The following is a 72,089-nucleotide window of genomic DNA, read 5'->3' on the forward strand; positions in this document are numbered from 1 at the left end:
TTTCATCATTAACTCCTGAATATCTAGTGTAAGCTTCAAATTATGACCTCATGGCCCCCCTGTGGCCCTTTACTGCTCGTCCCACTTTGCTGCTCATGACCTCCTAAATTTCTGTAATGGCCCACTTTGGGAAACCTTGATGTAAAAAATGGTTTGTATTGATCTGGTTCATTTAAAAATGAATTTTTGTAATGAAATTTCAGATATGGAGATTCAGAAGTAAATTAAAACTATGAATCTTAATAAAAATGTCTGTTCTGATGTCCTTAGTATTCGTTTTGCGAAATTTAGTGCAAAAATAAATTCTTTGCATCTTTCTAAATTGTATAACAAATTTGTTGACTATGGTGTGTTTCTGAGTTGCTTAGATAAGCTGAAGTGATCCCAATTTATAAATCTGTTAAAAAATGACCTTAATTACTACTAACCTATTTTATTTTATCCCCAATTTCAAAAATTTGAGTTTTTAGTGTGTGAGAGATTTAAAAAAATAACTTTGTTGAATGAGGTACTACATGAGAAACAATATGGATTTAGGGAATATAGTAAGACTGAATTAATTCTAAATCAGATCGTTGATGAGTTAATTGAGGTTGGTGAGAAAAAGTTGATAAATTGCTTTGTATTTTTGGATTTGGCTAAAGCATTTATTACGATAAATCATAAAATTTTAATATCAAAACTTAAGTTATTTCTGTAAAAGGGAGCTCAGTAAAAAAAAAAAAAAATACTGCAAGAAAACAATTAAAGATAAGGTAGGTGAGTATGTGTATTTACTAAAGGTAAGCATAACTACCAGGGGCGTAGCGTGGGGAAGTACACTGGTGCATGCGTGTCACCTAAAAAAAAGAAGAGAAGTAATAAAAAAAAAAGAATGTATTATCTTTGTCCTTTATTATTTATTTTCTCTGCTTAATTTGATTTTTTCAACTACTTTCATCAAGTATTCGAAAAAAGTTATAATATAAAAGGTTCAACGTTATATTTACTTAAAGACTATTTAAAAGATAGAAACCAATCAACTGTTATAAATAATTTTGTGTCTGAGCCTGAAACTGTGAATGTTGGAATACCACAAGGTTCTTGTTTGGGTCCTTTGTTATTTCTTGAGTATATCAATGGTATTTTTTCTTCTTATGAAATTGTTTGCTGATGATGCCTGCTTAAGCTACCAACATAGTGATCCTGAATATTTTAATAAAACTATTAATACAGAATTGGTTAAAGTTGATAAACGGTTTTGTACAATAGACTTTTTATAAACTATTCTAAAACAAAATTTTTGCTTTTCAATTAAACTTCAAAAAATTTTGAATTTTGTGTTAAGATTAATAGTTTTACTATTGAGCAGACTGATAAAAAAAAACACTTAGGTGTGGTTTTGGATGATATGATGAATTGGCAGAAATATTTGCATTCAGTGAAATCAGAGTTGTCTTGGAGTTGTTATGTTTTGCCGAAATTGAGGTATTATTTGAATATAATTACACTTAAAATGGTATATTATAGTTTGTTTCATCCTAACACCCAATATTGTATATCTGCTTGGGGTAGTACTGCTGACTGTTACCTAAAACCAATTGTTTTATGCAAAAAAAGTAATCAGGTATGTTTGCGGTGAGCCGTCCCTGACCACAACAAACCCTCTGTTTAAAAAAATGGTCTACTGAAATTAAATGATGTGTATGTATCGTAAATTTGTAAGTTAATGTGTAATACTTTAACAGGGTTTGGTGTAGAAAAAAAAAGATTTACACTTGCTAGTTCTGTTCATTCACATGATGCAAGGATTTAAAGAAATTACTTTTTATAACTGAAAGACCTAGAACAAGACTTGGCCTAAACTGATTTAGGTATTTGGGTCCAAAGTTTTGTTGTAGTGTCCCAGAAACTTTTAAAAACTTAAAGAAAGATAGTTTCAAATACAAATAAAAATTATTTATATCAAATCACTGCAACGAGTAGAGCTAGACTGCTTTTAAATGTATGTTTTATATATGTACTGAAAATTGATACATGTTATTTGTACACTAGATTGTGATGGGTCTTTTTGTTTTTATTTTATAATTTTCTGGTTAATGAAGAGTGACTGTAAAAATTTATTAAAATAGATTAAATTTATAATTAATATTTTATTTTAATTATTTTATTTTTGCTACTGTTTAGATTTAGATTTTGAGATTTTTTTTTAGACAAGTTAAAGGTAAAAGTAAAATGCTGATTTAAATATATTTTCTGAACATTATGTTAACATACTAACAAAATATTTTGAGCATACTTGCTTTGGAATTTGAGCATCAAGATTTTCTCACACTTTTATGTTTTTAGTGTACATACTCACTCGCTTGACCTTCAGAAAACGTTTATCGTTGCAGAGGGGAGAGTGAGTTCTTCTACTTAAATATATAACATTTTAAGTAGAAAAAAGATTTTAACATTGTGAGTGTTTGGCCAGTGACATGTCACCAAAAGATTTTTATTCAAATTATTATTTTTTGGTTAGTTTAATGTTAAATTTACAGGGACAGGTAGAATTACAGGTGATGACAACTTGCTTGACCTTCAAAAATGTTTATCCTTGTAGAGGGAAGAGGAAGTGTGATATTTTTTCTACCATAAAAAAATCCTTTTTTTTTTTCAAATTTCAGGTTTTATTTGCCTATATTATCTAATTTCAGGTTTTTCCAGGAATCCAGGATTTTGCAATCCAATTGATAAAAAATCACTATCATTGTCCACTATTTTGATACACATTTTATTATTAGTGTTTGTTAGATCTATCAATAAATTTTAAATTCTAAAATCATCATTGTCATCAAGTACTTTAATTGTTTTAAAAAGTTTTAAAATTATGAGTATAGGTTGTAAATTTTACACACATTAGTGATATAATATCTATGATGCATAAAAAAGGTAAATAAACATCAGTTTTTTTATTTTTGTCAAATTCCTGTATAGTTGTACTAACTTAAATACTAATTATAAAAAAATTGCCCTATCTGACGAACTATAAAACAATGTAGGCTATTGTACTCATGAAAAAACACATAGTGTTTTTAAAGTCCATTATTGGATTGTTGTAAATACTGATTTAAAAATATTTGGTGTTTAAACATGTTCGTACAAACTATTTGGCTTTTTAACTTTTAGCAAAGTTGCTACCGAAAACCAAAATTGTCATAGTTTGAGTTTTGTAACTTGAGTAGTTGTAAATGCAATTGCAAATGTTAGGTCAAAGGTCGGCAAACCAAGGCCTGACAAGCAGAAATCTCTGGTTCGCGACGTACCTTTTAGCTTCAAAACAACTAATGTAGAAGAAACAAGCTTAAGCATTTCAATAAAATAGTTGAAATACTTGCTTTTTATTGGTTTCTGAGTAAACTGTGCCTCCTGTTTTATATTTAACAAAATACACATTTGATCTTTTATAGTATATATTTATGTGCATAAAAATATTATAATTCTTTAATAAATCTTTGTTTGCCATGTTAACTGGTAAACTAAAAAGCTTCTTATTAATATGCCTTCGAAGAACTTTTTTATAAAAAAAGCTAGCGAGTTTTTGTAAATTGCTGTCGGTTCCTGTCATGATTTAGACAGTCAGTTTTCTAATCTTACCGAATAAAGTAAAAAGTAGAACTGCTCAGTGCTAGACTGGTAGGTTTAAGTAAGTTTCTTGAGTAACGTTAAAGATTGAAAAAAATACGTTAAAATAAATAAATTTAAATAAGTGTATTAGTTACTTCAATTACTAGTATTTGCGTGATAACTTCTAAAAAAGTTGTTAAAAACAACAAAAAAAATTTTAGTTGTAGTAATCAAGTTTTTTTTAATTTTCTGTTACGTTTAGGAAAAGCAAACATTTATATTCTTTTGGTCGTTTTGTGGTGTATTTATGTTTACTAAAGTTCGGTATTTTTTTTATTATGATTTTAAATAAAAAGAATATTTAAAAAACATCAAGTATGTATAGCTTCTAAAGTTTAGTTTAAAAGAATATTAAAATCTCAGTAAGTACAGCTTTAGCTTTGGTTAAAAGAAAAACAAAACAGCATAGATTGTGAGATAGTGATATTTTTAGTTCAAATGCGCAAAATTTCATTCTAGCAAGGTAGTTGAACTAAATTAAAATTTTTTAGTAAATGAATACTTTAAAAAATATTAAATATACAATAAGATAAATCAGACACACAATTTGACATACTAAATTTGTTTAGAACAGTTCTTTTCAGTAGAGTACAAAGCTAACAAGAGATAATATTATTTCAATTTTTGAAATAACAAAGTAATCAAAAGATTAATAAAAGAAAAAAAAAAGCAACAATTGTGACCAATTAAACTTAATTACAAATAGTTAACCTACACTAAAACTATATATCAAAACAATGACAATAATACGACTTGTAAAGTATAAGTTTTTACGAAAATAAAGAAACAGTATAATCAAAATCAATTGCATACACAAAACTTTAGATTTAAAATAATTGAAAATTGTAGTAATGTTTTTAATTTAGTTTCAGTGAAAGCTATTTTTATTTTTCAAGGAAACCTGCTCTATGTAACAATCTTGTTCTTTAACTTATTTATATGCTTTTTAAGAGTAACAATGTTCATAATATTTTTAAGTTATAAGCAACTAATTTAGAGTTTACGTACTTTTGGTTTATAACTTCAAAGTTATTAGTACTAAGTATGTAAGTACTGTGAGTATTAAAAACAAATTATAGATGAGTTGTTTTATATATTAAAATTTTATAACCAACTATTGTAAATTGATGATATATTTGTTTTAGTGCGGTAACCAATATACTGATATTGGAAAAAGTTATGCGGTTAATGTTGTTAAAAAATTTTAACCAAAAAATAAAAATGTTATCATGTTGTTTAAAATTTCTTAATTTTAGACCCCAAACAATAAATAATATAAAAAAATGTTAAAAAAATTGGATTGAACGTAAAAAGAGTCAAAAATATTATTTATAAAAACTACTCAAAAATTTTTAAAAAATTGATAGTCAATAAAATAATTTTTTATTAAAGTCTATTGAACGACAAAAAAAAACGCTCAAAATATTTAATCCTAAGACCTGGTGCACGAAGAACCTTTCGGTTATCGAGTCACACACCACGAAAACCTTTTAAGGATTTTCCAGTACAATCAAATAACTAATATACTTATTTCTAGCGATCTACCGAATCTACTTATGAGGATCCGGCCACATACGGATCCGGATCTTTTTCAAAACTAGGATCCGACTGGATCCGGATACTAAATATTAAAAAAAAAAACACTTAGAAAAATTAGTTATTCTAATGCCACTAATCTAGAAACAACTGTTTAACATATATCATGTTAAAAAACAAACACAATGTTACTGTTAAACTGTTTTAGTTTTAGAACTAATAAAAAAAAAATTAAACGTCGTACAAACAAGACAAAAAATTCTTTTTATACGAAATCTTAGTTTAAAATTTAAGATACGATTTAAAGCAACTATACGGTTGAATTTAAAACTTTTTATTGTATGATACAAAAGAAAAATAAATTAAATGTTAAAATTCTTAAAAAATAACGAACCTTGATTAATTTTTTTTGTGATAAGCTGAAATTAAGCTTTAATATACAAAAGTCTGAATTAAAAGATGAAGATTAACTTTTTTAGCAGTTGCTTAAATATTTAAATTCAAGTAATTTAGTAAATACATTAACTCATGTCCAAGTTATTAAGCTATAAAGAAACATGTCCTACCTTTATAAAAATGTTATGAAACAAAAAACGTTTTTCGCCGATTTTTGGAAGCAATCGATTTTACTTTTGATCGTACAAGTTACCAGCTTCAGAAAACAACTTTTTTTAAAAGGAAACAGAGGATGGAGGAGCCGAAAGATACTTCCTTGCAAACCTAGCAAGAAATGGGTATCTTTTCTTTTTTGACTTCCACCAAGATAAGACTTCAGCTTTTTAACTTATTTAAAAAAAATTCTAAGCAAAAAAGAAATGTTAATATTTGTCGATTCCTTAATCCACTGAATCTGTTTGCTCTCTTTTGTGAGTGGTTGTACTTGTTTCTGTTTCAAAAGTAGTTAAATATCGTTTGATTATAGTTGAGTTTTAGGACTATTAGGTGGTACTAGAGGAAAGTAACTACTTTAACTATTCTTGCGACAACTATGCATTTTATTTTTACTTTTAATTTAACAGCCTTTGAAAATCCTATTTGAGATTAAGAGGGAAAAAGTAATGTCGATATTGTGAATCAACAACGGTTGTGACTAGCAATAAGCTGTTTATCATGAAGGTTTAATTGTGAGCTGTTATTTGTAGTAAACAGCCTACTTTTGAAAGCTTCTTCTATATTTTCTGCCAAGGTTGTGAACCACTTAGACCTGGTGAAGTATTCGTTAAAAAAAAATCAGTACTTTTGTATGCGGAAACACACTTGACAGCAATGCGTTGTTTCTACTACACTGCTGCTTTACTTTGTAAAAAAGGTTCAAGCAGTTCAATAATGTTGCTTACAAGTTGCCATTTTTCAGCTGTAATAATATAATTGTAATCAAATTTATTGTAATCTACGTAGTACTGGACAGGGGTGCATCCGTTGCTCCTCAAAATTGAAAATTTTTAGAATTTTGCAAAGTAAAATTTTTGACGTTGGGAAGTCACACAAATAGACAACACAAAAAAATTAGCTTCCTAGCTTTAAGCATGTTGGAGCAAATTACTTTTGAAAATTTTGCTTTATACTGGTATATTTAATAAGGGAAAAAAAGACTATTTCACTAAAAAATCATTTTCTACTACGTTTTTTGAGATAATTACCTGAAACGGTTAGCAAATGTTCCTTGCCATATTTAGAAAATTCTGAATAAACAAGGTTTTAAAAAGATAAAAAATAAAAAAATTATGCAAAAATAACGAAAAAAAAAAGAATATTTGTTTATATTTTTTAATGACTTTTTTATTTTTTAAAAGTTTGCTTTTATAGAATTTTCTAAATAAGGCAAGCAACATTTACTAAACTTTTCAGGTAATTATCTCAAAAAAAGTAGGAAAAATAAATTTTTAGTGAAATAGTTTGTTCCCCTTATTAACTATACCGGTATAAAGCAAAATTTTAAAAATAATTTGCTCCAACATGCTTAAAGCTAAGAAGCTTTTTTTTTTGTGCTGTCTATTTATGTGACTTTCCAACGTCAAAAAGTTTTACTAAGCGAAATTCAAAAGTCGGGGCAACAAATGCACCCTACTAGACATTAAAAAAATGTTCTAGGCTTTTCAAAGCCTAATTTTCCAGGCCGAACTCAGTTTTAAAATTATGTACTTAAACATTGAAAATATTTTCTTTTGTTTTCTTATTAATAAAATCAGTAATCAAAAGACTTTTAAAAATTTTCACAGTTCTTAATTTCAATAATATCCTTAATACTATACGTTGTTTTTTATTTACAAAAATCTTTGAAATATACTTTAATTTCATACAAACATTCTTCTTAATAATAAATATTATAGATAACTTATTCTGAAATTGTCGAAAACAACAGTCTTAATTGATTAGTCAGAAATTTAAAAGGCGCTTAAAAGCAGTAAAGGTTTCTTAAAAAATGTTTTTTAATCAAAAACACAATAACCTAATTACAAAACTTAAAAAAGCTGGTCGCGGAAAACCAAGTTTTTTTTAAATAAACTAGGTCCGGTAAAATCTCAGCTAGGATCCGGATACTACTTATTTCTTGCTAAAAAATCAATACATATTTTGATGCTTTTCGACCACTCTATTAACAATGCATTTATAAAGAAGAAAAAAAAAATCATTTACTTTGACGATAGCATTTAAATTTATAAGTTATTTTGCTTTGCATAAATTTTTAATTAGTTGAAATCAATTTTTGCTTGAGAGGTTTAGTTTTGAAAGCAATCTTTAAATTTTTTTAAATAAAGTTGATTTGGTTTTATTATTTCAGATATTTAAAGCTCTTATTTAATTGCAATTATCTAAAAAAATAAAAACTATACATTAAGAAAAAATAAATATAAATTAGTTAAAGATTATTTATTAAACCAAGTATTCTTAAATTTTGCAATCGTACAAAAAGTTATTTTTATCTGTCTTTTACTTACAGAGATACAAAAGCAACTGTAAAAGTATAAGTTTCCAAAATGTAAGTTTATAGATCGCTTATTAACTTTGTTGCTTGTTTTTTATTACAAGAAAAAAATGAATCAAAAAAGTTACAAAATATTAAAACTAAATAACTTCTGAATATAATCCTATGGATCAGTTTTAATTATTTTATAAAAAAAGTTGTAATTTTTAAGTTAAAAAAAATTACATTTAAGTTAAAAAACATACTTATTATAAAACATTATTTTGGTAAAATCAAAGTTTTATATTGTTTTGTAGAATTAATCAGCTATAACTGATCATAAAAACTAATAAGTAATTATTGATAAGTACGTAACAAGCTGTATAAAATTGTTAAAAATAAAGCGTTAAAACTAACTCTAATATTTCTAATAAGAAATTAAAAAGTAATACGACAAAAACTACTTTTTTTAACAAGAATACCCAATAAAATATCTAATTTATAACAGTTTAAATAAAAAATATATATTATTAACTTGAAATTAATTTCAATCTATTTATAAAACGATTATTAACAAATAATTCTTGAAAAAATATTTTGCTATATGTATATTCTAACAACTAAAATTAAAATTTAGATAAATTATTTTTGAAAAAGTAGAAAACATGGAGAATTTATTTTCTTTATTGTTTATTGAACGATAAAAAAAGCGCTCAAAAAATTTGGTCTAAGGACCTGGTGTACAAAGAACCTTTCGGTTATCGAGTCGTACACCAACTTTGATTTAAAATCAACTAAACATTTTATTTAAAATAGTACAAGTAATGAGTCAATCATAATTTTTAGACACTTAATACAATTAGAGTATGCAGAAAGCAAGAAAAAGTAATAGAAATGAAATATTTTAATATAGTTGTATTTTTTGTACAAAATACAAACAAAGTTTTGTGTGCACGACAATTTCAATTTTAAAAGCTAAGGTTCTAATTTTGTAAACTTTAAAAAATTTAAGTTATATTGATATATATCTGTTGATAAACTTAAAAAACTAATATTTTTAACATCTTAACTTTATAAATTACATATTTAGTACTCTTTTAAAATTCAGATATATATTTTTTAAATTTGCATAGAAAGTTATAAAATTTATTAAAATATGGCTATTTCTAGTAGTTATTAACTATATTTTAAAATATATATTTAAAAAAATTTTTCCATTATAATCTTATAAATTAAACCTTATGATAAATTATGTTGTTTTGAGATATAGGTTCTTTAAATTTTTAAAAATATTTGGAATTGTTATGTATCAGTAAATTTCATAGAACAAACTAATATATTTTAGTACAACAAAAAGAATTCATTATTAATAAATTGTATAAGAAATTATATTAAGTCGTATCAGATCTATAATTAAAATGTAATTCTAATATAAAAAATCAATAATTACTATAAACATTATACTAAAGAACTTGAATCTTTTACGTAAAAAGGATCTAGGATAAATCAAAAAAGATGAAAAAAAAACGTTAAAAGACTTATTAGTTAGCTAAAAAAAAGTTTTAGACATAGTTTTAACTTAAATTTTTTGTTGTTAAGAATGTTATGATACTAAATTTACATAATATATAAAAAACTTATTTTATTAGAAGTTATTAATAGTTTTAATTAAAAAATATACAAATGAGTCTTTTTTAAAAGAAATACTTGATGTCAAATTCCGAGATAAGAAATCTTCTTTTTATTTTTATGTAAAGAACTCTGTCTTGGTGGTGGAAGAGGTGGAACTTTTCCTGTAAAAAAATCTTTGTTGCAATTATGAACTTATATCTATTGTTTTGAAGTTTAGAATTAGTTTTTTGTTTTTAATTAATTTATTTATAATGTTTTAAAATATAGTGACTTCTTTAAACTTTTACAGAATTTATAATGTTTTTGGCTTTAAAGATCAGGCTTGCTTTAACAAGATTAAAATAACATGTATTAAGTTTCTTTTACCTTTCAATCATTAAATAAAGTACTATAGAACAATGTTTATTTAGTTTTTTAGGGATTAACTAACGTTAAAATCCAGACACTTATAATAAATAGTTTATGAAAGTTCTGTAAAAAGAATGCTAAATGTTTAAGACGTTACTTTGTTACTTTTAGGATTAACTTTTTTGTCTTACACTTTATTTATAAATTCATGTTTATAACATTCTCATATAAAATTAGTTTTAATTTGATGAAACTTTAACTAGTATCATTTATAATCAATATGAATACAACCAAATTACTAGTAAAGATAGTTTCTAAACTATATTTACTACTACAATACGATTGGTGAGAAAAATAACAATTGGCCACATTCAAAACATACACATTTATATTACAGTAAAAAATGTTAGAAGGGAATATAATAGTATCAACTTGATACTATCAAGTATTAAAAAAACCTATATGTTTGTATATTTATACTTACAATTCCGACTTTAACTGTTATATTAGGAATTGTGTACACTTAATTACTAAAACGCAAACAAGTTTTATGTTTGACATATCTTTTAGAAACCTTTTCTTAAACATATATCTACAGTAGGGGTGGGCAACGTACGGCCCGCGGGCCGGATCCGGCCCGCAGAGTAAAAATGACCGGCCCCCAAACCTTTTTTAATTTTAAATGGGATCCGGCCCGCAGGCAACATTGATCCGGCCCGCAAGTGGGTGATCCGGCCCGCTAAGCATTTTCAAAACTTATATAAAATCCGGCCAGCCAATTTAATTATTACAAAACTTGTACAAAACCTGTTTGAACTATTTCATTAAACAAAACTGTAAGTCTTTGACCCTAAAAACGTTTGTTAAAATGGCTTATTACTTTGTGGTTATAAAACACTATTTTGTTATAGTATCTTGTTCTGTTTCAAGTCAGTTGAAGTAATCCTTTCTCAAATTATCAAAAAGCAATTGTTTGCTGAATTAACTTTGATTATCTTACCTACCATAATGTTTTCATAAAAAATAGACGTGTCAAAAATTGCTGTCTTTTCCAAATAAGTATTGAGTTGTTTTTTAAATCTTTAAAAAAGTAAAAAACAAATATCCTTTTAAACATCGACAAACTTTTTAAATCAAACAAATTTAAATTTTTGTCAAGTGTTTTAATTTTAGACTACCATTTGCACTTTTTATGCTATTGTTTTTTCATTAAGGACTTTTTGATTAATTATATGGTTAAGTTTAGAGATGACCAATTGATGACAATAGTTTCACTTGATAATAAGTTTGGTCGTCGTTTTGCAGACTTTTAACAATTAAGTGAAGAATTCGACATTATTTCATCACCGTCGACGTTTGACACCGAAAATGTACATAGTAATATTGTTAGAACTGTTGAACTTCAATGTGGCAGTACACAAAAAGAAAAGTTCAAAACTGAAAAATTGACAGATTTTATGACTTACTTAACAAGTAAAAGTTTGTATATTTGAAAAAGATTACAATGAAGTTATTTGTTTTGTTTGAGTCTACATATTTTTGCAAACAAACATTCTTAACCTTGTATATAAAAAAAAGTTAGCTGCGTTCAAACCTTACTGATACAAATTTGCAGTCATTACTGAGAATATCTACTTCAAATAAACTACCAGATTTCAAACAACTTGTTAAAAACTTTTATGATCTTAAAATTTCTCATTGAATTCTTTTAAGTGTAATTATTCTTGCTAAATTCTTTAAACTTAACATTTTAAGTATAATGTGACAGTTTTATGTTTTAGTTTTTCGTTTAGTAATATTTTCACTAGTGAAATCGATCTTAATCTAAAAGTCTACTAAACTTAAATGTTGTTATGCTAAAAATATATATTAATTTCCTTTTTGTTTCAATATTTCGTTATTTCATGTTAGTAGTCTTATTAAAGTATTTTAGGTGCACTGTTTGATTAATATTTTAAAGTACAGAATTTAGTTAAATTTCGTGTGTTAGTTATAACTATTTGATATTTTGAAAGTAAAAGTGATTAAATTTCAAGCCAAAGTAATTTGTTATCTAGGCTTAACTGTTTTTTAAACAAGTTAATAAGAAAATTTGAAATCAAACATATAATTTTTGTTGCTTTTATAAGATTTTTAAATAGATTTTATGTATTATTTATAGAGCCAAAGTTTGTCAACTTCTAAAGATGACCATGGAGCTAGTTGTGTTGTTCGATACTTCATACATTTAAAAACAAACATTTCCGAGCATAAACATTAACAAGGATAAGCTATCTTCAAACCTAATTGGTATTTCAGTGCACTTGCAGATTTTCCAAAACTATCGTGCAACTAGATTTAAACAACTCTAATACATGATCAACCTTAAGTGTTTCATCGAGATCTTTTAAATATATTATTTGCTTTTTATGGTAAAACTGTTTATTATATCAGAATTACTTTTTGTTTTGTTTCTTTTATACATGCAAAAAAATGTAATGAATCTTCTTTAGCTTTATTAAATTAAATAACAGTAGTTTAATACTGTATTGTTTGTTAATTTTTGAAAAAATATTATCACTATAAACACCAGATAAGGATTTCCAAAATTATTTAATTTCGAATAGTTTGTAATTTTTTATGTTTTAACTTGAAATGTTAGGCTCAAATAACTTTTAGTAACCAAATTATAATTCTTTTAGGACTAACTAGTATTATTTCGGTCCAGAGTTATAATATATATATATAAATAGAATTATGAATACTTAACTAATTTTAACATAAAATTTCATACATGAGAACCTTGGTAATTAATGTATTGATTCAAAATTCTGAAATACCCGATCAATAAGCATCTAACCGTATCCAAATCTTTTTGAATTAGCTTCCATTCGGATCCAGATCTTTGTCTAAAATAAGTATTTAGCCGGATCCGGATAATATGTTTAAAATGGGATCCGGATCTAAAAAAGGATCCAGCTAAATCCAAAATATAACTAACTTAAAATGAACCGGCCCGCTGAGGACTATATTTTTTCTGGATCCGGCCCGTCAACTATTTACGTTGCCCACCCCTAATCTACAGTAAACTGCCGATTTTTAAATTAACCTTCATCTTTTTAATAGAACAAATCTGTACTGATATATTAGATAAAAAAAAAACAAAAACTTTATTAATAATAAAAGTAAACAAGAGTATATAGATTTACTTTACCATATTTGATAAAAATACTTTAAATTTTTCACAAAATAGTTTGTTATGTAACTTTAAATTACTGAAAACAATAATTTTACTTATAGTTTACTGTATCTAAAAATGTTGTTCTAGAACTTTTTGTCGGCAAAATATTTTTTTTTATACAGTTATAAGCTGTTAATGTATTGACCAAATTCTGCCAGGGTAACTTATATTATCAGAATTTCCGTTAAGCTTCCTTAGGTGCAAATGTACAGATTTATTAATCACTAATATCAGTTTAAATAGTTATTTTATGACTCAATGTCTACCTTTTTTTATAATTGTAGTTTTAAAATATATATTAAAAAGTGATTAGCCTTAAATCTAATAGTTTCTGATCAAAAATACACGATCAAAAATATCAAAGTTTAAGTAGATAAAGCAAAATATGTTAGAGATATTTTGATTTAAAATGATGCTAATAGGTATAATTAAATAACAAACTAAACTTTTTAAACTAAAGAAATAAAACATACATACTTGTATATTTATTTTCATTGATTTTATGTGAATCTGCTTGTTGATGCTGAAGATTTTGTTCACTGTCAATTTTGAATATTTAAAATTTATGTTTTTATATGTTAGTTTTACACTAATTATTTCATTACAAATTTCACTTACAAAAACAATTTTTTAGTTGTAACTTAATCATTAAAAAGTTATACAACAAAAATTTTTTAAATAGCTAAGAATTTAGCTTCAAACATACTTTGAAGCGATAATGCTTAATAGAGCATAGTTGATAAAAATTCAAATATAACACTTATTACTTTGTATATCAAACTAAAAATACCCTTGTTATAATAAACAAAAAAACAGTAAAATTAAGTAAGTATAAACTTGTATATTGAATCATTGTGTTCAAACTCTCTTTTCATTTTTTTACTGATATTTTTACACTGAAGTACAGCCACGACAATAACAACAAACAGTACACCACAGATTGTCCAAACTGCCATAATGGCTGCTTTGTTATCTTCAGGTGAGCTTTCAATTACGCTGATTTTGCTTTTTGAATCGCTATCAATACCATCAACGTTTGAAAATAGTGGTTTATCAGGTGTAAAATTCGTTTCTATAAATAATTTAGAACTACTTCAATTTTGTTTGTATTATTTATATAGTTTTTATAAAAAAAAGTTTTATTTTATTTTTTATCAACTGAATAATGTCATAAGTTACCTTATTTATAATTGATTTACGTTTCTAGAGAAACTAAAGGTTTAATAAATATAAAAATTAGTAAGTTAGCGGATTCAGGATCTGGCCGGATCCTAGCTGATATTCGACTGAATCCGTATCTAATAACTTGAAAGGAGTAATACTCTTTTTTTTTTACAGAAACATAACGTATGTATTTTAAATAAACCCCGAAAAGACACAAGTAAACCATCATGCATTAAAAGATCCACATTATTAGTTTTATTTTCAATTTTAATTGGTGTATACTATAGGTTTACTATTTTTTTTGAAAACATTAGCGGTCTCGGAAGTTACAAAAAAATTAATAAAAAGCCATATAACTATTTTTTTTAATTTGTTAAAGTATGTTTATTAATTGGTTCGTAGTAATTTAGCTTCCATTTTTACATGAATTACAAGTACATATATTTATTTTATTTTGCTTATTTATAAGTTAAGATTTAGTTGTTTCTTATTTTTAAATTAGTTTTTCTCTCTATAATTTTTCAATAGTCTACATTAAGATTGAAGAAAACCACTAGTCGTTGAGCCAGATGTGGCATATTTTAGTACATACGGGTCAGATTTATTCGACATAGATACTGCGGCCACTGTACTTATGTAAAACAAAAAAAAACTTTATAAAGTTAATTATTTCTAAAATGCGAGATCTCTACTAATAGAAGACAATAGACATCGATGTTTGCGTCTAATCAGCATTTGACTAAACTTTTAATGATAAAAGTTTGTACTAAACAAATATATGTTAAAAATTTTGGAACAACAACTTAGATGTATGGTAAAAATAAGAATAAGCAGTGGTAAAAATTTCATTGTTATAAATTTGAGTAAAGACAAACTAAAAACTCTGTTTCAGTATAGTTACAAAAATAATAAGTTATAAGTTTACAGTGAAAGTTATTAAAATACACACAGCATTTCATGCTTTAATCCAGAAATCGGTAACCTTTAATAAGTCGTGGGAAAATTTTCCTAGCACGAGTGGCTTATGTTAGTGTTTATTTTTGAATTTTTAAGTTATTTACAAAAAGTAAAGTTTTTACATAAAAAAAAATTAACAAAACTATAAGTTCTATAAACTGCTGTATTACATTTAAACAACAAATAAAGTATAAATTTGATTGCAAATTATAACTTCAAAGACGATTTCAAGACTAGTGCTGTGTAATGTAATGCTGTGTAATTCAATAACTCTCAATTCAGTTTTTACCATACATACAAGTAATTGTTCTAACATTTTTTAACATATATTTGTTAAATACAAACTTTTATCATTAAAAAATTAGTTGAGTGCAGAACTATACCTGCATGCATTATATTGTCAAGCCACATTCTCATGTCAACCAATTAATTTAACTAAAACCTTATAAATAGGAACTTTTAGAAATCTATGTCTTTTAATTATTAGCTAGAAAATAATCATAGGGTAGGGATGAATAACATACGGCCTGTCGGTCTGACCTGGCCACCTAGTATACTATTTTGGCGGGTGATGAATTTTTTAGCGCAAAAAGACTTGTTCAAAATAAGTTATATTGAGCATTTTTCTAACAAATATTATAATATGAAATGATCTACTAATTCACTTTACGTACATAGAAGTATATATAAAAACATTATTAAAAAAAACTGTATTTAAATAATTAAAAAAGTACATAATGTAAAACTTTTTCAAAAGTACTTGTCCACCAATATTCATTTTGTATTATGTATTTTAGTCCGCAAAAGACTATTCTGATAAATTTTTTCTGTGACTAAATATTTTTTCTTACTTGTTCTAAGTGATAACAAAATAAAATACTAAATTTAAATTGTTATTTAATACTAAAATTTTTGAAAAATTAAATTTACTGGATCCGAATCCGCCCAGATCTTGGTTTAAAAAGGATCTAAATTTTTAAAACAAACTAGATTGGGCCAAACTTAAATATTTTTTTCGGTAGGTCACGAACAAAAATAATTAAACTATAGATGTTTAAAACAAATTAAGATTTCACAAGTTTTGTTTTAATAAACAGTTATCTCTAAACGAAAGTTAGAAAAAACAGTTAAAAATTTTGTTAAAGTTTCATAATGCTAAAATATTATTTAAAAAAAATTTTGTCTTTTGAAGTTTTTCAAATATTTTAAAATTTAAAAAACTTTATAATTTTACTAACTACTTGCACAACTTCGACCAGGTCTACTTGAATTAATATCTTCAGCGTTTTGACAGGTACACATAAAAGAACCGTCCGTGTTAGTGCATTTCCCAAGTATGACATCACAGTCGTTTAAAATTGTATTTGAACATTCGTTTATGTCTAAGAAAATTTACTAGCTTTTAATTAAATTTGTAATATGTAATTATTTTTTTTTACACTTTAAATGTATCAAAAATTCATTGAAGTATATAGAAAAACGTATTCTTAATATGTTTTTTAAAAAATTTTAAAGAAAATAATTTTTACATACCTTTTATGCAGTTTCCAAGTATAGATTAATAAATATTTTAATCACTATTTTATATGAAAATAAGGCTTATAATACTCTTATACTTTACTGTAATGTTAAAAATAAACAAGTTTTTAAAGTAGGATAGTAGATAAATATGATTTAGTATTTGGAACAACAGATGGCTTGGTTCTTCTTATAACCACATGCTTTGATGAACACAAAAAATATTATTTTATTTATTCTCATATTTTAGTTTAATAATATACAGACAACTTTATATTTTAAGTAAAATTTTTGAGCCTGTTTAGGTAAGGTTAGCTAGTAATAAAGGATAATATTAAAACCTCACATTAACTTGACCATAGTGCTAGCAAACAATAAAACTGAAAAAAAAACTTTCAATAACATAAAAATTTTAAGAAAAATTTATACTTAAAAAAAAAAGGGTTTTAGATAAGAAAAAAACTCTTTTGTTTAAATGAACATGCCATGAGTCAAGCCGTCCTTTTTTTTCTAATATGTTAAAGAAGTATCGTTATTCTTTTGAAAATTTTATAAATACAACAAGCTTAAATAAAAGAATGTTTCAAATAAAAGTAGCTGTGTCTAAAGTGATTTTTTTAAACCTCTAGGATAGACTGCACTCTAGTATTTCTATTTTGTATTAAAATAAAGATCGTAAAAAGATATAAATGTGTACATGGAGCTAATTTTTAGAAAGTACAACCTTAATTAGGATTTTTAGTTTCGATTGCTGTTCGTTCTTAAAAACAAAGCAAATATTTAATCATTTGTAAAATCAAAGATCGAAACGTATTTTTTATACCTTAAAGAATTTACAAAGTAAAAAAAAAAATGTACGACGCTATACAAATTATACTATAAAGTTTCAACTAGTTTTATTACTGTTTTATATAATTTACATAATTAATTTTTGGTGCTTTTCAAAACATTTCGAATAAAAATTAAAGATTAAACTAAAAAAATTCTATTGATGTATGTTCAAAAGGTAGGTAATTAAAAAAGTATGCAAAACTGTAAAAGTTTGTACGAATTTTAAAGTTGAAATAAATAAACATAAAGCTTAACATTAATTTTCTGTCTACTAAATGTAGTAAAGATAGATTAAGCTACAGCTATTTTCTTATTAATCGTGAGTGTTGTTTTTATGAATATAAATTACTGTGGAATTTTCTAAACAGTATTGGCTACGTGCCTGAGAAGACTGTAAGAAACAGAGAAATTTAAAACAAAAGTATCGTTATAAATTATGTATGAAAGGTAATAATTTTTGTAAAAAAAGTTAGAGATGCTTTTTAAAAAGTAAAGAGACAAAATAAACCTATAATCTGTAAATTTTTTAGTAAAAATGCTGATTTAGATCCTTCTTTTGTCATTAAAGTTCCTGATCTCAATTCTTGGTTCTTATTTAGTACACGGTTTATAAATGATTGAACAGTTTCTCTTGTTATCTAAAAAGTTTAAAATAAATAAAAGCTCTTCAATTTATTGCTTGTCGATAGAAAAGTTTGAAAGAGAATTATACTTTGCATACCACTTAAAGTATATTTATATATTTTGTATGTTGCATATTTTTAAGGAAATTATATTAGAAGAATATATAAGAAATAACAATACTATGTTTAACTGCAATAAATTATGAAAAATAAACAAACATTAAAACAATTATACTTCCATTGCTATCTATATTAATATGCAGACTTTTGTTAGTTACAAAAGTAGTGACGTTCAACAAACCTCGTTTTTTCCACTAGAAATATCTTTATAAAATTCCTTTGAACTAGAAGTTTCACTTGGAAAATTATTAGAAATTGGAGTTTGCGGTTCTACGTTACTACTAGACTTATCTATGCTGCTTTTCCTATAGTCAAAACTATCAACTGGATCAGGATCAATGTCCATAAAATTTATTTGCCTTCTAAACCTCTTGTTCGAACTTTCTTTAATTACAGTAATGAACATGGCGTAAAAACCTTTGTTGTTCCTCATTCCTTTTAAAGTTTTAACTTCCGATGTTACATATTTTTCTTTAAATTCGGTCTTTAAGAATATTTCATCTAGCTGTTTAAATTATTTCATTAATGTAAAATTTTACTATTTTTATCTGAAGAGTAAACCTTTGTTTTAATAACTGTATTTATTCTCAAAAAAAAAACAATCTAATTTTGAAATTAAGTTGTTAAATGACTTTTAAAATTTTTATGGCCGACTTTCTTAAAGTTTGACATAAATATTGATTTTTAATACATAAGTCTTATAGATGTAAGTTGCACTTTTTTATGCTTTCCTTTTTTTTATGATCTACAGTTTGTTTGTTAATACTTTTGTACGTTTTTGGCTTTATTTAATTTAATTTGAAAAAAAGTAAATAAAAAGTTATTAGTTTAGTTTTTTACGTTTGGTTTTTCAAGTGATCAAATAAATCTAATTTTCATTTGAATTCGATGTTTTTTGGTAAAAAAGAGAAAGGTTATTGTTCTTGTAAATTGTTCTACAAAGTTTTCCTTACATAAATTAGTAATTTTGTAAAAAAGCTTTTTTACTGAATTTTACTAAGGTTATTTTTATTTAGAAACGTCTCAAGGTTCATGTTTGGTAAATTAAAATATTTATGTTCAAATAAAATTAAACGTTACAAAATCAAACTTTTGAATTTAGAGTCTTTATTGTTGTTTCTAGTTCAACAGCAGAATCACTTTTCTCATTAGAAGGTGGTACCACATCTAAAAGACCTTGATACATCATTGTTTCTAATAACAAATAATATAGTTAGTAAAAATCAACTGAACAAAACAAAAAGTTATTACCCTCACAAATGTAATCTATTTCGTGTTGACCTGGGAGGCAATCGCCCCTTGAAACTTTTATCTTATCTTTTAAAGTTCCATTGTTGTGGAAGAACAAGTTTCTTCTAAATTCTTCATCATTTAAACTTTAAAAATTAATTTTTTTAAAAGGTTGACTTTGAAAGCATAGCAAAAGACAGACTTTTTTTTCACAATAAACGATGGTGAGTAAAATAAGTTCATTTAAATTTAAGATTTAACTGATTTAAACTTATTTAGTTAAAAATTTATCAATATAAAATTATTTTTATCCCAGATAGAAAAACATCATCCTCACTCTTCCTTCTACACTACAAAAATAAACGTCTTTGAACGAAACTTGATAAACTAAGTTAACTATTAAGAATAAACTAACTCTGCAATATTATCTCTTACAGGTTCAGTAGTCGTAGTAAGCAACGTTGTAGTGGTGGGCACGTTACAATATCTGCCAGCCAACAGAAAGTAAAATGAGCTATCGTCATAGTAACCAGGCATGCACGAGCAGTAGTAGCTTCCCTCCGTATTTGTGCATATAGATGAATGAGGGCAGTCATTCAATTTCTGACTGCCACATTCGTCAATATCTAACAAAAAAGGAATAATTGATTGAAGGTTTTTCTTGAGTATATGAAATTAACTTATAATGTAATTTGGTTAAAATATACATGTTTTTACACTTTAGTATTTCCGTAATAATAAAAAACAAGTCTCTCTAACTTGATTAGACTAAAATAAATTAACCATTGCAATACAAGTATACTGACTTCTAAAAACCGAAACTTTTAATATTTCCATAAGATTAAAATTTTTGAAAATAAAATTTTAAAATAACGACATTTTTATTATATCGACCAAAAAATAAATTAATTGTCTCAATATTTTTGTTTATATTCTGCAAATATCTTATGTTAGACAACTTAAGGTTGTTTAATCGATTGAGTTGCAAAATTGAATTTAACCAGTAGAAGTATTTGAATACATTTTTAAATTTTTTAAACTTAGCATCTTTTTTACAATAAGGTTTTTTATACTCTTATAATATTAAGCATAGTTAAAGTAACCTATTTTAAGAAAACATTTATGCTCAGCTTTTAACAAAAATAATTTTTCGAGATTTTTTGAAAAGTTATTATTTTATTACAGTGGTCTGTTTTATTTAAAAAAACTACTTAAAATCATCTTTTTTTTTCTAAATACAATTGTTTAGGTTCAATTTTTATAAATTTTTTTTTGATTTTTGTCTTTTTTATATTTTTTACGATACCCTAGTGTTTATCCAGTGAACACTCATTTTCAACCAAACCTTTTATTCCCTAAATTTTTGAATAGTTTTTAAACTTTTATTAATACTGGGATAGCTGAATTACGTAGAAAAACTAGCATTTTGTAATAGTTTTTTAAGCATAAATTTGCAGAAAAGTACTTTGATAAATATTAATCATTCGACTCTAGTAAAAGTTTATTTGCTTCTGGAATTACTTATTATTAGCTTATGTAATGATAAAAACTTAAAGTATACGCTTAATTATTTTTCATTTTTGTATACTTTTACATTAGAACAAAGCTGATCAAAATTAAAAAAAAAAAAATCTATTTTTTACAATATATTTAAAAAGTTTAAAATCAAGACTTAACGTAAGGTGCACAAACACTAGAAATATACTTAGGGTTTCTTTTCATTTTAGATTTTGTTTAAACATCTACTTTTTGTGTTTACTGTAAAAGGTAAAAACTTTTTATTACATTATTTTAGATAAAAGAATGTACTAAAAAGTAATTTTGTTTCAATAGTTTTTTTTTAGTGTCTTTAAATTATTTAAAGCGACCCAAAAACAAACTTAAAACACTTTTTTGAAATATTTCTACGTTTAGAAAAAATACTAAAAACTAGTTAGTAAAACTAAAATAAAAAAAACGTTTTAAAAAATCTTGTTTTAAAATAGTTTTTATATATTATTGTTGAGATATTAGTAATCAAAATTTATCAAAAAAATTTTAAATGTCAAAAAATAAGTCTAAAGTCGGAAATACTCTAAAAACTAGTTAAGTTTAGTTAAAGTAGAGTAAGTTAACAATATGTTCGTGTAACTTCTAGTTACCTGACACAAGCCAGAACTCTATGTTAAGTTCACTTTTAACTCTATTTTGAAACGTTTTAAAAGCTTGTTCGATGAGTTTTGCAGTCAATGATTTTCTTGGAGTAAGATATATTTTAACGAAAGCAGTTAAACCTGTTTTAAATCAACATATTAAAAACAAATCTTATAATTATTTTTTTTTAAGTATTTAGTGTTTAAAAAATATATTTCCTTGTAAGAATAGCAAAAAACTTAAAGTTTTAAAATTTATGTAGTATACTTTTATACAAAATACAAAATAATAACTAGTATCTAACATAATGTTGAAAACAAAAACTACTGATTTTGATAACCTAAAATAAAAGCTAAATTTTTAGTTTTTAATCTCTCAAAAACAAAGGCTAAAACAAAAACTATTACTTTAGAAAAATATAACTTTAGTTTATAAATTTTTTATTTCAAAACTAAACACATATGACTTATAAAAATTTAGAAACCTACTCAGTTTATAAGTTTTGTAAAATAACTCGTATATAATTACTTTTTTATAACTTTTAGTAAATAACGAATTATAATAAATTATTTATTTTGTTTCTTTAAATTGACTTTAAGAAATCAACCTAAATAATTATATAAAACAATTTCTATATAAAGTGTTGTTTAAAAATTATTCAAAAAAACTTTAGTTAAGAAAAACCTTAAAACTGTGTAAAAGTTTATTATGTTAAAAATCTTCAAGTTTTGCACAATATTAAAAACCAGTTAATGAGTTAATTAAAAACCAATTGAACACCATACACTTTTAATTAAACAAAAATAAAAACTTTCGTCTGGATGCCGATTAAAAGTTACTTCATCATCAGTAGATCCAAACAAAATTGTAGGAAATTGAGCTCTTAAATCTCTTAAAGACAGAACGTCGTTTACCTAGTTTGTAAATCTATTAAGCTTTAATTTGAGAACTTTCTATTTATAAAAAAAAACAAAAAAATAAACTTTTAAAAGCGAAAGTAAAACTAGTGCGTATTTAGGTATTTTTCAAGTGAACTTGCATATTTAGATGAAATGTAATTAAGATATTCGTATTGTTGAGATCCTTTTCTTAAGTAATTCATACCACTTGAACTTGAAGGAACATCTTTTATATGCAGGTGGACAAGATAGGTATGAACCACTAAAATGAATATTTGTTTTTGAAGTTTTAATTTTTTTTAATTTTATTCTAATAAATTTTGTTTAGTTATAACGTTTCTATTTTGTAGGTTTGTTTTAATAATTTAATGCACAGTTACTTCTACTAAAACTTTTCTGAATACTTCGGTATACTATTTGTTTTAGAATCTATTGTAAAATAAAATGTAATCAATACAGTACACTACCGCTTAAGTACGCAAATTGAACCCGACCAAAAAGTGCGTACTTAGCACGGGTAGTGCGTACTTTTTGAAGACATAGTACAATATGAACTTTAGTTGTTTGTTTTCTTTCTTACAACTAGCCACCAAATAATTAAGCCAAATAAACAAGTCTTTTTATTTTAAATAACATTTAATACATAATTCTAATCTGCAAAACTTTTTATTACATTTAAAAAAAATTATTTTGTCTATAAAAAGTTTCTACATAATTAATACATACTATTAATATAGAAAGTCAATGTCAGTCAATGGTATAAAAAAGAATATTAAGCCATATTTTGTTTTGTTAGAAGTAAAGTACTAAACTACAATGTGTTTACCAAACATTTTGAAAACATCAACGTTTGTACATTTAAATTAAGTTATGACTTAACTATGTTGTATTTGTAGGTTTTTTTAGCTTTGTCATCTAGATTTATTAATTTAATAGCATTACAGCTCAAATATAATTATTCTTTTCACTTTTCTGCAACCACTACATAAGTATTTAGTTTATTAACATTTAACAACAGGACTGTCACAATTGTCCACTTAGACTACTCAGGATTACTCACCCTAGTTTAAAATTTGTAAAAGTCTTAGGCTAACTCAGCAGGTTGGCCATTCTACCTTTCTTGATAAGTGCGTACTTAAGGCGTGATGCGTACCAAAAAAAGTGCGTACTTAAGCGGTAGTCTACTGTATTGAAAAATTACGCAAAATCTGAGTATAAAAATATAGCTCATCTATAATAAGATATAATAAGTACAAACTATAATTAGTATAAGTGGATTAAATATTTGTTAAAACACTTTTTAGCTTTGTTTAAATCTAAAAAAAAATAATTTAATCAAAAATATTCCCAACCTATATTATTATTAAAATTGTAATTATTGTTATTATTATTATTGTTATTATTATTAGTGTTACTATTATTGTTATTAATATTATTATTATTATTATTGTTATTATTGTCATTACTACTTTTATTGAGCTATAGTTCAATAAGTAACAAGTAGTATGTTTAAGTTTTTAAAGTTTTAACTTTTGTATTTGTAAACTTGAAAATAAAATAATACTAAGTCCAATGCTATTCTGACCCAGTCTAACTTCAATTGGAATACTGAAAGACGTGTGTGGTTCAGCTTTCTTTGTCCATTGTTCTGCAACACAAAACTCGTAAATCACGTTCGGCATCAAGTTTTTAAATGTGACACTGCTTATTTGTGCAGAAACTTCATTTTGTATCCATTCTATGGTTCCTGAAATATGATTAAAGTCAAAAACATTTTGTCTTGAGTTTGATTTTTATCTAATATTATAGTAAGTAAATAAGTAGGTATATATTTCTTGAACCTAATTTGTTTAATGACTAGTTATAAATGGTTAAATTATTTTGTCAAATTCAAAAAAATTTAAACAAGAATTAAAAAACTCTAATACTAAAAGTATTTATATGTGATGTAACATAAATTAAGTTTAAACTTTAGTAACATTTTATTAATACAAAACAGTTGCACAAAATTGACACATGTTTCCTTAAGTGTGTTAAAAAAATTTGTTTGAAAAACAAAGATGATCTACATAAAACGAGATCAAATAAGATTTTAATTTGTACAAAAGTCAACATTTAAACATACCAATTATTCTACAATCACCTATTACTACTTATAGTTTTATTGTATATAAAAGTCATAATAAGTTTATAGATCATACACTAAATTAGTTTGTAATGCTAATAGTCTGAAGTTTTTTTTTATATTGAAGAGATGACTAGCTTTTTTTAAAGAATTTTATAACAAGTAGAAAAAACTGTAAAATATTTTTGTTCTTTTAAAAATTGTGTGCTTTGAATAAGATTTATACGTTACAATATTTATTGTTTAAAATTAGTTAATTTACACTAAAAGATTATCATTAACCTTTTACTTTGTATCTAAAAATATAGCGCAACTCTCGTAACTGCTTTCCTTGCGTAAGCTTTGTCTGACGTTTCCATGTAACTAAAATAGTAGTTTTATCAACACCTCTAGCATAGGTTAAAGTTTTAGTCATTGGTAAGGGTTTTTGTGTAGTTGTCGTAGTTGTTGCTCTTGTTCTATATCTTGTCATTGGTATCAAAATTACTGTAGATTTGTCACCGTTTACACTAAAAAGGTCCTTGTTGTTTTTTGAAAACGTGTGTTTTGATTCAAATTCGTCATTATTTACACTAGTTTTTTCAAAAGAGTCAGAATTTTTATCAAGTTCGTAATATTCATATTGATTTTTATCTTCTTCGTTTATGTTTTTGTCTAATATTGTGTCATAATAAATTACTTCTTCACTGTCAGTTTTTGAAGTTTCGTAGTTTGACTTCAAGCCTTGATCAAAAGCATCAGAGCCTCCGTAAATAGAGTCTTCATCACTAACATCTTCCATTCCATTATCATTTCCTACTTCTTTTTGATCACCTTTTTTTATTTTTTCTGTTTCAGTAGTAAGTTCAGTAGTTGTTATAGAGGCCGTTGTAAGTTCTTCTGTAGTGGTGCTTACAGTTGTTGTATAGTCTAAAAAATATTAATTATTAAATTCAAACATATAAACTTGTTCTTCGTTAAAAATAACTAAGTAGCTAATACAATTAAGGTTAATTAGATATTAGGTTTTATTACGCTATATTAAAAAAAAAAAACTAGCAAAAATAAAGATCAATTACAGTTAAACATTAGATTTTTGAACACTTATCTGTAAAGTATGAAACTTTTTTTTTGTACTTCTGTGTTTTTTCAGATACTGATTGCGAATAAACAAGTATTTTGTAGAAGAAAAAATTACCTTCCGGTACACAAACAGTTCCTGGAGGTAACAGATGCACATCACTCCAATCTTTAAATCCCTCGAAACAGATGCATGAAAACCCTGGTGATTGGTTCACGCAGCTGGCAGATTCATTACACTCGTTCCACTTTGAATCACATTCATCATAATCTTTTATGAATATTTACATGAGTTTAAAATTAAAAAAACGTTTAAGGAGATCTAATCTTATCGAGCGAAAACAAAACAAAAATTCTTTAGTTAATTGTAAGAAAAAGATTGAATTAAAATGCCATAGACAACTCTTTTTATTAAATCAAGTTAATTTTTGTTACGCAGAGACAATAAAAATATCTGACCTTAGGTAATTTTTCATAATTAACATTTACATATATCAACAATACAGCTAAATTTTAAATTATTAAAAGTACTTCTTAAAAGGAGCATAAAAATTAGTTTTTAAGTATAAAAACATTAGATTACTACACTAAACAACTAAAGATTGCAGTAAAAAGTAATCATTTCATTTTCACTAAATAAAAATATACCTGATATTTACTTGTTTATATCTAATTTTGTTTTAAGCTGTTTAAAAGATTTTAAGATTGACTTACCCAATACTATAGTTTTTTCATAGTCAATGAATTTATCATTGTGTCGTGCTGGACTATTTACAAACATGTTTTCAATGTAAGACTCATCAACTTTACTCTTTGGATCGAAAAACAAGCTAATAGAGCTGTTTTAATGAATAAATAATATAATTTAAAGCGTTAAAAAATGCTTTTTTGCTTTTTGCGCTTTTATTATGACAACCAAATCATGTAATATTCAGAAAATTGTATACAGTTAGTATGTACTATAAAAAATATAAGCTGAATACAAGAAAGTTAAATTTATAACTTACATGAGCACATTAGTACTTTCTGTGTCATTTTCATTTGCTCTTTTGATTTCAGCTTCTCCTGCTGCTATAAATTGAGGTATTGGTTGCTTGAGGGTTGAATCTACCTAGTTTTTGATTAATTAGCTATAAAAATTTATTTTCAAGCAGCTTAAAGTAATCAACAGTAATTTAAAAGTCTGTTATAAGTCAGTAGAAAATAGCTTGACCATTATTACAAGGTAAAATTTAACTTAGAAAAACTTCTTTAAAATATATGTATGCTTTTGGTATATGAAACTAAGTATTTTTTTAAAGAATAATTTTAGAGTTTACTTGGAAAAATTAAAAAATTACATATTTACTTATAATGCACGGAACCAGTTACATATATTTGCTTATTATTTAACTATATTTATACTTAAATATAATTTTAGATTTTTGTTTGTGAAACTACAGTTAATTGAAAAGTTTAAACTGTACTTTATTTATATAGTTTAATTTTAATCTAAAAAGAGTTTAAAAAACTTAAAAAATATTTCTAACAGTTAAATTCTGTTACTTATTTTCAGTAAAACAGTATTTTTAAACATAAATGTTTTTAAATGCTCTAGGAATTTTACTACTAGCAAACGTACTGCATTGTATACATGAGCTATTAACTGAGAGTATCTCTGTGTTTCAGTATCTATAAGATCATACGTGTACTTGATCGTATTTAACAAGTAAAACTCTGCTTTGAAGACGTAATCACCTGCAAAAGTATTTAAAATCTAGTACATAAAAAGTGCTTTAAGCTTAGATGAATTTAAGCATAGCAAACTTAGGTAAGTTTAGACGAACCTAAGCTTATCTAAAACAATTTCAAGTTTTTATATAGAAATAACATACTAGTAGCCATCTTAAGCCACTTTGACCATTTTCCATACTGTTTTGCAACTTGCGTGGTTACCCTGAAACTGTATGTTGTGCCAGCTTCTATTTCTCTATTGTAAAAAATTAGATAGTTCGGATCTGACACATTTCCACTTGGCGGATAAACTCTTTTAGCTGAATATCAAGTTGGTTTAAGGAAATTTTATTGCAAATACGATCAGTTTATATACTAGTTAGTAGATTTAGAAACCGGTCGCGAATAAAATATACAATTTGCATAAATCTATTTAAATAAGCTCTTTACATCCCAGTAAATTGAGCATTTTTTTTAGTTAAGGCAAATAACTATATACTAGTTAGTAGAAGAAAAACCTGTGTATGTGCTGTCTCCTGATTTTTTAGATCTAAGAACAAACCAAAACTCTATTCTGTTATCTCTGAGATTTTTTGGAACTTTCCAACTAAGTCTGACAGTCTTGCGATCTTGCAATGAGGCTCTAAATTCAGGAGGTTCCAATATTTCTATCAAAGTGAAAATTAATAAATAATAAAACAGTTAGTTTATTGGGAATAAACAATAATTTGTTTTTTTGGAAAATTTGTTAGAAAAAACAAATACATAGTTTAGTTTTATATTTTTTAAAGAATAAAAGTCTATTTGTAACTTATTGATCAAAATGTATGAACATCATTAAACATATTATGTTTGTTAAAACACATTCAAAAAGTTATAAACAAAACTAAAGTTTTTAAATGAACTTTTTTCTACTAAAGCTAAAAACATACTTATTGTTCTCTTATTTTCAAATAAAGTGTTTTTTAAATTGATAGTTAAAAATAAACTACTGACTATTTTTTAATTTGATTACTTAATATCATGGATATTAATGCATTGAAATATTTAAATTCAACTTAAATTTCAATTAAAACCTATCTAAAGTTTAAATACAGTAAAAATTAAGAAAGTATTAAGTTATAATAGGAACATCAATAAGATATCTACCAGTAAGCTTACAAAGACACTATAATTAAACTAGTAGAAAGTGTTTTATAGGATTCATTCAATACCATAAGCTTTTTTAGTATCATGCTTATCTTTATTCATTAGTATACAGGTTTATGACGATATTGAAGTGTACAGTAATGATCAGTAAACAGTAGAAATTACAATGCAATATAGAAAAAGAAAGTTGTAAAGAAAGTCAAGATTAAGCTGTTTTGAAACAAAAACTTACGACGACAGACTGTTCCTGGTGGCACCTTAAAGCTTTTACTAACGTCTATTGACAAACGAGGACATATGCACTTGTAGCTTCCTAGTATCTCTTGGCAACCATTAATTGATGAACACCTTGTGTTGGTATCTCTACATTCACTGTAGTCTAACAAAATAAATGAAAATGTGTAATAAAAAAATCATAAATTACTAAAAAGATTAAAATTTTAGTACATTTTAATATTTGTTTGTTTTTTTACTAGTTTCATCATAGAAAATTGTTTTTCGTTTTCATCAAAAACAGTGTTTAACAGTGTGAAATAAAACTAGTACAATATACTCTAACAAGCTTGAAAATATCTTAAATATTAAAAAGTACTTTATAAATTTTTTTAGCAATGAAAACATAAACTGGAGTAGCGTACAAAGAGTTATTATTCAAATTTGTACTGATTTTTTTACCTCTAACTTTTACACTTCCTTCAATTATCATACCAACCGCTGAAACTTTAAGATTTAATGAAAGAGGTTTCAAAAGCAACATTTTATAATCATGCAATTGACCAGTTATTGACTTCATTCGTTCTAAAGCTAAAAAATATTTTGTAGTAAACTAAGAAACGATACAGCTTACATTCACAAATTTTAAACCTAACTAACAAAATAATGAAAATAAAACTAATTTAAGTACATTTTAATATCAATAAAATTGTTAAACCTTAAAAGTAATAATTGAAGATAAAACTAGTGTACCTTTTTTAGTAAAAAATATTTTACTCCATACTTTAATTTTTTGTTGGCTTATAAGTTCTGATTTATACGCTACTACTTCAGTAATATTTAGTTCTTTTTCATACTTGACTGCAAATGAAACCTTAAATCATTTGTAACTTTTAGCACATGTTTTAAAACTTAATTAATTTTTTTTTTTTTAAATTTAGTATTACTTTATTATAAAAGTTAAACTTAGTTTTAAGAAAAAATAATTTGAGAACAAAATATACTTACAGTTATTGAAGTAAACAAGAACTACTGTTTTTATATTATTTAAAAAAAATTATTTACCAAATCAGATACTGCTTTATGTACATGATTTTGTACAAGTTTATCGTAAGACTCAGGCTGGTCAAATAGCTCAATTTCAAACTCCAGCTGATATAAGTCTGACACTAAATAAAAAGTTATATCTTTAAAAAATCAAAAATATTACTCTTACACCTTATATATTTTAATATACAAAGACATTAAAATTACATTAACAATTTAAGTATAAACTATCTAGAACTTAAAGATAAACATTTTTTTATTGAACAGTAACATAAAGAATCTAGTTTGGTTTACAGACTAGTTGAGCAATTATTGAAATATTTAAAAAATTATTAGTTTTAAATGTAACATAATAATTATAAACAAAAAATCTATAGAATAGAAAGTCAAAAACTGTTTAGAAAAAAAAAAAAAAGTTCAAAAAATAACAGTAAAAACTGCAAACCCATATGAAAACTCCATTCTTTTGACCATTTTCCTGGACCTCTGGTTGTTACGGCTCTAACACGCACATCATAATAGTGGTATCCTGTTAACCCAGTCAACTCTAAATTGTTTTGAAGTGGACTCCTTCAATTTGTAAGTTATATTTAGTTTATCTAAAAGTTAAGAGTACTATATAATTATTAATAATTTATTTTAATATAGTACAGATTTAGAGTGTATCAGCTTTAAGTTTTATAACTAAAAATTAGTTGTTTAGTTAAACTTAAATGCATGTCAATTTTTATTAAGAATGTTTGTATAACTTAAAATACATAAACAAACGCTTTAAAAAATTGGCTTCCTGTTGTAGTAAATACACCGCTGTTATTTTTCCATTGTACTTCAAACTGAGTAACTTTTCCTTGAGCTTTGTGCGTTCTTGGAGGTTTGCAAGAGACAAGTACCTTTTCTCTTCCTACAGACCACATCTTTGTGTAGGTTGGTGGTGCTTTCAAAAAGTAAATTTCAGATTAACTCAAGACTTTTGTTTAAAACAAGTAGCTCTTAAAGTTAAAAAAAGCAGTACTAAAATTAAAATTGGAAAAGTAAAATAATTGCATATCGTTTCTTTTCATCGTAAAATATATCGAAACTAATTCTATTAAAACAAAAGAGGAATTTTAAACGTATGATAGAAGGGTAAGTCTTTTTCGATCTTCGAAGTATTACTATTTGAGAACCTAAGAGTGAAAGTGATTAACTGGTATCAAAATTTTCTGTGTAAAATAAAATAAAATGAATTTTTTTCTGTAATAAAATTTTTTTTAGAAAAAAATTTGTTAATTAAATTTTTAAGTTTATTTTTGTTTATACAAGAAACCCTAAAAAAAGACATACATTTTAAGTTTTTAAGTATATTTTTGAGTATTTTCTTGTTTTTCTTAGCTCCGTTGAAGTGTGTAAACCCGTTAACACACAGAAACATGTGTTAGTGTAACAAAAAAAGAATTCTATTTAACTTTTTTCTATCATATTTTAGTACCAATACTTAAATTGAACAGTATGTTATAATTTTCAAAAATAAATACATCAAAGAGTTTTCTTAAATTTTAGTTATAATTTTATCAAATAAAGTTTTGTATGTAATACTTGTTGTTGTAAACTAAAAAAAAAAACCTGTGTTTATTACGCACATTTTTCCAGGAAAGAAATCAGGATCATGAGATACATCAATATAACCTAACTTGCATTTACAATAGTAAGAAGCATCCTTATTATAACACAAGCTTTTAACATCACAGATACTTTTACCACTACCACAAAAGTCCATATCTGTAAACAAAAGCATTTATTTCAGGCATTAAAATATTTTCAATTTAATTCAAAATTTTTTTTTTCAAATAATGCTAAAAACACTATACTATACTTTTCTGACTATGATTATTGGTAAATTAAGAATTAAAATTATTTGATTATTGTTTATTTGGAGTAAAGATTTAGTAAACCAATTTAAATTCTTTCTCGGTCGCTGTCAGTAAAAAAACAAAAAGGAAGCAATTGAGAATTTCACAAATAATTTTTTTTTATTTCCGTTATTTATTAATATAAAATATTACAAATTTAAACTATTATAAATATATGCCTCAAATTATAAGTTGTTACTGTATGTTTTAATAGTTAATATACTTAAATATCCTATTTAAAAACTGTTGTCGTTTTTGAATGAGCTTCTTCCGCATTACTATAAGTATATTTTGAAAAATAGTTTAAATGCTTACTATCGACTTTTTAAACTTTTAGTTAGTTCTGTGTTCATAAAAAAAACTAAAGATATTTTATCATTTACTTTTTTTAGCGTATTTTATAAACGTTTTATAATTCTTATATCAAACATACTACTTTCACTCCTAATTCAATTAACTGAATGATACTTTCAAAGCTATTGTTTTATCCTTTAAACTTAAATTAAATAAAGGTTTTAAGTTTAAGGTATTTAAATAATTACAATGAGAAATGTTTTACAATTAATTAAAAAAGTTTCAAACGACAAAAAAATCGATTTAAATATTTGTGCTACGACCTGGTGCATAAAAAAACCTTTTGGTTATTGAGTCGCACACTACTTCGATTCCCTTTAACATCTTGTCCAGGACACAACAAAAAAAGGTATATGTTGTACTTAAATAGCAACTAAACTAACTTTTCTAGTTGTTAAGTATCTTACCTTTTACAGTTACGCTCCTTAAATATGATGATATGTTTCCTATTTTACTTTGGTCGAGTGAGTCTGCTAAATCATCAGCTACAACATTAGAACTTTTTGGATAAAATATTTCGTATTGTACCTGATATAATTCATATACTTTTAATTAACTTTAGTCGTTAGTCACAAAAAAAATTAAAAATAATCTTTTAAATTTAAAATAGTTTTAACACACTAGTATTTTAGCTTTTTTAAATGTATTTAAAATAAACTGTCAGGAAACTATGGCTGACTTTTGTTAAATTATTAAAAATTTACAACAACTAGCAGCTTAACAAGATAAAAAATTTCTAAAAAATATCTTCAAAAAAAAAGTAAAACTGCGCTAACTTTTTATGAAGACATTTTTTATTTAATAGACTAAAAAATTAATAAAAGTATTTAATGATTTCAATTCAGCAAAAGTTCAAAAATTACTCACATCAACCCATGATTCAATTTGTTCTTTTCTTATGAAATCTATTTCTCTTGCCATAATAAACCCACTTGGTAACAGTGACTTGAACTGCAAAAAAAAGTATAATTTAATTTATTTAAAAAAGTTCTTTATAACTAAATAAGTTTTTTTTTTTAAATAGATAAGAGCTTCTAACCAAATCATGTACAATAGTTTATTTAAATATTATTAAGATTTACTTTCTAGATAGTTAGACTGCTTAAACAAAGAATGCAATAAAGTTTAAATAATCAAATTCTTTTCAAGTTTATTCATTTTTTTAAATAAAATAAAATATATTAAAAAAATTTCAGCATAAAATATATGTCATACCGAGTAAAATACTTTACTTTATACTATCTTGCACTGATTTTTTTTTCTGGAACAGAAAAAAAGTTCTCTGTAAATTAAAGTACAGTATATGAAGTATTATATGTACCTAATTTTTTTTTCAATGTGTTATGCTTAAAATTTTCTGAAACTTAAACTGTCGAAACTAAAATTTTAACTTATAGCTACATTATTGTACTACTTGAAATAACTATCTTTTAAGGAATTTGTAAAATACAATCATTTATAGCACAATTTTAATGCATTTATATAAAGTATTGTTTTAGAGCCCTCATTTTATTAAGATTTTAAACAAATATTTTTTTTGCGTTGTATTTAACACTTATTATCAAAATATACACAATCTTGGTAGAAAAATTATTGTTTATTTAATAGTTGTTGTTTAAAATATAAATCAATTGTAAATAAACTTTTAGATAATTTTAGCTAATTAGATCTTGCAAATATGATCTTTGAATAGTTTCTTGATTTATATAAAAAAACTTGAACTTGTAATTTCACAAATTTAGAAATATAAAAGATAAGCAACGTTGTAATCTTTATTTTACTACCAAGATTTTGAAAATACTTTGATTGAAAAAGAACTAAATTGCTTTATCTAAATATAAGTTGAATTATTAATTCTGTTGCATTATGTTGTAGAAAGTTGTTTAAACGAGCTGTTTATCCATTTTACCCCTGAGTCATAGAGTAAAAGAAACTTAATTTTGAAAGCTTTTATTAGAATTAGATAGCTACTGGAAAAATTATTATTGTCTAACTTTTCAAATTATATTGCTATGCTAATAGGTATTTATATTTGAATTATAATATCTAGATATGCAAACAGTTAGATAAAAATTTTATACTTAATTTTCATAACATTTGAATGGAAAACCATTACTTTATACTAGTTAAACAGCTTTCACTAACTGATTTTTTGAACGCATCTTTGTAGAAAAGTTTCATTTCAGAGTTCAGAATAAACGTCTTTATGTCTGCAAGGTATTATTATGTTTATAAGCTATAAAAAAGAAGTTTATGATACTGTGCTTTTTAGTGGTTCTAACAAAATTAGTTATTTTTTAACATTTTACTACAAATTGTAATCGCTTGGCCCAAAAAAAGGGACAAGCCTCCCTAACTGAAGGTAGCACCTCAAACCAGACTGGTGTTGTTACAATACAATATATCACTATTTTGTAGATAGAAATGGTCATAATTTTCTCATTATACAGTATATCACTCATTTGTAAATATAATTAGTTATAATTTTCTTGTACTTTTTAACACAGTTTTACTAAATACAGTTGAAAACAACTCAATAACAAATAAAAAGTTAAGTTTTTATTAATACTTTTTTAAACTTCAAGTATGTTTTTATCAAACTCCTGGTAACTTTTCACCATTAAGTAAATAACTAGTCTTCAAAATTAATGCTTTATAACACTGTACAGAAAAAGCAACAACAACTTTAAAAAGTACAGTGCGTTAACAAGCTCGGCTTTTAAAATATTACATCATACTACTGTTTTACAGTGTATACACTAATTTTGCGCCAAAATAAGCATTATTCTTAAGAAGTCTTGATGCTTTATGCAGCAACCTTAAAGAAAGTGTAAAATTATATAAATTGGTTTTTATATAATATAAACGTTGTTCTACTTTCTTCATAACAGGGTTTCCCAAACTAGTTTTCATAATTGCTAAGAAACTGCAAAAGCAAAAAATAATCGCTTACACCTTCCTTATAACAAATCAATTACCATATTTACGCTTTACTTGTTATTTTCCCTTCATAGTCATAATTGCCCGTTTCGTGAAACCCTGGTTTATAAAGTATAGACTATAGATCAATTTAAATAGTATTTAAATAAAGCGGTATACCAATTAAAGCAATTTTTATATATCTTCTTTCCTGAAACATGGATAAACATTTTATATTATAAAAAATAGTGAGTCATTTAAGACCTTATTTAGTTTAAAAGTGCTATGTTTGGCTTTTATAAAAAACTATAGTCAAATGATTAAACTTAATGTATACGCAAAAAAAGATATCACTAGTTTATCTCAATAAAATTAGTTTGATGCTTTAACTTACTTAAGTTTTTTTGCTTTAATTATTTATTAAACGAGTAAATGAAATAGGTAAAAAAAAAAGCACTTGAATATTAGTACTAAGACGACATCGAGACTATAGGATAGGGATCGGTAAACTGCAGCCCGCGAGCCAAGTCTAATCCTGAAAGCAAAAATATGTGGCCCGCAAGGTACTTTTAAGCTGAAAACATACTATGTTATTAAAAAAAAAAATAAATAAATAAAAAGAACATTTTTTGGTAAAAACTTTTAATTAGGCTCTTAATTCACTGATTACTCATTGCTAGTATATTTCAATATCAATTATTATATTATTTTACAAGGTATAAAAAATATCTTACCAAATTTAATAATAGGATTATATAGAGACGATGGACTTATAGCTGTAGAAAATTAACTAAGCAATATAGAAATAGAAAAAATTAAGAAAAAAATGCACAAATTTACTAAAAGCAAAGGCATAAATTTAATTCTAGAAAACCCCTCTTGGAAAATTGACTACTTAGATCTAAATTTCAACTTACTGAACCATACATTCTATCCATATAGAAAAGACAACAACAAAAAAAAATATATAAATTTAAAATAAAATCACCCACCAACCATACTCAAACAAACCCCAAAAATGATAGAGGCCAGACTTTCTAAAAATTCAAATAACAAAAACCTGTTCAACAACATAAAACAAGACTATAAAGATGCTTCAAAAATAAATGAATACAATTATGAAAATAACTGTACAGAAGAATGCAAAAATAAAAAAAGAAATAGAAAAAGAAAGATTATATGATTCACTACCCCATATTGCAGATCTGTCAATACAAACATAGGCAAAAATTTTCTAAAAATAATAAACAAACACTTTGGAGAAAATAGAAAGTTGAAAAATGTTTAAACAAAAAAAAATTAAAATTAAGCTTCAGCTGCATGACAAACATTGAAACAATAATAAAAAAAACACAACAAAAAACTAATAAACGACCATAAAATAACTAAAGATGAATCATGTATCTGCAGAAAGAAACAAACATGCCCCCTGGAAGGAGGAGAATGTAGAGCAGAAAATGTAATTTACCAGGCAACAATAAAAACAGACAATTCATCAAAAATATACATTGGAATAAGCGCCAATCAGCTAAAAAACGTATTGCAAACCAAACGACAAAAACTACCTCCACTACAAGCAATCAACCGAACTTTCAAAAATAGTACATAAACTAAAAAATGAAAAAAAAAACTACAAATTAAGTTGGAAAATACTACATACGGAAAAAAAACTAAACCAGGAGCAATAACATGCAGGTTGTAACAAATTACATCAACAAAAGAACGGAATTAATGAACTCATGCAGACACAAAAAAAATTATTATTAAACTGGAAAACAGACAAAACTTAAATAGATTATAATACTAGTACAAAATAGGATTTCGACTTTTTCATGGAGTTTTGTTGATATTTGGTTTAAATTAAATTTTTTTTAGATAGTTCTCAATTCATCTTAGATAATTTTTTTAGATATTCCTTAAATCCTTTTAAATTTCAACTCTTACATTAACTTACACAAAATTAGATTTTTTAAAATTTTTCAGTGACTTTAAGTTTTGTTAATGTTTTGTTGATGCTTGGCTAAAAATTCCAATTCTAGATAGTTTTTAATTCCATTTAGATAAATTTCAAGCTATAAATATCTTTAAATTAAAAAAAAATCTCTTAATCCAGTTAATTTTCTTTTGACTAATTATATTAACTTAATACAATTCTTTTTAAAATTAGTACTAATTTTATCTAACTATAAACTGATAAGCTTGAATTTTCGAATATGTAACATTTTAGTTTTTTGTTTAGATTTTCATGCATGGCTGAGTTTTTAAATAACATTATAGATAAGCAACATTATTATGTACAGATCAGTATTTTGTTTAACTTGAAGAGGTTGCAATTTTGTGTCACCGAAACCCGGTTGTCAGTAAAAAATAAATTTTCACAACTTTATTTATTTATACTAATTATTACAAATAACAGCAAATCCCTAAGACTTTTTTCTATACAATGCAGCCCGCAACTTATAAAATGTTGCTGACCCCTGATTTAGACCAAAGACAACTTTTAGAGCTTAACTTAAAAGATCTGTAAGGCATATATATATATATAGTAAAATTTTATCTCTTCTTGAAACATAAGTTTAACTTATCATAGATAATAATAATAACAAAATCACTAAAGTTTTGTTTTCATTTTAAACTGAAGTTTGGTTTAAGTTTTTTTTTAAAGATTCAAATTGTGTTAAGAAAAGACACCTAAGAGTTTAACGACTATTGGTAGTTAAATTTAGTTATTAAATGCTGTTTATAAATATTAAAAAATGACTTTAAGCACAACACTTTAAACATATTAAAGTTAACAAAACTAAAGTACAGAAAATTTCTGTAATATTAGTACAACTATCGATTACAAAATCAGTTTAATTTTGATAATTTTACAGTTTTTTACTTTAAAAAAATAACTAAATACGGTAGCTCCTGTTGAGTACGCACTTTTAACTTAGCCTAAAAGTGCACACTTAACAAAAAGTTCGTACTCAAAAAGTTCTGGTCTAAGTTTTTATAAAAATTTTAATTTAAATGTAGTAAAACTTACTAGTATTATGAACTGATTATAATATCCTAAAATTAAAAGTTAACATTGATTAAATAATTTTTAATTGAAGCAAGCTGTTTGGTTGTAGAACTATTCAAGTGAGTGTTTAAATGTTTAATATAACTTAGTAAGATTAATTGTTTTTCTAAAATTTTAGTTTAGCATATGATTGTTTGAGTAACTAATTAAAGAACTTTTCATTATTGGCTACTTTTAGACTACATTAAATATGTAATATTTATTTTTTAGAACAAGAAAAATTGCAATTTTAATTTTAGGTTAAGTTAGTTATTTCTAAAGATAATAGTAAATTGTAATGTAAAATTGTATAGATTTAACTTTTCATGGCAAACTTCTTTAAAACAAAGTTTAAAACTTCGGTAAAAAAAAGTTTTAGTCATTAGCATTTTTAATGTAAACTGCGCTATTCATTATTTTCATAGTTTTTAAGAAATATAAAGCTTTTCTAATAGTATTTATATACGGTTTTTTAAATATTTATTTAATTTTGTTGAATATGGGAAAACTAAAGTGAAAAATAGTTTTTTAATTGGTTTCCTTACTAATTTAGTTTTTTAAGTATGCAAAGTTTTAAAAATATGTTTACAGTTTGAACTCAACGTTTAAAAAAAAGTTTTTATTCAATGAAAATTGAGATTTGAAAATTAAAAAATACGATTTAAGAGGAAGACTACTGTACCAGTATCTAAAACTATATTTGTTGAGGTTAAAAAAAACTGTTATCTACAGTAAAATATCTTATTTACATTCTATTCTACTGCATACATTTAAATACTTTTTAACTTTGTTATATTTATCAAAAGTATTTTATTATTCGTTCAAAAATACTTATGCAATAAAATTTTAAACTTTTAACGATAAAAAGGCGGATAAAACCAATTTCAATAAAATTTACAGATAAAAGTACAGTTAATGTATTACTGTACTAAATTTTTATACGGTTCTGCTAAAAAGAATATTATAGTATTTTTGAATTCATTTTTAAAAGTACGAGAGTGTTGAAGCTTGACAATATTTTTGTCAATTACAGTTTTTAACAAAAACATTCATTAAATTTACCAAGATGATTAAGAAACACGTAAATATTGTTTGTACATTCACCTGCTGCAACAGTTAACCATTGTGTTGAAGGATACGAATTGCTGCTGACACGAAACTTATAAGTTGTATGAAATACAATTCCTCCAACAAACTTGAAGAAAGATGTTTGCTTCCCTTGCAAGTATTGCTTTAAAAATAGTTTTATGATACAAACTTAATAATTTTAAGAGAAGTATTATTTTGGTAGATGAAAAAAGAGCACTTTAAAAAGAGCTAGCTGAAGAATCTCAAAAATTGCAAAATTTTGAATAAATTCTTTAAGAAACTGTTAAACATTCAAATTTTACAAGTTATCAAGAAAATATATACAGCTTAAAAGTCTATTTTTATATAAGTAAATAGAAAATAAATAAATAAGTTGATTAAAACACACTTCAAAATTAACTTTACTTAATTGTTTAGAATCTAAAAGTTTGTCAATGTACTTAAACTCACTACCATATTGTTGTTAAATGTGTACATATATTTATACTTTCGTATTCTATTTACTAAAAAGAACGTTTTAGAAAAAAATAAAGCACTTTTTTGCAGCTCGTGGAGTTTTTGAAGCAGTATTCTAATATGTATTTAACATTAGGTGGGGGGTCTTTTGTGTGAATAACATTATATTTAACCCTTCCAGTTGTCTGTGATGTTACTTCTGCCTTGAAATTGATTATGTTTCCTAATGTTTAGACGATAAGTTATTACAATTAAATAAGTTTGAAAAAGATTTAAATTCAAAACGATTTTAAAATTTTTTAAGTATTAATCTAGTCTTTTAGTAAAACTTTTAGTGTGTTAGACATAGAAAATTTCTGAAAAGATCTTTAAAAAAACTAAAAACGTTTAAAGCTAATATAAAACCTGACATAAAAGGTTTAAAAGAGTAGATGGTTTTTTTTACTAGTTTAGCTAGTTATAATATTTTTCTAATAAATACAAATTCATTGCACAATTAAAATATTTACTACACTTGGATTGAATATATTTTACTTTAACTATTGTTTATCTAATTCATTATTTGAAAATTTAGATGAAATTAAAAAACAGTTTATTAATTTTGTTAAGTAAATACTCATTTAAACTGAAACTTGAAATTGTCGGTCTACACTTGTTATTAAAAAAAAACATTAATATTTTTCAAACAACAATACTCTGTTCCTAAAAAAAAATTAGCTAAAAAAATAACTATTGTATTAACCTCTCGTAAAGTCATATATACAAATAGTAAGAACCAGAAGTAACACAGTTTGTGTTAATTTGTAGTCCATAAAATATGATTATAACTTACTACCGTATTTCCCATTTTATTATAAAGTAACAACTTTAGACTGTGAGTTGTTTAATGCCCTGTGGCATTAAACACATGCTTAAAGCATTTATTAACGAATATGTCTTTTATCATATTTTGCAAAGAGTATATGGCAAAATTTGATGTTGCATAAATAAATTTAAGTTTATAGTTGTTTTTCTTCAATAGTTTTATGTTTAACAAAGTATAACTACAATCATTCTAAAATAAAGGAATAAAATAAATATTCTTAAAATAATAAAATTTCATTAAATTCTAAATATAAAAATAAATTTGATTCATTTTCTTGACTTAAAACTTTCGAAACACAATAGTTTCTTTGTTGTTTGGTGTTAACGAAAATTAAAAATAAACCTTCACTGATTTTTGAACAAGTTTGTATTTATCTTTGATGTTTTTTTAACAAACGTGTATTTTTGATACTCTTTTACATTCACCAAATGATAATTTAATTACTGTACCGATTTTTTTTTTGATTAACTATAAAAAGCAAACTATATTTCTATAATTAAATATAACTGATTTATTTTTGAGCGTTTTTACAAGCTAGCTAGCTAACTAGCACACTGAACTTAAATTTTAGTACAAGTATTACGTTATAATACCTGTAAATATTATATAACAGTTTTATATCCATTGCATTCTAGCTTTAGGTTTAGCTGTCTTTTTGAAGACGTTCGTAAAACTGTATTTGTTTATATTTTAAATCTTAAACTATAAAAACGTATATATTTACTTGTTTGCCTTTTCGGTTACCTTTTAAGAAAGTGTATGTAGTTTTTTATTACGGTAGAAATTCATTGAAGTTTAAAAACTATTTTTTTAAAAGTTTAATACAAACTTTTACTTAACAACTTTTTTTATCGTTGAACTTTTTACTCACATACTTTATTGCAAAATGCTAAAATATAATAAGCAAAAATAGATAAGTTCAACAAGCAAGGGTAAACAAGAGAAAGAAGTTTTAATTAGCTTTCAATTACTGTTTTAAGCGTTTTAATTTTGTTTTGCTTCATGTATGAGAATAAAACTTAAAGTCATTCACAGAATTAATTGTACTTAGTAGGTTTTTGCTTGTATTCAAAGCTTTAAGACAGTTTGTGTTTAATTAAGAAACCAAGTGGTATATATAAGTTTCAAAACACTTTTAGTTTTTAGTTTTTACTTTGGAATATTTATTAGTCAGAATTTAGTAATGTTTTATTTTTGATTACAAACCACGTTTCTAAATTTTAAAAACAACATACTTTTTGTTTTACCAACTTACTCTATTTTTTCTTTATTAACCTGATAATAACTATTTCTAAACATAACTTTTTTCATGTATTTTGAACAAAGTAATACTATCTGAAGATAAATAAATTAATAATAATTATCGTTTATCATTTTTCAAACCAATTAGTTTAATGATGATTTAAGATTGATTGCACTGAATAAGAACTATTTGAAAACAAATTTAATTTAAACTTTAAAAGCCATAAAAAATGTGCATAAAAAATATGCAAGTGGTGTTTGAAACATAAATATATTTTACAAGCATCTAACATAGCTTATAATTTGATTCATTAGATACGTTTAAAGTTTAATACTAATTTTTAGACTACTGATTTATTAAAACCAAAAATCTATGTGGTCAAAAACAGGAGTCGGTAAACTACAGCTAATGGGCCCGTCAAGTAGAATCCTTTTGCCGAGAGTACTAAACAAATTTAAGTAAAACAATTGAATTAAGATTATTAAATTAAACAAATATTTCTGAAAAGAGTTTTTTAGTAAACAGTAGTGTTTATTTAAGAGCTGTCCTATTGAAATTTAGCTTTTATTGTGTTTTTCTTTTTGTTTAATTTTTCTAAATAACAATATCCTGAAAAAAAATTCTTGCAACTGTGGACGCGAAAGACTTTCTAGTAAATTTTGTTCCTTACTTATAAAAGGCTGTCAACTTCTGTTTCAAAACCTAGTTAATTATAGCTGCATCTAAAAAATTAAATTAAGTACATGTTTATTTCAACAACCAATCAGTATACGAGGAAAACGATTAAGTCTAAACCAACAAAAGTAAAAAATTAAACGATATACACTTTCTAAGAGAATACAAAAATTTGATTCTTCTAAAAGTTCATACTCACAAGATACAAACGGATTTTTTTTTGTTGTTTTTGTATCCAACACATTTCCCTACATTTCATGAGGGATTTATTATTAGCAACAAGATAACTAATACTATACATTTTAATAAATATGAAAATAGTAAATGATATTTAAACCAAAGTTGCAATTACAGATAATACTAACTAAAAGACAAAGAATAAGAATAATAAACACAATTATAATTTTACAACAATTTCAAATAGATCGAACATATTTTTTCAATACTTTAGTGAAACAAAGCTGTTATATAATGATTTTATTTTTGTTTAACGAGTTCTTGTTTACTTAAGTGGATAATTTCGGCTTCTTTAAATACAAAACAAAATTTATTTACATTCTTATGAATAATTTCAAACTTTAAGGTATCATACTTATTCGCATAACTTGCGCTGTTTATAAAATACTCATTATTTTCTGATGTATTTCAGCATTCATTACTGCTTTTAAATTATATGAACATTTTCATCTACTATAAAATTCTCGGAAAGCTTCCTTAGTTTTAGCTGCCCTAAAATGAAGTGTAAAAAGTTAATTTTATTTTATAGTAGTAAAACCGTATACTATCAAAATCCAGCCGCGTTCAAATTCCACCCATTTTTTTTTTACGTTTTCTTTAATTATTAGTTTATTTTATATATTTTTTGAATTTTCATTTTTTATTTATTTTTCATTATCACTCTTACCCCTAACCCTTACCCTCGTTCGGTAAGCAGTTCTCGAATTTGATTGGGTGGATTTTGATCGAGTGGATTTTGAACACGGGTGGATTTTGATCGCGGGTGGGTTTTGAACGTGTCCGAGTAAAACATGGTCAAGTGTCGTATTAAATATTTTTTCCTTTTCTTATTTTAAGTAGTTGTGCTCTATTATTACACTTATTGTTTGTATCTTGTTAAACTTTTTATATTTATTTAAACGTAAGGTGTAAAATACATTTATATTAGAAATCCTAGACAAATAGAAGGGAAATGCTTGGAAGTAAAAATAAACTAAAAAAATAAGTATGCTACCGTCGCGTTATAAACATTGCTTCAAATATGATTAGAAAATACCTTATTTTTTATTTATTTTTTAACATTTTTAGCTGCTTAGTTTTCAATATAGCCCATCAATTGTCCCACAGTAAACTTCTTTAACTAATTCGCTTAGTTTGTCTAAAAAGCTTTGTTGGTATTTTATTATTAGAGAACTGATTTGAAAATAGCAAAAGCTTTGTCATTGTTATAATACTTGTATCAACAAGCCAGAAGAACAAGTTTCACTTTATATTAATTTAATCTTAATTTTTTTATCTACAAATACTTATTCCCTAGTCAACATTTCATTTGACAATTACATATTCCGAGCAGCTCTTATAGTAAATATTCTGTAATAATACCACAAATTTGTAAGAAATTTATACCTGTGTAACCTTGTTGGTGCTCTAAAATTTTTACATAATAAAAATGAAAATATGTAATATATTGTTTATTGAATGACCAAAAAATAGGCTTAAAATTTTGGTCCTACGACCTGGTGCACGAAAAAACCTTTCGGTTATCAAGTCGTACAACACAGATACCGTTTAACGTCTTGTCCATGACAATATAAAAGAAAAAAATATATATTTTTTTATTTAATATTCTAACAATAGGCCATATGATATTTCGTTTAGATTGTAATTTTTTACCTATAAACTTAAGTTTTTTATACTATATAAATTAAGAATACTTTATAATTTTAAAAACAAAGTTTAATAGTTTAAAAGTCTTCTAGGTATATTTAAGTGTAGTTTATCAAAGTTCAAATAGCCTTTTTTAAAACGATTATAGTATTTTTAAATTAAAATAGACTTGTTATAAAACTCAGTAGTAGTCTTAAAAAACTTTAAAATTTGTATTAAATACATGTTTAAAATTGTTTAATTTTTTTATAAACCTAAGTAGAAATATTTAAGAAGTATTTTTAAAGTACATTATTTATTTGTATTAACAACTTTGTTATTTTTAAACAAACTTAGACAGAGTATTAAAGTATAAGTACTTTAAGGATTAGAAGTTAATTACTAAATATTAGTTTATAAATACAATATATTTGCTTTGGTTCAAAGTTATTTGACACAAGTTTATACATACATCATTCTCAGTTGAGCTGTGTAACTAATTTAATATAAAACAATTCTAATTGAATAATATTTTATTATTAACTAATGATCTATTGTTTTTAAAATAAATTGTTAAGATATTGGAAGTTATAAAAAAATTCCGTTAGTTTAACTAAATAAAGTAATTTTTAACTGTTTTTCCAACTAATTCATTTTGTTCGGATATTAAAATCAAATGTTTTAAGGAATTTACAAATAGTTTTTAATTTTTACGTGTGGTAATACTCAAACTATTAAAATGAAACAGACTATTTAATAATATACATGAAAATGGACATTCTTATGATAATTAAGTTGTTTTTTACAATCTTTATGGTCAATAAGGTTAGTTCGAAAAGCCTAAAGAACGCTAATAATTTGACTAGTAAAATAAAGTACATTAACAACTGTAAAAGCAGTTATAACTGTCAGTGTTATGATGAATCAATCATGTGTAGAAACTCAAATATAACAAGGTTGCCATTGATAAAAAACTTAAAACTAAATAGTTATATAAAAACTATTAAACTTTTTAAAACACAACTTCAGCGTGTACGGTTTCGTCAAGAAAATCCTTATCTTAAACTGAAGATATTTATTGTGGCCAGTAGTAATTTAAAATCGTTATCAATTGATGCGTTTTTACCATCAGCAAATTTTCTAGAAATACTAATTGTTGCAAAGAGCCAGCTTCGAACTTTAAACACAATCAAAGCAAAGCAAATGAAGGCGTTAAGAGTTATATCTACACCTTACAACTTGTTAAGATCAGTACCAAGATTTGATCGCTTCACAAATGTAGAGGTTATTAATTTGTCGAACAATCATCTTAGCAAAGTTAAAGCAGGAGATTTTCCATCAACCGTAATTAAATTAGATTTGTCAAATAATAAAATAAAAAGTTTTTTAAAAAACAAAAACAGAAACAACCATTTTGCCCGACGCTACAAAAATTTACAGATTCTTAATTTACACGGTAATAATCTGCACAAGTTTTCTTTAGAAGCTATTCCAAAGAGTTTAAAACTACTTAATTTGTCTCACACAAACTTAAAACACATAGAATTAAGCGGTAAATACTTTGATTCAAACTTAATTTTAGACTTAAGAAGTAATCCGATAAAATGCACCTGTAAATTTTTAAGTCAATATAACACGATTATATCTCAGAAAACTATAAAGTTTAAATGTGAAGATACAGGTTGTTTGAGATGTGCTTATTCAAATAAAAATTTGAATCAGAGTCAAATTCAAGAAGCTTTGAAAAAAATGTGCTCAACGAATAGTAAAAACGGCAGTACTGTTTATACTTCTCCAGTAATTTTCACGAATTCTACTTATCATATAAAATATAAAGCTCAGGCTTCTAAGGCGACCAAAGTTGTCGTTGTGCTAACAAGTGTTGTAATTGTGTTATTATCTGTTTTAATTGTATCATTTTACCGACTTAAAGCTAAAATATCAAATACTTAGTGTTATTCCTATTTTAGAGACTTAGTTAAAGTAAATTACTAAAATTGTTTTAGTTGTATTAAAATTTAAACCGGTAATAAAACTATAAAAAAACTGAAAATTATTTGCTGAAAAACTTAAAAGTTTTTAAAGAAAATTATTTAAAACATTTTTTTGTAATGTTACTCCTAAAACATTAAAATAAATTACTCATTTAGTTTTATGTTTTAGAATTAGCTTTTTTTTTTAATATACTTCTAGAATTTATTAATTTTTTCAATTTTAAAATACTGAATTTGTTGTAGTAGCTTTAAATAAAATGTCTTTGATTTTATTATACTTAACTACTTCTTAAAAAACACATTTATAGTTATTTTTACCAAACGAATCGTTTTATTATTCAATTTTTAGATCTAAATTCTTAATTGTCAACACTGTCTAACACCAAAACTTACAAAAAACATTTTAAACTTAAGGTATTTTTTTTATTGATTTACTATTAAACTACTATAAAAATATATGCTTCGTTTATAAAATTCTATAACTGTTATATGTATTTCGAAACCTAACTCTAGTCTTTAAAAATTTGTGTAAATATAATTTCTAAAGTTAAAATTAAAAAAATTATTACTTCAATTTTTACTCGAAATATTTGTTTTAATTTCTGATGTTACAAGATTTCAACCTAAGCTTAAAAAACGAATTTGTACATTTTTATGAAGAACCATCTGTACTAAATCATGTAATTTGATTTATTAATTGTAATATGTTTTGTTTTGTTAAAAAGTTCAGACTAAAACTAATCAAAATATTTTTGAGAATAGATTTAAGTTTTTTATTAGTTGTTTACATTATACAACTAGTTAAAAATAAGTTTATATAAAAATAAATTTTTTTACGTTTGTATTTTTGCAACTTTTTAATAAACTTAAAAGAATGGTTGAAAGATTCAAAAACTTTACGAACCTACAAATACTTCTAAAAATCATCTGGTTATCTTAAAATTTTAATTTAACCAATTTAAAAAACTTTGATTTTCTTCATTTTACAAGTATTTATTAAAACATTCCTCTTTGTTTTTGTAGTCAGTCTTAATTTAAATTCTACTTCTTAATATATTTTCAGTAGCCACTTGCGCATAGTAGAGTGAATATAATTAATTATCATGCACAGAAATGTGTTGTAAATAAAAGACTGTTTTCAAAATAGGTACTTGTTTGATCCTTAAAATAGTTTTTATTTCTATATTTCGTTTGTTAGATAAAACTTTTTTTTCCTGAAAATTCTTACAAATAAAATCATACATAAAAAACAGTGTTAGCTGAAAATTTTTTAAATAATTTAAGTCTTTAGGCATTTGAAGCTACGGTTTCATAAACTTATAAAAAAAGGGTAAAAAAAACTATTATAACTTAAGATTTTAAAACATTTATGTATTATAGTTTTCGTTATAATGAGACTTGTTAATTGAGATTAATTTTTTATACAAGGTTTAAGATAGATTGCATAAGGTTGCAAAGTAAAGTCTGCATAAATCTAACTTTGTTCAAACAAAGCTTCAGCTCATATTTTTATTTATACTTGATTAAGTTAAAACTGTTTTTAAGTCTACTGCAGTGTTGATTGAAAAAAATGTTTAATTTAATGTCATAAAATATATACACTGTATTAGTTAATTTTGGAACCTGTTTTCAATAAATGTAAGAGCTTTTAGTACACTGCAAATTTATAATAACTAATTAACTATAATATCTCAAGCTATTTCCTTTAATAATTTTATTGTATTATATATTGTGCAAACAATTAGTTTTTAGTCATATACTGTCTAGTGCTTAGCTTTAAAATTTTTGAGAACTACCGCTTTGAACTATGAGAGCAGATAAATACTGTATTTAGAAAAAATACTGAAGACGAAAAGTTTGAAAAACAAGAAGTTAAAACGAATAGCTTTTAATTAAAAAAATTCAAATATTTGTTTGGTGTGCATTAAAGCAAGTAAGTAGTACAATTACATAGATAAAAGTATAGCATTTTTTTTAATTAAACGTGGCTCACAATAAAATAAAAAATGTTTTTTTACAATTTTCAAAACCAAACTTATTGGTGTTTTAAAACTATAGATACAGTAATACTCGCTATAAGTACGTACTTTTAACACAGCCCAAAACTGTGTAACCAACAGTAAGTGCGTACCTAAGAAGTTCAATTCTAAAAGGAAAGTTTTTTGCTTAAAAGTTCTTACTTAACAGGAAGATAACTGTAATTTATAAACAAAGCTTAATTTTTTAATTTTTTTTAAAAATATTTTCACAAGCTATAATAAGATGTTTTTAAGTTAATTGTATTTGTTTCAGCATCAGATTTATATACTTCTTTAGTATTAAATTTCCTAATTGAATTAGCTAACTCAGTGTTTAACATTAATATTGCTAAAATTAAATCACTTGTTCAGTTATTTTGAATAATATTAAACACTTATAAAATATATACAATCGATGCTTAATTCTTAAACTTTTACCAAGTATTTTAAAATTGAAACTTGTAAATTACTTAATTAAAATTAAAGATACCTACAAATATTTTTTTACAGTTTAATAGCGCATCAGATTAAAACTCTGTTGATACTTGTTTTAAATTTAAAGTATTATGAATTAAAAAACTAAGTTCCTAAAAATTGTAGAGTTAAAAAAATATTTTTTAAAAGTTAAACAGATTTACTAAGAGGTTCCTTAATACTTAAAACAAAAACAAAAGTTGGTCGATATCTTTGCAGGTTTAAAAAATATCTTTGTTTATATAAAAAGTTAATTCAAAGTACCTAAATTCTTAGTATTTGTATTTAGAGATTAAATACTTTATGTTTAAGTTTATTTTAGCTGCATTAAGTAATAAGGTTTATTACTTAAGCTTTTAAAATACTTTTTTTTAAGCTATAGTGATAACTAGCTATAGTGTTATCAGCGTTAATTTCCAGCTTCTTCATAGAAAACAACTTGTTTAGTCTTCGAATATTGCTTGAAAAGTTATTTATGAGTTCTTTTTCGTATTTATAACTAGTTTGCTAATAAATGACAGTTTTTGAGTTTTATCTAAAGTATTGTCTGATCTGTACATATTGTTATTTATATTTAAACTTTTAATTCTAATGTGTTTTTTCATAAACTTCGTTTAGTATCGTTTAACCTAGTGTTTAGAATTTAGACCTTACTTAAACTATTTTGCTTAAGTATGAATTACTTTTTTAAAACCATTAAAGTTTAAGAAAACTAAGTTTTACGCGTTTGATATTGAAAGATAATTTTTATACGAAAGCCTGGCTAAATGTTAATTTATATAAATTAAAAGTTTAAAAATTAGTTCGTCATTAAGTTAACATAAATTATCTGTAAAGTAACAAAAGTGCTTAATACAAGTTTTAAATGTTGTTAAAGTTTTTAAAACTCATATGGTCATCTGGTGTATTTAAAAGTATTACAAGTATGAATTTAAAAAGTTCTTAAACTGATTATTTAGTATAATCCCATAATGCTTACTAAAAAATACTAAATGTATGTTTATCGAATGATTAAATACCATTATAAAAGCTCTAAATATATTTTTTAAAGTTTGATTAACAAAAAGTACGGAAAGTAGAAAGTTTAGCATAAACAAATTTTTTGTTCAAATAAACAAGTTAGTGTTAAACTTGCACGTCCGTGAGTTGTTTATATACACACAGAGTCATGTAAATAGTTTTAAAAGTCCATTTACATTGTGTGGTTTATGTAGTAACAATATATAAAATACTCTGGTAATAATTACTTATAATGCTTTGATGAGCATTAAAATGTAAAGCAGTCAGTTGAAATCCATAAAAAAATTAAATAAATAATTTAGAGTTGTCTTTAATAAAAAAGTTGTTTAGGTTTACCGTTAAAATAATTAATTAAACTTTTTATCTACTTTTAATAAAACAACTTTTAATTACAGTAGGGACATAAGTTATGTACAATGATTTAATAGATACGAACCTGCATAAGATACCAACTAAAATTCGAAAATGAGTGGAGCCAAAATATTTTTTAGATAAAATATTTCATGATGTTTTATCAAATTAGTATAGTTAAATCAACAAAACACTATCTTAATATGATTAATGCAAACATGATACAATTAAAGGAAAAACAGTTTATTTAACTTAGAAATATGTTAGAACGAACCATATTCTTAGTAATAATATGTTAAACAACCCATTGTTTAGAATGTAAGGATAAAATTTGTTTCAAAACTTTAAAGTACGCATTTTAAATAAAGTACGCAATTTTGTAAAGGTTAAAGGTGCGTATCTTATTGATATACTACTGTAGTTTTAGTTCTATAAAAATTTAAAGACTTTCAAACTTTCTACAATTATGCATTATATGAAACTGCACATATATGTATTCTTATAATACTTTGTTTTTATTTTAGAAATTTTTATTTATACAAAAGAATTAGTAGCTTTATTTTAAAAACGCACAATATTGTTTTTTTTTAGTGGTGAGAAATATAGTTATTCTTATGTTATAAAGCTAAGTAACTACAGGTGTTTTATAAAAGTACATTAAAAATAATTTATGTTGTTTTATTCTAGTTTTAGAAAACATTTTCATACTCCATTACTTTTTTTTGTTGTCTATTAATATTAAAACTATGTTTAATTGGTTTTACATGGTAATTAAAACAAATACATCTTAAATTCTAAAAATGCATCACTTTTTTTAAACACTTTGTCTACAATTAATTTTACAATTATTAATATTTCTAAACTTTGTAAGAGCATTTCATAGAAAATTAAAGAAATTAAAAAAACATTGTTAAGACAAATGTTTTTTATTTTTCAAAAATTCTGTTTTTTAAAACAGTCATAAAATAACATAACTGTAGTTACAGGAAATATACTTGCGTATCGACTTTTAACCTTTTTCATTAAAATTTTATAGTTTTTCATTTTATAGGTGTACAAAAATGTTTTTAAATAATACTTGATGTAATAGCAATATGTACTTGAAATCGTATAAGCAAAAGTCTAATAAAATAAGTATTACTTCAACTACATTTACAGAGCTTTCTAGATACTTTACGTAAATATCAAATATAAGATGGATGAATTTTTCGATGAAATTGACAATAAATTCTCAAACAAAAAATCTGATAATAACGCTTATCATGAAGTCAGTTTTAATAATTGATATTTAACGTTTATAGAAAAAATAATTTGTTCATAAGTTTTTTTCAAAGTTTTTTTTTAATATGTGGAGGTCTAGCCATACTGTTACTGCAAACTGTATCAACAGTATTAAAATGTAAGATTTTTCTAGTGTATTAAAAAATAGAGAATAATAATTTAATATTAGAAAAACAGAAAAATTTAAATAAAATTATTTGATGTCTGTATAAAACTACAAACTTAACTTTGAGGAAATTAAGTATAAGAAAACAACTTATAATTCAGAAAACAGTTAAGCCGTACTCCGGGGTCCAAAAACAACTCCAATTAACTATTGTTTCAGACAAAATTATACTTAAATTTTCAAATACAAAAAAGCTAAACAATAGCCTTTAAATAGCTGTCTAATGAAACAATAACCAAAACACTTTAGTTGCAAAGCTTTCGTCCTTTGTTTAGACATTTTCAATGCAAAAATACGGCTGTAAAAACAAAAATTAAAACATAAAAAATATATATATATATAAATGTTTTTCATTGATAAAATGACATCTATTAACAGCAAACAAAACACTTTATATAAAAAATTTTTACTAAATAAAAAACATTTACTTTATTCCTATAATATTAAAAAGAGTTTTCTTTTATAAAATTACATATGTAATTAATATATAAATGTATGTTAAGAACTACTAAATAACACAAAGATATACAAAAAAATATACAAAAAGATGCATCTAACAATATGTACTTTAACTACTCTACCCCTATAAATCACTGTACTGTGTTTTAGCTAAATTAATATTTGATTTGAGTTTATTTATCAAAAAATAATCTTTATAGTCAAGGTTCTTAAAATTTGGTTCTTCCAAAAATCATACGTTGGTTCTTCATACGCGTCATCAAAACAACACTCTTTCTGTAGATCGTTCTTGTGTTTAACATAGTAGTGTCTATATAAGGCATTTTCATCTGTTATATCTTTTGGGTTAAAATTTGACTTTGATCTATTCCAACTATATCTATGTGCTGTCCATCTTGTACTGAAGCTATTTTTAGTTTGTCCTACATAGTTGCTATTACATTTTGTGCATATAGCTGCGTAAATTCCATAACTCTTGCAGTTCAGATTCGGTTTCAATTTTATTGTCTTACCCTGAATGTTTAAAATTTCTTTATCAAATACCATGTTTTTATGTTTGCCATGATTACCACATAGTGCGCATTTTTCACATTTTTTGCTTAATTTAGTACTCGTTTGTTTTTGTTTTGCAATTTGACTAAAACTGTTTAAAAGTTTTCTCAGGCTCGCTGGTTTTGTAAAAGATATTTTAACTAAAGGAAAAAGTTTAGTTTCCTCTTTATTGAAACTTAGAAGCTTCTTAAATTGAGTAGACCAATATACATTTTCGTTTTTAGTAATTAAGCAACTTATAATTCCTAACAAATTCATAATGTAGTTCAAACTTTATTATTGCTACGCGATGATAACATAAATTTAGAAAGTTTTGTTTAACTGTTTTTAATTTAATTTTTGTATTTTAAAATTAAATAACTTTCCGTATTAATTGTCGAGCAATAGATTTATGTTAAGAAAACGACGACTCTTGGTTAATACTTTTAAACTGTTATTACGTCTGAAATAAGCTAGATTAATAAGAAATAGAAAATATTATGGTTTAATATTGAAAGATGGTAATGTTTTTCAAAAATAGTTACTTGATGACTGAAAATTTACTAAATCAAGATGCATAATAGAACTAAATATTACTAAAGTCTTTATACTGTTTGAAATTTAGCTCATAAAAACTACTAATAGACTTAACCAAATATTGATACTAATTATCATAAAGAAATAGTTAGTTTTTATCGTACAAGATATCTAAATCTTCTGTAAACTTAAAATTTTCGATTGACACTTAAATAAAAACTTGTAACAAAAACTATTTAATCATATTTTTACAGTTGTTTGAAGATATCCCTGACGAGGCTTTAAATTATCTAAACGATGTTAGTTTTGAAAGTTTATCTCTAGACGATAATAAATCAGAAAACAACTATGAAGTTGAAGATGTTCAAAACAGTTTTAGTACACTTCAAAAAGACAACAACAACAGTCAAAATATTGTTGTTCCTGCAACTATTACACCAATCTTTCCAGGTAAAACTAAAATGTTTTAATGATAAAGAGATTGTTTATTTAAAATTACTTTTTCGTTTTAATATATTTATATTAAGATAAACAGTATAAAAATATTCATAGCTTATATAGTTAACAAATCGTTTCTTTAAATACAAAGCATACAAAGAAGGAAAGTAAGTTAAAAAATGTTTAGATTCTTCAAACGAGCTTATAGGTCTTAAACATCTATGTCGAAACGATAGTAGTATCGTAAATGATGAAGCTAAAAGAAAGCATTTTACAAAAAATTGCAAACATAGCAAAAACACTTTGCATTTGCATAAAAACAAATCTCTGAGTACAAAAAAGAACAAAAAAGACAAAAAATCTAAATATCCAAAAAGGGGCGACATAGGGTATGAAGAATATCGTAGAAAAAATAATTTGGCTGTACAAAAGACTCGCCGTAAAGATAAAATACAACACAACCTTAAAATGAAAGAACTAGACATTTCACGAAAAACTATTGAAGAATGTTTTCAATTAAATGATCAATGGGCTAGTTCAAACGTAGACTTTCAGAAAATGTATTTACCTATAAAGAACAAACATGAAAGTAAAATAAAAAACTTAAAACCACTTTTAAAAGATAAACCTCATTGGTTTGGAGCTAACGACTGCAATCAGCGCTTTGTTCAAAATGTTAGCTTACCGCATAAGTTTAGCTGGGACGCTGAACAAAACGTGAGAAAAGAAGCAGATAACACATTTAGAACAAACTTTAGTAGCTTAGATGAATATTACTTAAGAACAACTTCTGATGAATTGAAAGAAGACAATTTAATACCTGTCCACTGCATTCCTAATCAAAACTAGGAAAATAATTAGTTTTAAATTTATTAAAGTACACTAAATGTCATTAAATTAAACTGTTTTTTAAAAGTATGTTTTATTTAACTCTAATGAAACGCTTGAACATGTATATTAGTTCTTAACTTCAAACTTTTGTAATTTGGTACCAAACTTTTTAGAAAATTGTTTAGATTAAGTAAAAACTTATAACCTTATAAAATATATAAGTTATATTTAATTACTACAGTAAAGTATATAGCTTTACGATTAGTTACATCATACACTCTGTATCTTATAATTACTAAAGTGATTCATTTAATCTTAAAACTTTAAACATCCACAAATAAGTATGCTTACTGTTTACTTTTTAAAAAAGCTTTATTAAATATTTTATAGATGTTTTACATATGTTATTTAGACCTCGCTAACTGTCATTTATTGTTAGTTCATAAACTAACAAGCTTAGTCTTCTTAATTTTTGAAGTTATTTATTTATTATCTTATATAAAGATTTGATCACACCAATTCGATTATCAGACAACAAGACTTCGGAAGACTGAGACCTAAGTTTCGTTTGTTTTTGATTCTCAGTCTACCTTAGGCACGTGTTCTGATGATGGAATTGGTGTAATAAACTTAGTAAACTTGAGCTTGTCTAACTGCGTACGAAAGTCCAGGCTTAGGCTCTGTAGACTTTCGCCGATGTTTTATTTGATCGTACATTTTTTGTATAAGTTTTAGTTTTTTTACATAGTATTATAAACTTTTCTAAAAAGGTTAAAAACCATTTATACTATAATCAATGCAAAGTTTCTACAGAATATTTTTACTCTCTTAATTCAAGAATTAAATTTATTCGGTTATTTAGAGTATAAAGTTTGGACTATTTTAAGTAACTAGCTTATAATTATATTTAAAAAGTAGCTTAAAAATTGGCTTTCTCAGTTTTTTAATACAATTTTGATTTGATATAAACAGATAATACTAAATATTACACATACTTATTGAATAGATTGTTATGAATATAAGCCAACTGTTTACCCTTAGTAAAATAATTTCATAGTTTTAGACTTAAAATAATAGTTAAAGTCGAGTTTAACGTTTAGATACAGAAATGTTTTCGATGATATATAAAAATTGTAATTTTAGTTTAAAAAAAACTGTTTTTGACAGTTGCTGACAACTTTTTTCGATCAAGTAAAAAGTGACTACATAAATGAAGTAAGAGAAAAAAATACTTAAAGATGAAATAGAAATTGACTTACTTAAGGTTTAGTCACCAAAAATTAGAACTGTGTACGACCTGATACGGTTAGAATTAAAGTTCTTAAAGTTACATCTGTTGAACATAAATTTAAAAAGAAGTAACTAACTAAAACTATCTAGATTTTTTGAACTTTTAGCTTTTATAATCTATTTTTCATGAAAAGACAGTAAAAATATATGAAATAGATCGTAGAAAGGAATTAATAAAATGCAAATAAAGTTTTTATTGTTTTATGATGTTTTTTAATTAACCTATTTTCTTTTATAAAAAACAGCTTACTGTTTTAGATTTAATTTTTTTAATAAAATTTTTAGCTGTTTTAATTTTTTCACACAAGTGCACAAATATCTAAGTAGGTATATACAAATTACAAAAGTACTATAGTACTTTTCACTTATTGACTACAAAATTAACATTTAAAACTATTTAAATTAAAAATTTAATTATTAAAACATTAAGCTTATTGTTTACTTAGAGTCTAAGTTTTAGACTATCAAAATAACTTATAGCTAATAAACATAGTTTGAAATTACATTTAGAAACAAACTTTATATAAACAAAAAGATCATATTTTTTACTTTTATGTTATTATGAATAATAAATAATAAATACATTTATTAAAAACAAACGAAGTCTTATACATTCATTTAAATAAACTAAAGTTATGTAAGCAGAAAGGTTTTGATTATTTATTATCTTGTTTAGTAATTAGTGCTCTCATGTTATATTTAATTATGTTTATTTAACATTTAATTACCTTTTTGTTTTTTGTTTTCCTTGACCAAATAATTTCTGAGGCTATATAAGTTTGAAACTTTCTTTATTTTGTTACAATTGTACCATACTGACGAAAATTTGTTGAAATATATTTGTCTTTAATAAAAGACCTCGTTTGTTTTTAATCAAGTAAAATAGCAGATAATGTTCAAAATATATTAATAAAAAATTGTCGCTTAAATATGATAACAACTTTTTTTCTTAACATATTTTCAAATTAAAGCACTTTTCAGGTTAACTACATTTACTTTCGTTCGTTTTTTTTTACATATTAACTAATTCACGGTTAATTCGCACAAAAGTTTTAGAAATAATCAGCACATATTTAAAGCAGGTAAGTTTTTTTACTTATAATAATTTAGACATATTATTTGGTAACATTTAGAACTTTTGATCAACTATATACTAATGAAAAATAATAAGTCATAAGAATACAATCTTTTTGTAAATTTTTATTTAAGTATTGTAATAGTGTAGAATTTTTTTAATGATCAAATGTAAAAAGCTTTAAATTGTTCCGAAAAACTGACTTTAGACTATTTTTTACTATAACTGAAACAATTAAGTTATTAACACTTTAATGTTTTGAATGGTTTTCACAAAGCTAACAATTTTTTTTTTAATTTTCATACTTTTTAGTTCTTTCATCTTGCGATAACACAAAAGCATTAAATTAAAAGTTATTAACCGATATTAGGGGGGGGGGGAATTTTCATTGCGCCACCAAGCCTTTCGATTAAAAGTCAAAGGGTTACCTATTAAAAGTCCTAGAGTTACAGTATTACTGATTTAGTTTGTTTTTGTTAAGAGTAGAAAAAATCCATTAACTTCATTTTATACTTTTGATGTTTAACTGAGTACAAAATAAAACTGCACTTTTTACTGCATTAAAATAAATAAATGATATCTCTAATTGTTTTAACTAAATACTTGTTAAAAAGTATTAATTACTCAAAGTTTTCATAGAAAACAAAAGGTTTTTAAAATCATTGTTATTAAATCAAACAAGCTATATAGATCAGAAAAAATATGTCTAATAAAACACAAACCAAGCTATAAAATGTAGGTGAGTAATTCTACTAAGTTAGTACTAAGTCGACGAAATAGATACAACTTAATTTTAGTGATGTACCGGACCCACAATTTCGGATCCGGCCGGACCCGGATCCGGACTTTTTTTTCAAATTAGAATCCGGCAGGAACCGGATCCGGACTTTTTTTTCAAATTAGAGTCCGGCCGGATCCGGATATCAGACAAAAATGGCAATATCCGGCCGGACCCGGACCCGGATAGTGAGTCCGGTACATCACTACTTAATTTAAACATTAACTAAATTTAAATATTATTACTATAAACAAACCATAATACTATAGCTAAGTTATTTCATATACAAAACACTCTAAAGAAATCAATTACTTAATTTCTTTATGAAAAAATAGTGCCTTGAATTTATTTTTCTAAGGCGGTTATTTAGTAATTTAAATTTGTTTTATTATAACAGCTGTAGCGATTATTGCTAAACGATACGGCAAATTAGCGCTCTGAGCTCCCAGATAATTAAAAAAGTTATGGCTGTTTAATTTTTATATTTTTATACTTGTAATATATATGCTATCTAGAAAATATAAAAGACTTTATCAAAGTTGTAGTAATGAAGTTTTTCTAAAACTAAAAGTTTGACTTGTTTGGTTTTAAAGTGTTTAAGTATCTGATTAGTAAACTTGATATTTGTACAATATCAACTTTGTTTTACTATTATCGTAAAGCTTAGAAGTAGGTGATTTTTTTATTTGATAGGCTAGATTTACAAAAACTATTTTGCGGGCCGAGCTTGTTTAAAAATTATTAGATGCTGCGTAAGCTTAAAAATTCTATAAAAAAACTCTTTTAAAGTAAGGCTGAAATAAGAAACTAGTTTATTAAGCACTATTGTCAATAAAAATTTCAAAAGTATTTTTCAAAATATTTGCTAATAAAATCACTTTTATTTAATTTGCAAAAGTTTTCAAGCCAAAAAATTGTAGCGGGCCTCATTTTTTAGTTGGTATTAAAATTGACAAACTACTTTTACCCTTTCACTACTTATTTTAGGGTGTAAACCCTGACGTCTTTAGCAATAAAAATACATTTTGGTTACTAAAACTTTTTTGACATAAATTAATTCTTGATAAACCTAGCAAATAAAATTTTAAGCAAAAATATAAGCGTTTGGACGACAATTTATCTAAATTTATTGACTGATACGAAGAGAGAGACAACTAAATCCAACTGTAATTGTAACAAACAAGTCACAAATAATTGCAACATTACTAATTAATTATAAGACCATAGCCTATAAATTTATTGTTAACAAAAGCGGCTCATATTCTTGGGTAAAATGTATATTCTGCGATCTAGGCGAAGAACGTTAAATGATCTTAAAAAACAATTTTCATATTAATAAAAAGACAGAAAAATTAAATTGAAAAAAGACTCAAGTAGTAAAATATTTCTAGTTTATGCGGCAAAGTCTCTAAGTTATATGTTTGATAGAAGTACAATTTACGTCAGGTTTACATGAACGGTGCTCTCATAGACATGACTAGAAATTGAGATAACTAGTGAAGTAAATAACAGAGCACCAATTAAGCTACACCGGAAACAACAAAATATTTTGAAGAAGTCATTCCTAATGTTTGTAAAGACAACAAAAATTGATTTAAAATAAGACATTTTATTTATCATTTTATTGATTATGTATAATAGCAACAATAAATAAAATTAAAACCAACTATCTTTTTACAGACAGTTAATTAAAGTAATTTTGTTTTATAGTTCTTTATAACTTTTAAAGTTTTATAATTACATAACACAAAATATCTTAGTGCCTTAAAATTAGAGTTTTACAAACTTGAGCTTTGTTTAGTCTAATTGAAGTTGTATTTACATTTAACAACTTTTAAACCTTAGTAATTAATATGCTTTTTTTAATAATTTTAAGTTTTTGAATTATACTTAAAAATATATCTCATTACGTAAAAGTCAAAGTCTTTTTAGTCTTTTTGAGTTTTATATCTAACACTGTTTTTAAACTAAATGGTTCATTTATAATTTAAACAAAAATTAAAACTCATGTTCAGCAAGTTTATCCAATATAAGTAGATTTGAGTTAGCTTTAATTGTTTCGTTATATGATTTTTATAATACTTTTGCATTAAAATATATTTTTAAATATTTTTTTTTGCTTGTTGAAGACGAATTACAATTACTTCAACAAAAACAATGAGCTAAACATAAAAACTTATAGATTTTTTTGAAATATTTTTATAGTTTACTATCTGTTTTTGAATGAAAGAGCATGTATACATAACATTTAGTTTATGATTTTTTGTTTTAGGTTTATTAACATTGAAAGTTTTTTTTATTGTTTCTATTTTGATCAGTTTTAGTTAGTACTGTTTTGGTCATAGAAATTTACTACTAAAATAAATATAACATTTAGCTTTTTCAATCCTTATGTTATTTTTTTTTTCCTTTCAAGTTTAAGTTTTGACTTTTATAAAATATATTTTTCCAGCTCATTACATTTAATTTAAGACTGTGTTGTATGACTCGATGACTGAGAGGTCTTTTTGTACACTAGATCTTTAACCAAATATTTATCAGCATTTAGCATTTTTACTTTATTTATGTTTTTATAGAATAAATCATTATATAATTATATTAACTTTTTAATTAAGGTTTGTATGTATGTAGTTAGTTTAAATTTTGTATATAACAACGTGTTTTCTACGAATTTTAAACCATAAAAATACTAATAAAACTATAAAGTTATATCATCTAAAAATTATGGCATTAAAAAACAAATCTTTTCACCCGGTTAAGTACACCCCGAAATTATATATCTATTTACTTTAAGTTAGATATGACATCAACAATAAATGATGCTAATAATAACTAATGATAATAAAGCGTTCTAAGTTGTGGAACACAATCATTCTGTTCAAAAGTTTATTTGCATAAAATAAAACTAAATAAACTGCGTAGACCCTTATTTAGGCAAAACTCATTCAACAAACTTAGACAAATTGCTCTCTCTGAAACAAAATTAGGGATTTTCTGATATAGAAGTTTTGTATAATTATGTATACAAATGGATTTTTTTCTAAAGTTTAAACTTTTTTAAGAAAAAAAAATCAGAACACTTAAAGATAAATTGAATGTAGCGCAATGACCTAAAAGTCTTACTAAACAACTTTACATAAATATCTTTAACCATATTTTTGATCATTGGTTTATTTGTCTTGTTTAGTAAACTATTGCGTATATGTATGAACTGTTTTATTTAAACTACAAAAAAATTGCATTTAGTATTCTGGTAATGCTTTTTATCCTAAATTCAGTATCAATTATACTTTTGTTAGCTTACACCTATTTGGAAACTTACCTTTATAAAATACCCGATTTATTTATTTAATATTTACCGGATATACATAATGAAATTTATATTTTAATTTTTTTCAACTGAAATACCATCCTCACCACTGATTTTGTTCAAATTTAAGTTTTGAAAAGTACTGCATACTTTAACTTCTGTCACATCTACGCAAAAAACAAAAAGTTCTGCTGTTATTTTATAAATCATCAGATAAATTTAGTGTGCTACATTTTTGTACATGTGGAATACTAGCAATACGTGTATTAAGTTTATTAACCATGTCAATTGGTTTCAAAAAGGTTTTTGTTTATGTTTGTTTTATTTATGAAATGATTGGTGTTCTTTTGTTTATTGGTGATGTTATTTATTACTGTTCAAATTTAAAAGGTATTTTAGTAGAGTTTTTAAACCTGTTTTCAAATTAATTTTTTTATTATTCCATTGGTTATCAAAAGTTTAGATATCAATTTATTTTAGCTTAAGATAACTTCATAATTTATTTTCTTATACAATTAAACTCTGTATGTGTTTTGTTTCCATGTTTAACAACGTTTTTAGTTTATTGTTTACTAAGAATTATAGAAATATCAGTTTAATAGTATAATGGTGATAGTTGTTGAAAGGTGTGAAAGTAGTAATATTTATTTTTTGAATATTTTTTCTATTGCAATGTTTAAGTTTTGTATAAAGCAGAAAATGGTTAGATATATTTAACAAAAAGCAAATAATGATTAAAAACTAGTTTTGTTTTTGAACAATAAAAGTGATCAATAAATGTTTTACTCAATTGAAAACTATAAAAAAATACTTTGTTTGTATTACAAACGTTATTTGTACTGAAATATTAAAAAATATAAAGTTTATTTTGATATACTGCTGTTTGTCTTTCGATTATAAATAAATTGAATTATCAGTTAAGCATTAGTAAATATAGTAGCTAGAAATAATTGTAACTTAAATTAATAACGTTCAATAAATATAGTGTATATATTGATTACCGATCAAGTTAAAAAAAAAGATAATACTTAGAAATATTCTAACCACTAAAAGGCACTAGTAATCTAGAATACAAATAAAATATTTATACTTTTAGAACCTCATATACAGGTTTTAGTTATTCTGTTTTTAAACTATTTTAAAATAAAAATAGTTTATTCCTTAAAATTATATTCATTCAAGTTTTATAACAATGAGTTATTGTACGGTTGAAATTATGTTTGTAAAATTCAAATAAACAACGCGTAACGTGAAATTTTTTAAAATGTTTTTGTTATCTAAAGTTTGTACTAATTTTATAAATTACCGAAGTTTAAATATAAATAAACAAAACAAAATTTTATATAATTACTATTAATTTTATGATCGACTAGTCTTTTTTACAAATTTTTGTTTATTGTTTATTTATTATTTTTAACAGATAGTATTTAACAACTTTAGTTGTATATACTTTTAATTGTTACTTAATAATTTAAGTAAAAAAAAAAACCTATATTTGTAACATATTAAAATCGATAAGTAAACAAATAACAGTTTTTAGAAAAGTTTTGTTAAAACCTAGCTTATGAACTTTACTAAGTTTGCTTATGTTTAAGGTAACTTGATATTTAAACTATTTGAAAAACGATATCTCTAACGATACTTAATCCGAACGTAAGCTTTGTCTCTCTTGTAAGCTAAGAACTTGTATGTAGGGCGTAGTAGCTTGTTATACTCTGCTTTAATAGTTATTTCCTTTTAACAAAAGACTTAATGCATTTTAAAAACACAAAAAGTATATTCTTACACAATTCTATGCTACTTATCTCAAACTGTTGACCATAATCACTTTTCATCTTATTTGTGTTTTTATTTAAGATATTGTGTTACACACTTTTCATAGTGGGTGGTGTTCATTTAGATCATATAACACATTTGAAATATAACATTTAACATATATGGATAATTAATATTGATATTAATTAGTATTAATGCAGTAATAGTAACTATTTTTCAATATTTTCAAAAATTAAAACATGAGTTTTTTATATGCTTATTTTTGCTTAAACTTGTTTTACTTATTTTTTTAAAACAATACCTTCCATTCATTTATTCTAATTTTTTCAGAATTATTTAATAACTGACTATCTCTTATAATTTGATATTTAGTGAAACATTGTTTTGTTTTTAATAATCTGTGAGTATAAAATATAGTTTGTCTCCTTAAAGATACTTAAGTTTAGAATTTTTTTATTGTTTAGTTTGAAGCAAATCACAATATCATTTATGGATAAAAAAAAGATTATTTTGTTGAACAATTTTTAGCTAAATATTCTTCTTTTTTAACCATAAAAAATCTAAGTTGCATTTAATCTGCATATTTTCGATAAAAAACGTAAAATGTTTCTGTTTGAAAAAATAAAACAAAGAATACTTATTAATTTTAAACTACAGCAAAATTAAAATAAAAGTGATCTAAGTCTTAAGTTATTAAATAAGTTTGAGTTAAAGATATACGTTGTGTTTCAATATGCATCAAGAGGAAAAATGTAAAAATATTTTTCTATCATGTATTGGTTTTTTTGTTATTTCTTAAATATTTGTTGTACTTATGTTCTCTTATGTCATCAATATTTGAAAATTTCCAAGTATTTTGAACAAAAGTATCTTTTAACACTACTGCATAGATTAATCTAAATTATTCATTAGATATCAATTATTATCCTGGACAAGAAGTTAAAAGGTACCCGTGGTGTGCGACCCGATAACCGAAAGATTTTCGTGCACCAGGTCCTAGGACCAAATATTTTAAGCGTCTTTTTAATCGTTTAATAAACTATAGATATAACTATTACAAAAAAATATATAATAAAAGTTTTTCCGCAATATAAACTGTTCAAATAAAAACTAAAAAAAAAAACAGAGTTAACGAATTCATACCATAAATAACAACAAAATGAATAAAATATTCACTTTGTTTCAGGTTAATTAAAAAAAAACTTATTTGGTATTTTTTATTTTTATTACAGTACAAAAGTCATAATAACAAATGAAGTTAAAAAACATAGTTTACATTTAATGAAGGTTTAAACTAATTTGAATTATGAAGGAAATATTTGTACTAATTAAAATCATCAAAAATAAAAATTACATATAAGTACATTAATTTACATAAGTTTTACAAGCTGCTATCAGTAATCTTAGCAAGTACTAAGAACACACTTTTAAAAAGCAAATAATAAATCACTAATGAAACATTGCACGAAAACCATCCACATTAAATAAAACTGTACCGAAACAGAATTGCTCGGTTTTCTTTTTGTTCTCACGGTTCCATTAGAGCTAAAATGTTTACCATAAATTTATGGTTCATATATTAAAAAGATTAAATATAGAAACACAATTACTATATACTAAGCGGCTTGTCACCAAAGCAACGTTCGCACGCGACAGAATATTCTCATTCTCCACACTGAACTATATAACATTTCAGCAGCTTGTATTTTCGCTGGAGATCGTGATTGTTACGTCACTATGTCGTGACGTTGCGGTGACTTTTCAAAGATGCCGCCTGTTTTTTTGCTTTGGCTTCCACGATTTGGCTCGTCAAATTTATTGATTTTAATAATTTAAGTTTTAGATAATTATATTGTTATATAAAATTACTAGGTTACACGCAATATATATTTGCTTAAATGCAACGTTTACTTAAATTTTTTCTTGAAGTAGTTAATGTTTGTTTTAAAATACATGTATACTTTTTTTAAGTTATGTAAGTGTTTTTAAAATTTAAATTTAAAAGTTTTTTTTATTCAGATCAATTTAAGCAGTTAATCAAAACTTTTAATCATAGTTTGCTTTGTACACAAACTTTATTCAAAACTTGTTAACAACTTATAGAAGTTGTTAATACTACAAACTTAGCATTGTAAAATGTTTACATATAAAATAAAGGTACAAATTAGCTTATAAATCATTTAAGTTTATATTATGCAATTGAAAGAAAAAGTTTTCGCCTTACAAAAGAAATGCAGACATCTATAACTCTTTAAGAAGTTTTTTTTGCTCTAATCTTAAACAAAACTAAAAAGTACAATATTCTATGCTGTTTGAGACAATAAAAAATCCAAAAGCTAAAATTTCTAGTTTTAAGATTTAAAACATACAAAGAACAGCGTATGTGCTTTAGAAACTTGGGTAAAAAAATGAATATTAAAGTTTAGTAGTTAGTTAAAGTTGAATACCGAAATTTCAATACCTTTGGCACCATAAGCTACTCCAAACAGAATATCAAAGGTAATACTTTACTATAAGTAAGTACTTAGATAAAAGTTTTTTAACAAATAGATTTTTATTTGAATTAATTCAAAAAATTACACTTTTCGATGTATTTAAAAATTAACAGTTACTAGAAGTTCTTTAAAAGCAATTAGCATTTAAAAAACAAATTAAAGTTTTTTAAGTGTGGTCTACGACTCGATAACCAAAAGGTTATTTTAAATTTTAGAACTTTTTAAGCTCTTTTCTTTTCTCGTTCCATAAACAATACTTTTTTAAATAAATAAACATATAATTTTTTCATACCGCTAAAAAGTGTCAACTAAGCTAGCTCTATAGTGCACATTAACTAAGTTGTTGTGTAAAGCAGATTAAATACTATAAAGTATCAATTTTTTACAAGTTAAACTTAAGTTATGTATAAGTAGATATGTTTAAATTATCTATAATTTGATTTACTTGATTTGAAACACTTTTTATAAGGATTTAACTTATGAAAGTTTATTTTGCTGTTTTTATTTAGTAAACTCGGTTTCAAATATATTATAAAGATCTATTAAATTAATTATAAAATAAAAATTTTTTTTAAGTAAGCGTAACTTAAAGAAGCTTAAAACAAAATTTTAGTTTTGTTAATTACTTATTACTTTTATTTAGTGAGTGCTACTATTTGTTTTGTAATTATATTATTGAAAAACAAAAGAAAATGCTTTTAGGAAAAAATAAGAAGCTAGTACTTTTATGAATTTATTTTTAAATTGATATTTATATTGGGTAATAATTAAACTTATTTTTATGCTTGTTTTATGTAATAAATTACGTTTATGTTTTATAACATCAAAAATAAAACAACAAATACTTGAGTAAAAATGATTACTCAATATATCATAAAGCATATGGCAATCTACTCATGCTTTGTTTACTAATTTTAACAAAAAACTTTAATATAAATATGATGGTTGTAAACTTTGTTGTTACATGACTTACCGGGCTGATCGTGTTAAAATGATTTTTTCTACAGCTTTAAGCCTCTTACTTATCTGTACAGCAATACGTGGTAAGTTTTAACATAAAAAAATATTTTTAGAAATACTTTTATGTAATCACAATAACTTTTGTTTATAACCTTATTTTGGCTAATTAATGTTCCAAACCACCGCTTTTTGGTTTTATCAACAAAATCATAAAACTAAAAACAAAAAAAACTTGCTTGTTATTATTCTACTGAAACTGGTTTGCGGTTTTTAAAATATTTGTTCTCAGTGTACTTCTTTAAAACAGCGAATCTGAAACTTTATTCCAAATAAAATAGTTGATATTAGCAAAAAATAGTCTCTAAAACTTTGAATATAAATTAAACAATTTATAAAAACTAATTAAGTTTTTAACTAAATCTTAACTAGTTTAAATGAAACCATTTTTACTTAAAATTTTTTGATAAGACTTTTTTTTTTTTTTGACCAAAAACCAATTTTTTAAATTATACGGGCATTAAAGTAAAAACAAAACTGTCTGAATAAGTATTTTTCAAAAAAATTTATTGTAATAGGGGAAGACTGTCAAGGTCGTTGCTTCCACTCAGCTGATTACAGCAAATCGTGCCAATGTAACACATACTGTGAAACTAAATACAACGACTGTTGTGATGATTACGCTACTACCTGCAAACCGTTAGTGTTAAACTATGTTTATAAAGAGTTTGAAATAATAGTTTCTTTGTAAAATAACTAGAAACATATGTAACAAAAAGTTTTAAAAATAATTCAAAAGTATTATGACTTAAATTTTTAAAACAGTAATACTATTTAAACAGTTGATTTAAACTAGTGTTCTAGTTGATTACTAATTACGACATAAAAATAGGTTTGAGGTTTAAAAATTAAATGATTAATATAAAAGTTAATATATATGTACCAAACATATTGATTATATGAACAACTATTTTTTTTGACTTTCTTAATTTTATTTTAAGTAGAGCATAAACTAAGATTATTTTTGCATCGTTAAATGAAATGTTTTTTGGCGGATAAATAGTACTTAAGAAACATAAATTTTTTTTAAAACTACTTAGACAACAATGTAAAAACTGAAAACCAAAAAAACATCTTATTTAATAAGTTATTAGGATAATGCTAACTTCAGAGCATCAGTGGTTTAATAATATGTTTCCCTAATAGTTATAAAAAAACTTTAAAAAAAATTTAATTAAATTTATTTGCGAATTTTTATGTACTAATTTAATTAACTAAATTCTTGACTAAGACAAGTTATCTAACTAGTTAGCAGAAAAAAAACAGAAGTAACTATTATTAATTTTAAGACTTCTCGACTCTTGCTCGGGAAGATGCGGAGAGAAAGAGGACTACATGTACAACTGTCAGTGCAACAGTCCATGTGAGAGGTATGGAGATTGCTGTGCAGATTATCAGCCAGTATGTGTGAGTGGCGGTGGATCTACAGAGCCAGCACTCAGTTCATGCCAAAACAGGTGTGGTGACAAGGAAGATTACGACTACAACTGTCAGTGTAATTCGTACTGCACCAAGTACGGAGACTGTTGTGACGACTACAGTGCTCAGTGCAGTTCATCAGGAGGTAATTCTGGAGGATCGTCGGGAGGATCATCGGGAGGATCTTCTGGAGGTTTTAACATGCTTTAGGGTGTTTTACAACATTTACCTATTAGAAAACATACTATAAAACTTTAATAACATGTTTGTTATTTTTTTTACCTACAATTATAAACCTACTACTTTATAAAAAAAAAGATGTAAAAAAGCTTTAAAATAAAAATAAAAGTAAACTTATAAAATAGGTGAACAAGATGTAACTACTCAAGAAATTTTGGATGCCTCTGATCAACTTTGGCTTTTGGACGAAAATAGAGCATCAACGTCTGATATTATTTGGAACAAACAAGCTTCTACGAGTGACTCTTCAACAACTGATAAATGCAGTCAACCGTAATTTATATTTTTTAGATACATTGTTTAATAATATATGTTTGAAATAAAAAGTTCTACGTTACTTTTTTATTATATTAATTATTTTTAATTCAACTAGACTAATTTCTTTAAAGATTCTTCAGCTACGTCAATCCATCGTTGTTAGAAAAAGACACATACAAGCAGTTGATGGCACTAAGAGATAATTACAACAGAGTACAAGGCAATGATGATACTTTTACCCCAGAAGAAATTGCAGAACAAGATGCTTGGATTGATATGTTTGTGCAAACTAAAGTTGGAGAATATCTTTTCAATTTCCTTTCCGCTAAAGGTTTGTTTTGATTTTTTGATTTTTTTCGAATTGAAATCAAAGTGTTTAAAAAGGGCCAATATTGTTCTGGTACTAGTAACTTAAATTGTGGCATACCTGCAGAAACCTAGAAAACAAAACTTTGTTGGTTTCAAAGTTTTATTTTCTTTGATATTTACTATTATATATATATATATATATATATATATCCATATATAGGTTACGCCGGAGCAGGAGACTTAGCTGCATTTAAAGCTTACGTCAAGGGTATTTGGTTTGGACTTTATGTTAGAGACGGAACAACTGATACTAGCGGGTAAAGTTTTATACAACCTATCATTTTTGGGATAATACAGTTTAATTTATATAATAGAATTTAGGTAATTAGTTTAAAACTAAAATTTTAAAGCAAAAATTATATTTAAAAACCGTAAAGCAAGTTACTAGATTTACAAAAAAAATTCAAAAAAATTTACTCAAGAAAGTTGTGAAATTAACACTCAGTAAAATTAAGACCAGATGATGATAAACATTGTGTTTCAAATACTTGTTTGATCATTTTATAAATTGAACAAGTATTGCAAAAAAAACTAAGTTAAGAAAATAAAATTGATTTTGTTAAACGAATACGACATATATTTGTATTAATACATTTTTATAAAAAGTGAAATATAGATAAAACATACAAAGCGTTAGTGTCATATAAAAGTCAGCATACTTACCTAATAAACTAATTAAAGGTCGACTTTTTTTTATTAAAAAACAGGTTTGAACATGTTTTTGTTGGTGAAATTGATGGTAATAAGGTTTCTGGATATCATAACTGGGTTTCTATTTACTTAGAAGAACAACTTGGTAACCTTGATTATTACGGGTACACAGGATTTTCTGAAGTTAGGCTTTTTGTATAGTTTTCATATTATTCACAATAATAAAAGTTTTTTCTGCCTATAAACTGTTTTAAAGGCATAAACTTCTATATAAAATGTTTTTAGTATACATAAACTTTTAAAAGTTATTTATAACAAAAAATTGTATACTTTTTCGCTTATTTTAAATACTCAAAGCTAAAACAACACAGCCAAACTTGTGGGGACTTCATTTCTATTGGTACGGTAAAATGAAAGGTCTTTCTGGATCAATCGTTGGTGTTTCACCTGAATACGAAATGGCAGTTATGACTTTGTGCCATGTGCTTAAACCGGATAGCCAGTTTGTATTTTAAGATATTTATAGTTTTAACATTTAGCAAGCTTATTATGTTTAACTTCTAAGCCGGTGAACTAGAAGTTTTAGCATACAGACAATTTTAAATACCTAACAACATATGTTTAAAGCTTTTTTCTAAACTACAGAATACTTATATACACAAAAACTGTGATCTCAAACAAAATTAGACCATTAGTTAAACGTTGCGAAAAATAAGTCATTTTTGACACTTATTAAAAAAAAAAGATCATTTTTCTTTTTTTCATAAGTTTTGTAAGAGTTAAATTTTTGTACAATTGTACATATAACCTTTCATTTTTTAAAGTAAAAAAATACTTTTGTCAAAACGATGCAAGTTTGCTTATTTACAAACAATAACAGGTGCTCAGTTCAAGTGAGAGATGAAAATGGAGCAGCAAAAACCATGAAGATTCAGACCTGGACGTGGAGCAAAACTTATCCCTCCAGTGGTGGAAAATACGTTGCTTCCGCTTATTTTTTGGCCTAGATGGTTTCTAATGATCGCGCAGCAAATTTAAAACAATTTAGTCTTATTTAATTAATGTTGTTATTTTTTAAATAAACTAGATAATGCTGAAATTGTTATGAATAGTACAAAGTAGTTTTAGGGATACAACCAGCGACAGTAGTTATAGAATACAACAACAGTTAATTTTCTGCTTTTTTGCTTTAATTTTGTTTTGATTTTTATGTAACAAAACAACTAAATATAAGCACTAAAAATTATGGACTTTAATTGCGTATCATTAACAAGTTATAAAAAATCAGCTGTCCTGTGAACTAATAAAATCAAACGTAAATAAGCTTTTCAAACTACTTTTTTATGTTTTTTTTCTAATAAAAGTATAACATTGTATCGTTACCTTGATAGAAATGACGGAGTATATAATTCTACAAAAAAAAAAAAACATACTTAAGCTTAAAGTCCATTGAATGCTTCGAATTAAATTGACTGTTTAAAAAATGAATTTTATGAAAGAATAAAAACTGCTAACAAGACTTGTGATAGTTAACAAAAATAAAAAAATAGAAACAAAAAAATAATTTTAATAAGCTTTTAACAGGAACTTAAGCTTAAACAAACTAAAAATGTATTTTTGTCTTTTAACTCAAATATGTGTTCCTACAAAAAATTTTTTAAAGGTTAACATTAAATATGCTTTTCTAACTTCTAAAAAATTTATGTCTTAATCTTCTCCGGATATAAACAGAAAGTAAGCAATAGTTGAATGACTTATAGTTTTAGTCCAAACTAATAAATGGTACATTTTCTACTTTAACGCAAACTTGATAAGCATTTCAATTTTTAGATTTTCCGACTTCATTATGTATGTTTCAATTGTATATTACTTGAAATAAATAAATCAGACTATTTATAATGATATCTGTCTTACTTAGTTTAATTACAATACTTGTTAAACTATACTTTTTAATTACTAGTTTTAAATTTAAAAAGTTATTGGTTTCCTTTTTCATTGTTAATCAGTAGTTTTTTTGATGAAAATACTTAATTATTAACAATAGAGTTTTTTCTAATGAAATAAATTGCTCTTTTGTATAAAACTTTACAAAAAATTTTTAATCAATAATTAAAATTGTAAATAAATGTCAAGTTGTAAAAAAGAAACCTACAAGGCAAAACAAAAAATAACTAGTTTCTAAATACTTCAATACTTGTATATGTTTATTAGTCTCATTTATTATTTGTTTAATTACAATTTTTACCACAATCACAGACAACGGTTTCAAAATGCAGAACCAATTGAGTATTGAATAGTTTTTTGATAAAAAAATCTATATGTAAAAGAAAAAAAACCTAACCATACAAACTAAAATTCTTTAAAAATATATTCGTGGTTTAAAATAAAAAAATAATCAGCAATTAAACAGTACAATAAACATTAATCAAAGCCTGTTATATTTATTTAGTTATTTTTGTAAAACAAAAAGTTTCAAAGATACGAATTTTTTTAGCAGATAAAGTTGAGTACACAAAAACTTGAAGTACTTAGTAAAAGTTTCAAAATAAAATTATTAAGTACATGGGTTACCCCTATTACCTAAACCAGTACGTTATGTTTCTAGCAAAACAAGCAAAATATAAAACAAAAAAGTAAAATAATTTGATCTATTTATCATTATGGCAAACTTTATTTAAAAATCTAAAATTAAACCAAGTTATAAAAAAAACTATATTTTGTGTTTAAACTACTTAATATCATATTATACTTAAAACTTGCCTTTTATAATTTTTTTTAATAGAAAAACTGTTTTTGACTATTAACTTTTGGTATATTTAAAAAAAATATTTGTTTTATA

At 24.6% G+C, this 72,089-nt stretch overlaps 2 protein-coding genes across 3 annotated transcripts in view; both read right to left on the reverse strand.

The window, feature by feature from the left end:
• Window positions 1–9,354: 9,354 nt before the first annotated feature.
• On the reverse strand, window positions 9,355–40,698 carry LOC145833823 (uncharacterized). Of its 2 annotated transcripts, none has more exons than XM_082941017.1 (33): window positions 40,569–40,698; window positions 39,907–40,049; window positions 39,386–39,512; window positions 34,459–34,523; window positions 33,181–33,264; window positions 32,721–32,841; window positions 31,673–31,828; window positions 30,839–31,004; window positions 30,516–30,640; window positions 30,089–30,192; window positions 29,777–29,897; window positions 29,486–29,614; window positions 29,043–29,189; window positions 28,180–28,329; window positions 27,823–27,981; window positions 27,570–27,685; window positions 26,956–27,059; window positions 26,663–26,787; window positions 26,067–26,219; window positions 25,172–25,798; window positions 24,350–24,511; window positions 22,905–23,026; window positions 22,677–22,779; window positions 21,874–22,005; window positions 20,148–20,358; window positions 19,754–19,878; window positions 19,593–19,696; window positions 18,684–19,007; window positions 18,268–18,397; window positions 16,649–16,792; window positions 14,127–14,361; window positions 13,767–13,828; window positions 9,355–9,882 (listed from the first exon to the last, which is right to left on the reverse strand). In XM_082941017.1, the coding sequence occupies exons 1-33, from the start codon at window positions 40,636–40,638 to the stop codon at window positions 9,803–9,805; spliced, it is 4,926 nt and encodes a 1,641-aa protein (XP_082797143.1). In that variant the 5' UTR covers window positions 40,639–40,698; the 3' UTR covers window positions 9,355–9,802. The 2 variants fall into 2 exon arrangements, with proteins under 2 accessions (XP_082797143.1, XP_082797144.1); XM_082941018.1 differs by having other exon boundaries at window positions 13,736–13,828.
• Window positions 40,699–71,457: 30,759 nt separating this feature from the next.
• LOC145834042 (protein Wnt-7b-like) overlaps window positions 71,458–72,089 on the reverse strand; it is a 16,991-nt gene continuing 16,359 nt past the window's right edge. The window contains exon 6 of the mRNA XM_082941369.1: window positions 71,458–72,089. This exon is cut by the window's right edge and continues 877 nt beyond it. The gene's annotated coding sequence lies outside the window, so the exon portion shown is untranslated.

Source organism: Thalia democratica, chromosome 4 (genome assembly GCF_965202585.1).
Source record: "Thalia democratica chromosome 4, ktThaDemo2.hap1.1, whole genome shotgun sequence".
NCBI classification, from domain to species: domain Eukaryota; kingdom Metazoa; phylum Chordata; class Thaliacea; order Salpida; family Salpidae; genus Thalia; species Thalia democratica.

What these genes read in the sequence shown, in the direction of transcription:
- LOC145833823 (XM_082941017.1), bottom strand. Translation starts at nt 40,638, where the DNA reads ATGGACTACAAATTAACACAAACTGTGTTACTTCTGGTTCTTACTATT. An exon ending in TTTTAGATACAAAGTAAAAG is followed by an intron (nt 24,512 to 25,171) that starts GTTAATGATAAT and finishes ATCATATTTCAG; the next exon opens with GAACCATAGAATGGATACAA. An exon ending in ATTACATTTCATCTAAATAT is followed by an intron (nt 22,780 to 22,904) that starts GCAAGTTCACTT and finishes TTTACAAACTAG; the next exon opens with GTAAACGACGTTCTGTCTTT.